The 72,089-nt window shown below is 44.0% G+C and overlaps 2 long non-coding RNA genes across 2 annotated transcripts; both read right to left on the reverse strand.

Annotated features, from left to right (window-relative positions):
• Positions 1 to 42,991: 42,991 nt before the first annotated feature.
• On the reverse strand, positions 42,992 to 48,881 carry LOC146862160 (uncharacterized). Its single transcript, XR_014978387.1, has 5 exons — positions 48,786 to 48,881; positions 48,578 to 48,685; positions 48,377 to 48,488; positions 47,234 to 47,321; positions 42,992 to 43,354 (listed from the first exon to the last, which is right to left on the reverse strand). It is a non-coding gene; the product is annotated as an uncharacterized LOC146862160 (long non-coding RNA).
• A 2,983-nt stretch (positions 48,882 to 51,864) lies between these two features.
• LOC146862161 (uncharacterized) lies at positions 51,865 to 53,087 on the reverse strand. The gene is made up of 3 exons (XR_014978388.1): positions 53,001 to 53,087; positions 52,800 to 52,911; positions 51,865 to 52,200 (listed from the first exon to the last, which is right to left on the reverse strand). It is a non-coding gene; the product is annotated as an uncharacterized LOC146862161 (long non-coding RNA).
• Between the last annotated feature and the right edge of the window lie 19,002 nt (positions 53,088 to 72,089).

Below are 72,089 nucleotides of genomic sequence, written 5' to 3' on the forward strand. Positions count from 1 at the left end.
TCGACACACTAAGAAGCTTAATTAAATAGGTGGGGAGGGGAATCTGACCTGTTTGCCTAACATATGGTCCATTAAAATCTCTTTAAAATGCACCAAAATATTCTTCCAGGTGTGAGCGATATTTCCACAGCAATGGCGTAGCAGGGGGGGATTCGTGCCGGCGGCACAAGATCTGGGGGCGGTAGCCTCGCCTCCCCTGCTCTTACATGAGTTTGCGGCGGGGGCGGCAAACTGCAAGAAACCTAGGGGCATATCATCAACGGGCAGCGATAATTATCGCTGGCCGTGTTTAGCGTTCACAAAATTAACACCGCCTATAGCCGGATTCTATTGCCCTGTGAGTGCACTATCAGGAAGGCGCATCGCCGAGGCGATAGAATTCATGGCAATAGCGGCGATAAGGAGCAATAACGCAGGATAACCTGCGATAAAAAAGCAGTGATAATCAAAAAAACTGCGATAGGGAGATGTGGACTCAGCATGAAGATCCACCTCCCATGTTAAACATGGCTAACTCACAGATTTAGTAGGCGTAAGGATCCGGCGAAAAAGCCGGTTAGCGCTACTTTTAATGTCGCCAGACAGGTTAGCGTTTCCCTTGTTAATACGGAGATACTTCATTAGCAATTATTTTCGCTGTATTTCTCACAGGAACGCCTACCTCACATCTCATTAGCGATGTGAGGGAGGCGATAAGAAAATGGACGCTGAAGCATGGAATCCATGCTAATAGGGCGCTAAAATTATCGCCGCTTTTTGTCCAAAAACAGACGCAAAAGTGGCGATAATTTTTTCCGCCGGCTTGTTGATATGCCCCCTAGCCAGTACCCACCTACCCCCCACACTGCTCATCAGCGCGCCCGCGGGACGGGAAAGGCAGGGAACACCGCGAGCAGCTAAGTGCCTAGCTACGCCACTGCCCCACAGGGGCTAGTGCTGCCGGTGTAGCAGCAGTATAGCAGCAGATTATTCCCTAAAGTGCTTGTGCAACAACTGTAGCAGCAATTTATTCAGTAAAATGCATTCCTTAAAACAACCACCATCAAAATTACGCTGCACTAAGTCCTGTTGTTATTACTTTATCTTAAAAAGATTGCAGCGCATATACAAAATGACCTAGTTTGTTGGTCTAGTGATGCTCACAAGCATCCTAGGTATGCTACTACAGGAAATATGATGACAGACAATTCACAAAGATGTCAGCATCAGAGCTCCAACATTTTAAATCTGCTGACCCATATGTGCACTATATGAGTACTACCCTTGCATCAAAGAGAGAAACACATAAAATATTGGTAAAGAATAATATAGCAGATCAGTTGTGAAACTAATGTCCTAAGGGGAGAAGGGGGAAATGCCAGGCCCCAGGAATGACAGCAGGGCCCCCCAGTGAAGCCCCCAGATGGCTAAATCTTTTTGATGTGATGGTAACGAATTTTTTCAGCAGGATATTCAAAGTTGTGTTGTCAGGGTTTTAGGATTTAATAATGGCTTGCCGGCATGTGCTAACTCCCACTTTGTTCAACTCTCCCTGTAACCTGGATCTGCGCTCGTTCAACAAAGCTGGGCAGAGACACACAGCATGTTCAAAGACTTCTTCATAATGATCGCAGCTCCTGTGGGTAGTTTTATCAAAGGTTTGACACTAGTGGGCTAGATGTTTCAGAAACACCCACTCCACTAGCCTAAGTGCCACAAATCTTGCCTTCAAATGGATAGCATATGTATACGTGAGACACGACGCTGGGGAGGCTGGCTGGTACATGTTTATGACTGCCCAGGCATGCCTTGCTTGGTGAGGAGAGCTCTTTCAGAATGGAATGACCAAAGGTGAACACTTTTTCTGATACCCGTTTTGAATGGTAATTGCCTCAAGTTGCTTTCCCAAAGTTCTTTCGCATTCAGTAATTGCTGGCAGTCTTCAGGAAACTGATTGTGCGCTTGACTCAGCACTCCAGAGCTGGTTTCTGTCCATAACAATGCCTCCAGGCAGCCAGCCCGGACCCCCGCAGCTTGTGACAGAGGTTTAGGTAGTCACCTGTTGTGTTTTGATTTAAATACCCGTATATAGGTTTCCCTGAATCATGTCCTTATATAGGCACAACTCGCTTTGCCCTTATTTAGGCATAGAATCCCAGCCCTCATTTAGGCATTAGCCATGCTAACCAAATACAGGCATGGTCACCTACATCCGTCCATCCCACGTCACAACGAGTTCTTAGAAACCAGGCCCTTAAGCCGAATGGGACTTTCCCTAGCTAGGATTATTGATTTCTCCAAGAACTCATCTATTATGCATGAACTACTATTCCTTAGGGGTTCATCCATGACGTCTTCCTCTGCCCGACTTTTCATCAATGCTAGCATTCCTAAGCACCTTCCAGGTATAAATATGCCTTCCCTTAGCCTGGCAAACCACGGCACGACTCAGCACAACTTGACTGCACGGTTCACCACGGCAAGTTCGGAAGAGACCATATGTCGGCCTGACGCACTGACCAGACGCTGTCAACCCTGCTCACAGAGAATCCAGCTTCCAGTGTTCTGACTACCCTCACGGGGTGTTAGAGTTTGAGACCCGGATAGAGAGTCCCACCTCGCTCATTCTAAAAGTATGGAGCCGACTAGAACCTAGAGGGACTCTTGGCATACTAAACTGAGTATATACCATACTATAGAAAACAGCACCTACTTCTTACCTCGCACTACACTTAGGTTAGGTATACAAGGGTAGGACTATTTAAAAGCATCAGACGAGTATTCACTTTTTAGCCTGTGTTATTTATGTATGTATTCAAGAATATATGTCATAGCTAAAAGACAATGCTATTGCAGTATTATTTCTTCTTGCTGCTTACGCTGTGCGTATTATATATTGCTTTCTGTCTAATGATCGTAACAGCTCATATCTCTTACACGAGAAACAAGACTGTTCAATAAAACCTTTTATTGAAAAGCCCGTCTATCTATTTCTGTGTAACTCTGGAGAAACTAAGCATGCACGATTGACTGAGTGAAACTGTTATCTATTGTTTCCACGATTCTGAGACGCATTCCCATTCTAAGGGAAACAAAGTTGTCATGTTTATGCGGTTGTCAGAAACTAACCCCTTCTTGTTCATTCGAGAAGTTTCTAGTGACCTCTGAGTTAGCTGGCACACAAAGTAATTAAATATAAAGTACTCAATAGGAGCATACTGACCTTAGTCCTATGCAAAAACTACAGTGTATATTGTTCCAATGTGCAGAGCCTATAAGGAAAATAGGAACTACACTACACACCGGCCCCCGCTGGTGAGGAATACCAAATTACAGCCTAATATGGGCATCAGATGAAGACTTCAGCAGCTGAAAAGCCATTTTTAAAATCTTTATAATGAGTTTATTAAATAGGCTTCTGTTCCTGCCCAGGTTAGTGAGAGAGAGATTTTGGCCTCCATGACTTTCATCAAGGTGGAGATGCTTTTACTTTCACTTCTTTTGATTGCTTCAAGAAACAACCCCTGGTGTTGATATGCACCCCTAGGTATTTGCACGTTTGATTCAACACAATTGTGTTGCCCTTAAAAAGCCAGCAAACTACCTGGTATTTTTTCATACCAAATGTAACAACCTTTGTTTTCTTTAGACTTACCTCTAGGTTGTTGGTGGTAATGTAGGTGTGTAGCTGGTTCAGGAGTCATTGACCTTTGTGAGACTGAATAGGGCATACAGCAAGTTACTGATCCGTGCACCACCAATCTTTGGGCAGTGACAGTTAATGACATTGATGAGCTGTTATAGATCCATTATAAACACGTTGAAGAGCAGGGGGGCTAGCATGCACCCCTGCTTCACTCCCGTGATGTAGGGGTGTTCATGGATAAATGAGGACCATCTCCCAATTTAATGAAAATCCAGGTATTGCAGTGCAGCTGGATTATGGCCTCCAAAAGTTTTGGGGTATTCCCCATTTCTGTAGTTTGACCCAGAAAGCCCCCCTTGGTTCTCGGCCAAATGTTGCCATAAAATCAACGAAATATCTGTGCAAAGAATATTACCTTGTTTATCAGGATTGATATTGTCATTAAGTTGGTTAACATGTCAGATTTTGCCACAAATCCTGTTTGGTTCACTGGAATAAGCCCCATTTGTTCAACCCACAGCCATAGATCCTCCAGTAGCAGGCTAGCATAGTATTTTGCTTCATTAAGATGGAGCACATTTAATCTATAGTTATTAAGGTCAGATCTGGAACCTCCTTTATGAATTGGACGTATTATTGCACCACGCCATGATTCAGAAATTGTTAAACACCTCAGACAGTGATTAAAAAGCCTGGTGAACTGCCCTGCCCTGCCCAGCCCAGAATGTTACATTCTGTTTATTGAGTGCCTGTGGCATCCCATTAGGCCCAGGAGACCCATTCGATCTTGCTTTTGAGATTACACGCTCTAGGCAGCTTGTATAGGAGGACCCATAGGGCCGTTCACTGGCTGAAACATGTTGGCAATGATTGTAGGATCATAGGACCATTGTATCCTTGGAACACCCTATTTTTTGTTTTTAACATCCACCAATACATATTAAAGGGATACCTGGAGTTTTTGTGGGTTTTTTTGATGCAGAAGTTTATGCATGGTGCATATGATTTTTTTTTTATAAACCTTAATTAACATTTTGAGTATTACAAAGGATCACAGAGTCATTTTATACATATTCATCATCTGGTAAGACTAACATTCAGCATAACACTTATACTTGGCATTTCAATTAGTATCAGTGTACAGTCCCTTAATAGAATTCGGTTTAAAATCAAGTCTTCAACCATGTGAAAACTGTACAGGGCCTAACAACTCGCCACATCAGCCTAAACTCTGAGTCAACATAGTTTGACTCGCTATTGTTGGTTCATACCCCAATATTACTGTGATATGCTAGCACGCTGCTTCTGCATCGCTTCGCCTTGCTCCCTCCTCTTTATTTGCAGGCTCATCTGTGGCTTTCCCCTCATCATCTTTAGTGAGTAGGTATGTTCTATAAAACCCCCAGAAGTTTTTAGGGCAGCTACACGGGGGGAGAAGTGCACTGTAATTTTCCGTTTGCGTGCAACAATACACCATGTCCTTCGCCCAGGTCATGACAGTGGGGGCTGGGCCCGGGACCAGAAAATCGCTACTCTGCACTTAGCTATCAGGAGTGCCATGTCTGCCAGTCGCCGGACCGCTTTTAGTACTTGTTTGGAATATCCCAATAAGGCCAGCATGGTGTCCAATGTCAGTGCCATATCAATAACCTTTCCTAGATTTTTGAAAATCTGATCCCAATAGTTTGCAATCCCCGGGCATAACCAAGCTAGGTGGAAAAAGTCTGACTCCCGCGAGCCGCAGCGTTCAAAGTCTGCTGCGTCTCGCAGCCCGTACCTGAACAATCTCTCTGGGGTGTAATATACACTGTTTAAGTGGATCAGTCTGTGTCTACCATTCAGTGATATCCGCTTCATGCTTTCGGAGCAGTATTTCCACGTAGCGTCATTAAGGTCTGTTCCCAGGTCAGCTTGCCAAGCCAATCGGCCTTAGTGTAGTGGTTTGCTCTATAATCCTGAGAACGTTTAAATATGGTAGATACTATCTTGGTTGGTGATTCAGTTTTAATCGTGTATGTAAATGCGGAGGCTTCTGGCGGCTCTGCCAGGTCACTGCACAGTATATCCAGTAATGCCTGTCTTTTTCTATGGAACTGTAATTTGGTGAGTAGCGTGGTATTGTGTTCCAATTCCTCCATGTCTTCCCATTTTTTCGCTGTGCCCTCTGAGAACATATCTCCGATCGCTCAAATATTGAGCGAGCCTAATGCCTTAGTCACGCCTCTGTCTTTGCATGGCGGAAGCCAGCTGCACCAGGCCAGGGGGGTCAGTGGAGAATACAGAATAACTCCATCTTGTGTTTTCAGAAGACGGTGCCAGGCATGTACTGTAGCATTAATAGAATCGAGAATACCCGTCCTCCGATCATGCGGGTTAAATAATAGGGCTGACAGTTGGGTAGGTGGAGCTACAGTTTTCACAATCTGTACATGGGGAGTGCAAGGGGGGCCACTTTGCGCCGCCCTGTAGTATTGATTCAGGTCCGGGGCTCCTAAGTCTCCCAAATGGTATGGGAGCATGAGAATATCCCACTTTACTTGCACATGCTTCCCAGCCCAGGCTAGTTTCATTATCATTGTGCGCAGCAACCGGAAAAATGATTTAGGTAAGACCATAGGTATGTTGGTAAATAGAAACAAGAACCGGGGCAGTATCACTATTTTCATGATTGAGACCCTCCCTGTTGGAGACAATGGTAGCCGGATCCATCTATCTACAGCTTCTTCCAGCTTCCTAATGGCCACTCCATAATTTTCCCACATCACTGTCACTGAATCGGTATGAATCATGAATCCCAAATAGCGTACCGGCTCCCTCGTCCATCTAAGTGGATAATCAGGGGTTAAGGGGGTGGTGGCAGTACTGAGGGGAACTATAATTGATTTAGTCCAGTTCACTTTAAGCCCTGACAACAAACCAAACTTGACCACCTCACGTAGAATTGGTGAGAGGTTGAGGTCAGGATCTCTGACATATAGCAAGGTGTCATCTGCATTTGTAGATATAGTTAGTTGGTATCCCGGAAATTGTATACCTCTGCTGCTATGGTACTCTCGTATTGCACAGGCTAATGGCTCCGCCACTAGTGCATATAAAATCGGGGACAGCGGGCAACCCTGACACGTGCCCCTAGTTATGCTAATTGGGCCAGTAACAATGTTACCAATTTTGATCCTGGCTGTGGGGGAGTTGTACAAAACTCCCACCATCTGAAGAAAGATCTTACCAGTCCCAACCTCGTCAGGACCTGTTTCATGAACGTCCATTCCACGGAGTAAAACGCTTTCTCCATGTCCACAAACACCGCAACTGCCTGCACGTCACATCTAGTATGCTGAATCCCCCGAAATACTGTGCGTAGGTTATAAGTTCGGTTTCTGCTAGGGACAAACCCTGCCTGCTCCGGCACCACTAGTATCGGCACCAGCAGCGCTAAAAGGGTTGCCAATATCTTGGCGTAAATCTTTGCACCAAAGTTTAGAAGCGACAGTAGATGGTACGATACACAATCAGTAGGTTGTTATCCAGTTTAAGGATTGCCACAATTAGCCCTTCTCTCATCGAGGGTGACATGATTCCACTCTCGTTCATCTAATTAAATAGCTTGGCCAGAATCGGGATTAGGACTTCCCTATAGTCCTTATAGAATGCAACTGTTAAGCCATCCCCGCTTGGCGCGCTGCCGAATTTAATCCCAGCTAGAGCAGTCATTATCTCTTCTATTTTGAGAGGGTGCATCAAGTACTCCCGGTGTGCATTAAGCAACCAGGGCAGCTTGATATGCGTCAGGTAGTCAAGGATATCTGTCTCGTTATCTCCGCCTTGCGAGCTATATAACTTTGAAAAATACTGTTTGAATCTGTCAGGTATCAGAGTAGGGTCAGTTACAGGCACCCCGTCTTGGCTAGTGATTTCCGTAACTCCTGTCGCCTCCCGCCGCTTTCTTAGTAGTGAGGCCAGAACCGAGCCAGGGCGTTCCCCCTCACCATACATACGAGGTGTCGCATATTTTCCTAGGTGTTTGCGCTCAGCGTCTGCCGCTTTGTGGTATTGTTCTAATAATATCTTAAAGTCCTTCCCAGCACTTACGTCAGGGGTGGATGGGGACTTTTGTTCCAGTGCTTTGAGGGAATTTTCCAACTGCGAGAGTTGCATGTGAAGCACCCGCAAAAGCCCCGAGTGCTTGGCCATTGCGATCCCATGGATAGAGACTTTGAACGTTTCCCATACTACAGCAAATGTGTCAACTGAACTGATGTTACATTAAAAAAGAGTCTATGGCTTCCGCTATTTCAGAATACGGGATCCTGAAGTGAGAGTGGGAGGAACCGCCAGATGAAAAGAGGAATGTGTCTATATGCGCATTCCACCAATAACAGTACTGGCGAGTGATCTGAGTACGTCCTCGGGAGCACTGCGCATTCGCATATCTGGTTGTACGGTGCTCTGGAGGCCAACCAATAATCTATCCTACTATGTAGGTTATGATACGCTGCGGAGTGTGTGTACCCCCCTTTTTCTGTGTTTCTCTCTCTCCATACATCGCACAGTTACAATTGCGTCATTGCATCTGCAATTGTACGAGCTGAAGCTGAGGTGCATCGTTCTGGCCCCCTGATCTATCCAGTAGTGGATCTAGAGTGCAGTTAAGATCTCCCCTCCAGAGCTGCATGCCCCCCCCCACAATCCCACATTTTCTCGAGTAGCCCTGCGAGGAATCCAGGGTGATCATAGTTAGGGCAGTAAATATTAACTAGAGTGAGATCAATTCCCTTTCCGATACATTTTGAAATGGAGAATCTCCCCACCGGGTCTGTGTCTAGCGGTTCCAGTTTTAATTCAGATTTAGGGGTAACCCAGGTGATCACCCCCCTGGCATGAGATGTGAACCCTGCTACATGGGTGTTTCCTTGCATCCCTTTACTACGAAGTATTGCGCTGTTAAGGGGCAAATGAGATTCTTGCAACAGTGCCTGGCCATATAAGCCTGGACGTTCCTAAGTTTCCTGTAGTCATTAAGATCGCGGACATTCCAGGTTAAGATGTTTATTTTACTGTGCTGGGTCTGGGTCATGTATGCTTCTTGGTTTCACCATTATCTTTATTGAATATGCTGTTATGTCTGCTGGCATTCTGTCCTTGCTAACTAATCGATACTCAAAACGTTCAGTGAGTATACCTTTACATTCACAAACAATTGTTGACTCTGTGCCCCCCCTCCCCCCTCCCACGTTAAGCATCCCCCAACTGCACTTAGGCGGAATCCCCCCATACAACCCCTGTATTTCGTGAAACAAAATCACATCCAATGATTCAAACAACACATACAACATTAGTTGAACTTCGAGTAGTGGTGCTCACCCGTGAGCGGATGTTGCCTACACCCTACCTATACTAGGCTGTGGTAATTTGTAAACTGCGCACTCCACACTGCCTACATCATCTATTGCATCAGTTCCCTTACATAACAGTGTATTCTTCATCATATCTACCTGTCATAAGATGTTCAACTATTTTCAGAGTCCCGTTTCCCGGCCTATTGCTGCCATCGTTGCGAAACTGTCTGACCAGAGGCGACATTAAACAACACCTTCCTCAGTACTCAGCTACTCTAGAGGAGCGTCTATTGCTCATTAAGTGTCTCAATTTACACTACTAGTAGAAGAACTTATCTCAAAAATCGATCGTCCCAGTAGCTAGTCCTGCTCGTCCAGACTGCCCCCCGTCGCTCCTTCTTCGCTGGGCAGCTCGCTGTTCGTAGGTTTGTCTCTCGACCACTCCTTCAGGGCTTTTTGTAGCATTTTGGGGTCCATGAAAATCCGAGATCGCCCTTGTCTGTTTACTCTGAGTCACGCCGGGTACAGCATAGTGTAATCCAAGTTCTGTTCCCTTAATTGTCTTTTCAGAGGCGCAAATTGTCTGCGTACCGTGAAGTCCGGGTAGAGTGAAATTGTGGATCCCTTGTATTGTAGTGTTTGTTTCTCCCGAGCAGCTTTCAAAACCGCGTCTCTTTCTCGGTAGTTCAGCAGTTTTGCAATTATAGGTCTCGGAAGGAGGAGGTTTCGGGCCCAGCGAGCGGTGTGCACGCTCCACTGCAAATATTGAGGAGAACGTTTCATTACCCAACAGCGTCTTCAGTAGCTTCTCCCCAAATATCTCCATGTTCCCAATGCTTGTGGATTCCGGAAGGCCCGTAATACAGAGATTGCTTCTTCGGGACCTGGCTACAAGGTCTTCCGCTTTGTCTTGAAGGGACTGGAGCTCCTTCCCCATTTGTCAATGCGCCCCGCCTGTATGTCCAAGCGCTCCGTCATTCTATCCATATGATATGATAAGGAGTCTATTTTGCTATCAATAGTGGACAAGCTCTTTTGTATACCAGCCAGCGCGGTGCGAATTTCACCCTCCACTGGATCCAGTACACTATTACAGACGCAGTCTGCCAATGTGCCTTGTCAGTGACAGAACTATTCCTTGACCACCAGGTGTTACTAGCTCTTTTGGTTTGCACGACGTTGCAGCTTCTGTTCGTGCGCTCCTCCCCGCTCATCCTGTTTTCGCACCTGCAGATGGGGGAGTCCGGCGCAGGCCACAGCGCAAACCCCGCTACAACGTGGTGATCTCAGCTTCCTCCGCCAACAACCAGCTCGCCTCGGTTGATCGCAGTGCCCAATGTCCAGTTCTCACTTTACTTCCCTTCATGCGCAGTTAGTAGTACATCTACACCCCATCCAAAGTGGGGGTGCAACTCGCCGCTTCCCCGCACTGGGGCGAGCCAGGGTCTCCCTCAGGGCCTCTCGGTATGTATGCCTGCCTGTGGTGGGACCAGCGCGATGTCAGCGCTCCGCACCCTTGTTCACCACAACGCCCTATCTGGTATGCGGGCGGAAGCCCCAGTCAGGCAATCAGCTCGTGTTCCTTGTCCCACTCAGTCCAGCCACTTACTGGTGTGCACCAAGGTGCCAGCCGCCCTGCAGGCACGATCTCTGCTTTTCCCCTGACAGCGAGTGATTACTTAACCACCGGAGGTCCCACTGCCTCGCTGTTGCTCCTAGTGGGCAAACACAGCTGCCGAATCAGTGGCTGCCAAGGTGCTAAGATTCGATCCGGTTACTTCAGATTACATATTGGAGGTAGAACATACATCCAAAATTGTACCATTTTGATGCGTAGAGTTTTTTTGGAGGGCTATGCATTAGCTTTTGATGTTAGCAAGGATCACTGGGAAGTTTCTTAATTTCTGTCAGGACTGTGCTGAGAAACGTTGGAAGCAAAGACATGCTTTCCATGATAGGTGAGCAGTAACATACTGATTGCACAAGGTTGGTATTCGATTGGGCTCTAATGATCAGCTTATTTAGATTATTGAGTTTACTGCCTATCTCAACCCTAAAAGTGGCAAGCAAATTCAGAATGTCAACTTGCACATCCAGTTTGTTTGAGTGATCATTTATAGCAGCGACTGTGGATGGTAGTGTTTGCAGAAGATGTGTCCAGATTTCACACAAATGGTCTGTTGTTGTATCTAGAACAATTGTGCCTTGCAAACCGGGGCAGCTGGTGTGCTCCGTATGAAAGAAGGACAGATCCGAAAGGGATTGGTAATTCCTGAACTGCTCAATTTAAACAATTTCATGGATCAGAGTGGTATTAGGTTTCCGGTCGGAGCCCTAATCCATTGAGTAGCTGGCGGACTAATGTTACGTTACACACTTGTTTCATGCGAAGGATAAAGCCAAGGGCTAGCTGCTGGGTATAAATAACCACTGTGATGGCGATCTTGCACATTCTATTGCAGATAGTCCTTACAATGAAAAGGTATAACGTTTGAAAAAGTAAATGAATGGTTGTTTGAAAAACTATTGGTGAAAGATTATGCCCAATGAGTCCATAAGAGAGGGAGACAGTTGACCAGGCTGTTGGGTTGAAGCCGATATAACCAGAATGCCTGCTTCTTTCTTAGACTCTGCCAATTGGGCTGCCGCTCACTCACCCTCTTGGCTGCCAGTGGAACCACTTTAGTCCAAAGAGGGCAATAGTGAGGGAGGTGGGTGTACCATAGCTTCAAATTTAGACGTCAGGGGCCTCAGCGTTTGTGACACAGGGCTAAAATACGTGATAGAGACACTCTCACTTCCTGTGGCTGTGGCTGTAGCTGCACTGTCGACTGTCCTATCAGCAATAGGGGGGTGTTTAAAAAAAATCCCAAAGGGTTGCCGCACAAGGGCATGAGGTGCCAACTGCTTTGCTAGGTTCCTGGGGGGCAGTCCATATGTGGTCGGAGGTTGTGGCTTGTTCAATAGTTTTAACATTTATGGAGACAGTATCCAGTGCTGGTGTCAATGATGGGGTAGATGTTGAGGTGCCTTGTTGACTAGACCCCAGAACTGATAGAGAAGATCCCCTGCTTCCACAAGGTAACCTGGTGCTGACATTTTTATTCTTCCCCTGCCTTGGGGGTATTAATGGCTTTTTCCTTTTCATGCTTGACCTCATGTTCCCCAAAAGGCTGCCGCCAATAGCACCGCCACATGTTCCCTTAAAAAGTATTTTCCATTTACCAGTCTGCTCAACTCTACCCCTCTGCAGCTCCGCATTGTCCACGGGAGTCCTCTTTGCCTGTTTTTCTTGTCCTGGTGGGACCGGAGTCTCAGAACACCGTTGGACACCATCCATCTTCGTCCCCCAGTACCAGCCAGCAGTCAGGGGGACTACAGGTCCCAGTGTGCAGTGCGTGCACACACAGCTGCTGCCAGTGAGGGGGAGGAGCCTGACATCGCGCTAAAGAGATGCCTCTCCCCCGCAGTGCGGGACGTGCGCGGGCCGTGCCCAGGCGAAGCCCGGGCCAAGGGCGGACCCGTCCTTGCCCGTCATTGCCAGGAAGAGGCAGGGCAGGGCCACCCCTCTTTTGTCTATCATCTGGAGTTGGAGAAAGGCGAGGGTTAATCACGGGCATAAGAGGTACTGTTTGCTTGCCCTCCATAATCGCATTCACATTTAGAGATCTTTTCTTCAAGCTGGTGACAAAGCAAAACAGCAAAGTCCTTTTTGTGCTTTACTTTGCAGCAAGCAGCCACTGCAGGCCAACCCCAGACAGCAAACAGCACAGGGGCAATATTCCTCCTCAGCTTCTCCGGCTCTTCTCCTTGGCAAAGGTTTCCTCTTGATTTCCCAGAAGTAATCTAAAGTTCTGGGGTCTGGGCCCCAATATCTATACTACAAAATCCTTTGTTCTCTGAAGGCAGAGAGTGTCTGTACCCAGCCAAACCCATTTCTGTCCTCACTGGTTCAGCTTTCTGGCAGGAGGTGGAGACGGCATTGTTGAAGGCAGACTAGGCCCATTCAGGTGAAAAGGAAATCTCCTCCCCCTACTCCAAATGCAACTTGTGTCCATTCAGCCCAGCCCGGACTCATCAGACTTCTGGAGCCACAGCTTTCTCCAGCCCCCTGTCATCCAAAAGCCAGACATGCAATACACAAACCTAACAAAGGTGCACTTGATGGTTAGGCAAGAAAATACCCACTTTCTAAAAGTGGTATTTTCAAACACAGAACGTAAAAATCACCCTCACTAAAAGATGCATCTTAAAATTCTGAGTTCAAGCATACTAAACTTTATTTTCCTATCTTGTTCCCAGCGTTAGTTAGGTTTATAAGATGCTATAAACAAACTCCCCATTCCGGCCTAGGGAACAGATAGCCTTGCAATAGTGAAAAACGAAATTGGCTGTATTTCACTTTCAGGACATGCCTAACACACCAGGGCATGTCCTACCTTTCACTTGCAATGCACCCTGCCCATAGGAGTACCTTGGGCCTACATTAGGGGGGATTAACATGTAGAAAAGGGAAGGTTTAGGGACTGGCAAGTGTGTGCACTTGCCAAGTCAACATGACAGTCCCAGACTGCACACAGGCTCTGCACTGGCAGGCCTGAGCCACATTTTACAAGCTGCTTCTGTGGCTGGCACAATCAGTGCTGCAGACCCACCAGCAGCATTTGGTTTACAGGCCCTGGGCACACGTGGTGCACTGTACTAGGATCTGACAAGTAAATCAAATTAGCCAATCATGAAATCACTAATCCATCACATCAATTTACAAAGGGAGCACTTGCACTTTGGCACTAAACAGCAATGGCAAAGTGCCCAAAGCATCTAGACCAGCAAAATCACATGAGGAAACAGCAGAAAATATGGAAGGGAGACCCACGCCAATCGTGCCAGGTCTAACAGGCACCAGATGCATACACAAGAGCACATTATTTTTTGGTAGGCACTGGGAGATTAAGTGACTTGCCCAGAATCTCAGGATGCCAAGCCAACGCCAAAGCTAGAACCTGGTTCCTCAGCTCCAAAGTCGGCAGCTCTGGCAGTGAGACCACATCCTCTCCCCAAGTGACTTGTCAGTGCAGCCAGATGGGGAGGTAACCAGATCCGTTATTTTAGTTATAGACTTGTGGATTTATACATTTTGCAACTGCAAGGTCCTTGGAGTGAACTCATAAAGTGGGACACACAGTTGATGCTGGCCGCGCCCCTACTTGCAAGCTGCTCCAGCCAAATGGTGGATGCTATCGCACTGCAGTAATTGAGCCTTTGGCCTGGCGTCTCGGTCGCCAACCACAGCAGCAGTAACAGCAACAATGATCAATAAAGTGAGGGGCGTTTTCACTCACCCCTGCTGGCAGGGTCTTGGTTCTAGTCCCCCAGTGTTCCAACTTGGGACTGTCAGTCCGGTGGGTACTTTTATTTTTCTTAGAAATGTTGATGTAGACTCAAGACCTTATAGAGATCTCACCTGGAGGGTAAATATTGCTGTGAGGGGTTTGGGATCAGACTCTTCACAGGGCAGAATTACTAATGTCACCAGATGCCTCTGTGGGCCACATGCCTCAAGGTCCGAGTCTCCACAGGCTTTACCCGCTATGAAAACACAGGCAGTGACACTCCCCACCTGTGCCGGACAGCTGGCCACACCAAACCGCGCTCTCACTTCTGATACGCCACAACACCAAGTACCTGGAGGGTGCTGCAGAATTACGCAGCCATAGAGGACCAGGACTGTGGACTGCTGATGGCTTCAAACATTCCCTGGCCACAGCCCGGACAACTCGGGCAACTTATACGGCTCAGCAGTGATAGCAACAGCTCCGATGGAGAAGCACTGCAACAACGGCTGACATGGCTTACACAGAAGTGGAAAACCAGAGTCACACAGACGTTAGTCCATTTGTAGTGCATCTTCTACCTTCTTTTCCTTCCGATTATAGCTCCTGGCCCATTTGGACACTGACCCCCTTACATAAGTTTTAGAAGGATCACCAATTAACCCTGTCTGTAGTGCTCCCCCAGTTTCAATAAAAAGATCTCCTTGGTGAGGGTTACTAAGTAAGTAAAGTCCTGATGAGTGAAAAGCCTCCACTCCATTGTCCATTTAACCCTCTGTGGACTTTTCCTCTCATGAATCTCTAATTCTAGCCCCACTGGTTTATGACCTGAAACAGCTGTATGAGTATATTTATCTTGTTCTAACTCAGGGACAGTTTATGGTCCACAAACCAGTAGTCTAGTCTCAAACGATGTCTATGGGTTCTATAACAAGAGTAGCCTCTTTGATCGTCCATCATCCATCATCCATCTTCGTCCCCCAGTACCAGCCAGCAGTCAGGGGGACTACAGGTCCCAGTGTGCAGTGCATGCACACACAGCTGCTGCCAGTGAGGGGGAGGAGCCTGACATCGCGCTAAAGAGATGCCTCTCCCCCGCAGTGCGGGACGTGCGCGGGCCGTGCCCAGGCGAAGCCCGGGCCAAGGGCGGACCCGTCCTTGCCCGTCATTGCCAGGAAGAGGCAGGGCAGGGCCACCCCTCTTTTGTCTATCATCTGGAGTTGGAGAAAGGCGAGGGTTAATCACGGGCATAAGAGGTACTGTTTGCTTGCCCTCCATAATCGCATTCACATTTGGAGATCTTTTCTTCAAGCTGGTGACAAAGCAAAACAGCAAAGTCCTTTTTGTGCTTTACTTTGCAGCAAGCAGCCACTGCAGGCCAACCCCAGACAGCAAACAGCACAGGGGCAATATTCCTCCTCAGCTTCTCCGGCTCTTCTCCTTGGCAAAGGTTTCCTCTTGATTTCCCAGAAGTAATCTAAAGTTCTGGGGTCTGGGCCCCAATATCTATACTACAAAATCCTTTGTTCTCTGAAGGCAGAGAGTGTCTGTACCCAGCCAAACCCATTTCTGTCCTCACTGGTTCAGCTTTCTGGCAGGAGGTGGAGACGGCATTGTTGAAGGCAGACTAGGCCCATTCAGGTGAAAAGGAAATCTCCTCCCCCTACTCCAAATGCAACTTGTGTCCATTCAGCCCAGCCCGGACTCATCAGACTTCTGGAGCCACAGCTTTCTCCAGCCCCCTGTCATCCAAAAGCCAGACATGCAATACACAAACCTAACAAAGGTGCACTTGATGGTTAGGCAAGAAAATACCCACTTTCTAAAAGTGGTATTTTCAAACACAGAACGTAAAAATCACCCTCACTAAAAGATGCATCTTAAAATTCTGAGTTCAAGCATACTAAACTTTATTTTCCTATCTTGTTCCCAGCGTTAGTTAGGTTTATAAGATGCTATAAACAAACTCCCCATTCCGGCCTAGGGAACAGATAGCCTTGCAATAGTGAAAAACGAAATTGGCTGTATTTCACTTTCAGGACATGCCTAACACACCAGGGCATGTCCTACCTTTCACTTGCAATGCACCCTGCCCATAGGAGTACCTTGGGCCTACATTAGGGGGGATTAACATGTAGAAAAGGGAAGGTTTAGGGACTGGCAAGTGTGTGCACTTGCCAAGTCAACATGACAGTCCCAGACTGCACACAGGCTCTGCACTGGCAGGCCTGAGCCACATTTTACAAGCTGCTTCTGTGGCTGGCACAATCAGTGCTGCAGACCCACCAGCAGCATTTGGTTTACAGGCCCTGGGCACACGTGGTGCACTGTACTAGGATCTGACAAGTAAATCAAATTAGCCAATCATGAAATCACTAATCCATCACATCAATTTACAAAGGGAGCACTTGCACTTTGGCACTAAACAGCAATGGCAAAGTGCCCAAAGCATCTAGACCAGCAAAATCACATGAGGCAACAGCAGAAAATATGGAAGGGAGACCCACGCCAATCGTGCCAGGTCTAACAGGCACCAGATGCATACACAAGAGCACATTATTTTTTGGTAGGCACTGGGAGATTAAGTGACTTGCCCAGAATCTCAGGATGCCAAGCCAACGCCAAAGCTAGAACCTGGTTCCTCAGCTCCAAAGTCGGCAGCTCTGGCAGTGAGACCACATCCTCTCCCCAAGTGACTTGTCAGTGCAGCCAGATGGGGAGGTAACCAGATCCGTTATTTTAGTTATAGACTTGTGGATTTATACATTTTGCAACTGCAAGGTCCTTGGAGTGAACTCATAAAGTGGGACACACAGTTGATGCTGGCCGCGCCCCTACTTGCAAGCTGCTCCAGCCAAATGGTGGATGCTATCGCACTGCAGTAATTGAGCCTTTGGCCTGGCGTCTCGGTCACCAACCACAGCAGCAGCAGCAGTAACAGCAACAATGATCAATAAAGTGAGGGGCGTTTTCACTCACCCCTGCTGGCAGGGTCTTGGTTCTAGTCCCCCAGTGTTCCAACTTGGGACTGTCAGTCCGGTGGGTACTTTTATTTTTCTTAGAAATGTTGATGTAGACTCAAGACCTTATAGAGATCTCACCTGGAGGGTAAATATTGCTGTGAGGGGTTTGGGATCAGACTCTTCACAGGGCAGAATTACTAATGTCACCAGATGCCTCTGTGGGCCACATGCCTCAAGGTCCGAGTCTCCACAGGCTTTACCCGCTATGAAAACACAGGCAGTGACACTCCCCACCTGTGCCGGACAGCTGGCCACACCAAACCGCGCTCTCACTTCTGATACGCCACAACACCAAGTACCTGGAGGGTGCTGCAGAATTACGCAGCCATAGAGGACCAGGACTGTGGACTGCTGATGGCTTCAAACATTCCCTGGCCACAGCCCGGACAACTCGGGCAACTTATACGGCTCAGCAGTGATAGCAACAGCTCCGATGGAGAAGCACTGCAACAACGGCTGACATGGCTTACACAGAAGTGGAAAACCAGAGTCACACAGACGTTAGTCCGTTTGTAGTGCATCTTCTACCTTCTTTTCCTTCCGATTATAGCTCCTGGCCCATTTGGACACTGACCCCCTTACATAAGTTTTAGAAGGATCACCAATTAACCCTGTCTGTAGTGCTCCCCCAGTTTCAATAAAAAGATCTCCTTGGTGAGGGTTACTAAGTAAGTAAAGTCCTGATGAGTGAAAAGCCTCCACTCCATTGTCCATTTAACCCTCTGTGGACTTTTCCTCTCATGAATCTCTAATTCTAGCCCCACTGGTTTATGACCTGAAACAGCTGTATGAGTATATTTATCTTGTTCTAACTCAGGGACAGTTTATGGTCCACAAACCAGTAGTCTAGTCTCAAACGATGTCTATGGGTTCTATAACAAGAGTAGCCTCTTTGATCGTCCATCATCTCTCTCGAAGCATTCCTCAGTGCTAAGCCCTTTAGCATGTGCTTCAATCGGCTAGTCATTTGGGGCAGCTATTTCCTGCCCTAGGGTTTGCCCTGTATAAGGTATTATTCGTAAAAAAAAAAAAATCTCTCCCCAGATAATTGGGTCTTCATATTCCAGGAGTCTACCAAATAAATCGCTAAGCGGGGTAGGTTCGTCTAGATTTGGGCCATAGTGTCCCTCACAATCTTCAACAAACCTTCTTTCAGTTCTGCTACTGTCCATCTGCCTTTTCCATCTGTCTCTGATCGTAGTGCCTATATGGCTGCCTGTTGTGCAACTAAAATAATGACTCCTTTAGTTTCACTAAATTGAGTTGTACAAATCACTTCTCATGCCTAATTCTGCCTTGAAACAACAAATGTAAGTTATTTCTCTGACAAGTGGGTTTCCTGCTGAACCATAACATTTGCTCCCTGTTCTTTCAATTGCTGCATTATGAGCTCCTGTCTCTTTCTCACCGTCATTCCGTTTACATTCCGCGCTAATCATTTGTTGATTTCGTTACTCATGTGTGTCGATCTTGTGTTTTCCCTGCACCCTCCCCCTACCATATACTTGTGAGTAAGTGCTAAGTTTTTTGCACTTGTTACTTCAGATTCAAGATGTAGAGGACTTTGTTTCTTTTTCCATACGCTCCCCACCCCCTATAACCTCCACCCTTGGAGAACCCTCCCATATCTTCAACTATTTTGTTAGCTTAAACACTCGTTTAGATGAGCCCTCACTCTCCCTCCACTGATAATTCTATTTTACGATTATAATATATTATCCTATAATGAAGTGATGTAAAATCAAATTCAAGTCAAAGTCCTTGATACCCTCAGTTTGTGCCTACACCTCACACCACATCTGTCAATGTATTAGCTAAGCTTTCATCTTGCCCTCAAATCCAGTTAACATAGGGTCAAGTAGGCTTGCCCTGGTACATTTGCTGTATCAGTAAACAGGCGTATACCTCGTTGCTGATGGTATGCATTCTGTTTTGCGACATAACCTTCGGGTAGCTGGGAATTTCAACTGCATGTTTCCTCCAACCTCCTTAAGCTGTGACATCCTTTCCCCAGTTCCCATTTCCTCACCTCCGTAACTCTAAATACATCTGCCCATATAGAGCAGGAGAAGCCCTGAAAAGTCACATCTTTCTTCTTTATAGCCTTAGCAAGAACTGTCTCTTTGACTAGATTGAAAATTAACCAACATTTTCCTCGGCTTTCTCCTTTTGGCACTTAAGTAATAAGCATCCAGATGGACTCTCTATAGCTCAGCTAGCAAGTGTACTTGGTGTTGTAAGACTTGTCTTTTTCAGTGGATTTTCCGTAAGAATTTTTGCTTTTTGGCCCTGTTGGAAATGGCCCTTTTTACAGGGTTATCCCCAAACGTTTTGCTTCTTCCTCCTTTATTTTTTCTGACCTGTGGTTGTTGGCTAAAGTGCATATGCTCTCTGTGTAAATTGTTATTGTGATTGGTTATCCATGAAAGGCCTAATTGTCTTACCAGTAGGTCCCTAGTAAAGTGCACTGAGTGTGCCAGGGCTGATAATTCAAATGCTACTAGTGGGCTTGCAGCACAGATTGTGCCAGCCACATGAGTAGCGCTGAAAAGAAGTCTCAGGCCTGCCACCGCAGTGCCTGTGCACAGTATGCTAACTGCCATGTTGAGCTGGCCAGTGTACACACTTGCCAGGCCTGACCCTTCCCTTTTCTTACACAGTTGACACCCCTATAGTAGGCCAAAGGTACCCCCCTGGGCAGGGTGTAGTGCATGTGAAAGGTAGAACATGTGCTAGTGTGAGTAACGTGTCTTGATGTCAAGAACTGCTTGCACCCCTTCCTCTACGCACGGGAGCAGAATGTCGCAAGTTCCCGGTACCTCCCCTAGCCTTCCCAGTGTTCTGCGTAGATAACTTAAGCGAGAATCACCAAGGAATTCCAGAGGGGGAAAGGGGATGGGACAGAGAAGAGACAGCCACTTAAGTCCTCCTGGTTCTTCACTTTTCACGCCCTTCTATCTTCTTAGGACTGGACAGGTGAGTTTTTTTCTAAAAAAAGAATATGTCATTTAAAACATGAGTTATCCTTCCTGCCTAACCTTATGTTATGTGTATTGTGAATTCTTCCTCTGAATACCTACCCTGTCTATAGTGGCCAATGCTTCTCTTCTTTTTCTACAACTCTCTCTGGTTTGTTTTCTTTTCTTCAGTGGTGCTGTAACTAAATGGATAATATTAGTTTCCTTTTTTCCTTCTACCTATCTCTTCTAATTAATCTTTATTTCTTCTCCTTAGGGGGCCCTTACCCACTGGTTCGAGATGAGCGCATCTACTGGATTCTGCTCAGGTGAGTAATATTTCCTATACGTGTCTTAATGCTGCTCTTAGTGTGTGTCTATATCTCCTTTTTCTCTCACTGCCTTCAGAAATTCTCTTCTTGCTTCCTTTTCTTTCTTCTTGATACTCGGTACACTATTCTCCACACTTAAATGAGTTCTGAGATTCTTAGGTGATTCTTCACTACTGTTAATTATTGTGTCTGACAGAACACTCTTTTTACACTGTCTAATGCGTTCTCAAAATATATTTTATACAATTTAAACTGCTCAGTTTTTTCTTATGCTTGCTGCTATTTTGGCCAACTAACATTAAACTGCGTTTACCCGGCAGAAAGTGACTGCTACCAATTGTGCTCGAAGACAAAGCACGCTACTAATAACACTCGGGAAACGTCTTAATTTTTTTATATAAAGGAACAGTCTTACTTTAGCTTTTCTTCTCATTCGGTCAAAACCAATGCTCGAAACTTGTTTACGCGACGAAGTATCTTTTCCCTGACTGACTTCACGACGCGTGTCAAAATCGACCTCTTCTCCTCAAATTCTTGGTGAAGTGCGCAGCGGCAACCGCTCAACACCTGCACCTTCATGATTTTTGTGGAACGCTAGAGCGCTAACCTGCAGCTCCATAGTTCCAGTATTGGATTCAGCTCGATCTTTGAATAAGCTTAGAGAGCTGCGCCTCTTCTTATGAATGTTAGTTTTCAAGACCCTTGACCTTACAGAAGGCTTTAATCTTACTTTTGGCCTGACAGTCCTGACACCTGATAATGAAATACTGCCAATTTCATTTTTCACTATTGAAAGGCTATCTTGCCCATAGGACAGAATGGGGAATGCTGTGTAACATGTTTACCTGCATAACTTCCCATAGAATCAAGATAGAAAATTGAAATCTGGTACCCCTGAACCCAGAATTGGATAACACATCTTTTAGGAAGGATGGTTTTTAAATTTGGTGTTTGAAAATAGCACTTTTAGAAAGTGGCTATTTTCTTGTTGAACTTTTCTGTGTGCCTCTGCCTGTTTGTGGATGGACTGTCTGGTTTGTGAGTGACAGGGGCTGGGTTGGCACCAGGAGGCTGGGTGAGTCAGCACTAGGCTGAATAGACCTATCTGCATTTGGAGTGGTGGTAGGAGTAGCACATGGGCCTGAATAGGGCTGTACCTGCCTCCCACAATGCTGGCTCTACCCCCTGCGGTGTGTCTGATGGCCCTGGCCTACGCTCGCAAAGAGAGAAGATGTGCACTGGCAGATTGCACCCAGAACTGGTTTGGACTGGGTCCAGGACCCCTCACAAATGAAGAACAAAGACTATTAGGGTATAAATATCAGAGCTGAAACCCCTGAATTTTAGACAAGAAAACTTTGTGATCAAGAAGGAATCCCTGCCTAAGAGAACAGCTGAAGAAGACTGAAGAAGAGTGCTGCCCTTGCTGTGTGTCTGGGGCTGACCTGAATTTTGCGGTTTCTGCTGAGGAAGAGGACTAAGGGACTTTCTGCTGCGTGCTGTGTCCCCTGCTTGAAGAGGAACTGTGCCCTGTGCTTTGTACCTCTGAAGAGTCTCCAAGGGCCTGAGCAGAGATGGCCTCCTGTTTCTGAAGTCCCAGGCAAACAAGTTTGTAAGGAGGGCCTATAAATGTGTGAGGCCTTTCTGCTGTTGGGAGCTGACCAAGAGTAAAAAGAAGAAGAACATCTGTTTTCCGACTCCGTCGCCGCTGTGATGCCGCGACCTGCATCGAGGCCCGGGGAGCCGCTCATGAAGTGATGACACCGCGCCTGGCCTGCTCAGCAACTCTGATGCCCTACGATGCCCGCCGACATCGGCAGCGATTGCCCGTGACCGACGCCAGCGCTTGCATCGACTTCGTGTCTTTGGTAAGTGCCGGCCTCCTGTTATCGCGGCGCCGATAACCGCTGAGCCCCAGTTGGTGCTATTTGATTTTTACAAGCTAATTTTTGCAATAACATTTTTATAGACATTTTTATTGAGTATCTGTATGTTGTATTTTTGTCGTTTTGGTCTTGTTTAGTTTAGATAAAGATATTTTATTTGTCTAGACAGGTGTGGTGTCCCTTTGTGGTGTTTCACTGTGTTACTGAGAGTGTTGGTCCAAAGGTCCCTATTTGGTCAAAGGTACCTACCTCTGCCAACTAGATACCCCCATTTCTAACATTGGTGGTCAGCGGTGAGGATTTGAACTTGTATTTGTACTTGACCCACAGTAATTGGTGTACATCACTAGATTAGTGCAGACCACTACGCAACCAAATCCTGTGTTTTCTTTTTGGTTCTATTTTTTATCTGATCCTTGAGTCATCCACTCATCATGTCTCAGAAGGGTAAACCAGCAAGTGGTGTTGCAGGACTGGAGTTTGATATTGAAATGTTGAGTAGTTACAAAGTAGGTCAACTTAAGCAGTTCTGCAGGAAATTTGTATATCCCATGAAGAGCAGTTCCAGGAAGTAGGAGCTACAGAAGGCCTTAAGGGCCTGGTGGGAGGCCAAAGAGGCTGGGGAGGCAGAGGATCCAGAAGTGGATGAGGATGCCCAAGGGGATGGTTTCAGATCACAGGATCTGCCTGTGTCCAGATCAGCCTCCAGGGCTGGCAGAAACCATTCCGCTAGAAGGTTTTCCCCAAAGGAGTTGGAGCAAAACCAAAGGGTTTGAGATCATGAGTTAAAAGTCATGAGACTAGAGATGAAACTATTGGAAATGTAGAACCAAAAGGCTGAAACAGAAGAAAAGAGATTGCACGAGGAGAGCAAGAAGATTTATGCTTTGGAAGAATTTAAATTGACCTTGGCACATGAGTTAAGAATGAGGGAACTTGATTTGGAGCTCGAGAGGCTTGAGGCCTTGGATGTCTTAACCAAGGAAAAGAAAATGTGTGTAGCTCTGGAAGTGAGCTTTGCTGAGTTGGAGGTGGAGTCCAGCTCAGATGGTGGCAGCAAGTTTGTGTTATCTAGTGCTGAGGGAGCAGTACAAACACCCAGAGATGTGGCGCCTGACTTGAGGGAGGGAGTTGACATACACCAGGGGGTTCAGGTTTATGAGATAGCTTTAGTGGTGTGTAGTGTCCCTGAAGTAGATTGGGGAACTGACACAGGGGATCATGTTCCTAGTGGTGGGAGGGATGCTCTAATGACTCTAGATGAGAGATGCAGGGAGAGGGGGTCCCCCATGGTAGGAGTCCTGGTGTGTGAATGTGGAGACCACCTAGAAGAGTGTGGGTTGAGTGACAGAGACAGTCAGACACTGTCTTGCCAATCTCAGGAGAGTGGTGTGGGGTACTTGTGTGAGGCACTGGATTGTGAGGCAAAGGGTAGTTTGGTTAACAACTGTGGTGTGTTGTGTGATTCATTTGTTGGAGAGTATATTATAAGTCCCTGTTTTCTAGAGCTATGCCAACACCCGGTGGAGTGTGAGTTCTCTGATTCCATGGATCTTGCGTTGGAGGCAGACCTCTTGGTGGATTCCAGAGGGTCTGAAGAGGCATTGGGGAGTGATCCTAAAAGGAGTGGCTCAGGTATCTTCCGGTCCTGTGTGGTGGAAGAGGTTCAGAGTAGCCCAGATGGGTCCCGGTGTAGTGGGAGGGGTGTAGGGGCTCACGTCCGGTCTCAATGGAGAAGGAGTGAGTGTGGGACTGTGTGTCCCAAGGTACCTGAAACTCAGTCTCAGGGTCTGGAGGGTTCCCTAAGGGAACGCCAGGTTGGGGGCCTAGGCTGTACTGATAGACCATTTGAGGGGGATCTTCTACTGTCAGGAGAAACTGGAGTATCTGCAAATGGTGCTCCAGTGGTTCTGGTGTCTGGCGGTACCGCTCCAGTTGGGAGGTTGCAGAAGTCCAAATTGAGGGGTGAGACGGGATATGTTCCCCAGTGGAAGAACCAGTGGGTCAGGGACCAGCCAGAAGGGCTGAGTCTCCTTGGAGTGACCATGGTGACACCACTTCTGCCCTGGGGTATCTTCATGCGCTGTCAGATGGACAGGGGTAGGGAGATCTGCACCAGGCAGACTGTCACATGACACATGATTCATGTGTCACCCTTGGGGGGCTACTGTGTGAGTCTCCAGAAGTCCTGGTGTGCCAGGCAAAAGTTCAACCTCAGGGTTTAGTCCCAAGGTTGGGAGGCCAGGTTCAGGTTCTGCCTGACCTAGAGAAAAGGATGACTGTAAGCAGTGTCCTGACCGGTTTGGCATCCAGGGGTACCACTTCAGTTGGGAGGGTGCAGCACTCTGGAAGGGGGTGCAGAGGGAGGGAGTCCTCGCCTCTGACCCTGGTGCAACCAGAGGGTTTAGATCACAGGTTGGTAGACCAGTTGCCGGACAGAGGTATTGAACTGGTGGGAGAGTTGTGTTCTGAGGGTGACTCTCCTGGGAGGAGAAGGCGGTACCCCAGAAGGAGAGGTAGGGGAGGAGAGCCTCACCCGTGACCTCTGATCAGCCTGAGGGTACAGACCCTGGGCTGGCGGGCCAATGTCAGGATGCCATACATGACTTGACAGGAGGGAGAGTGGAGAAAAGGTGCCAGGCACCTGGGGCTACTGCCCACCACTTTCTAATGCCACAGTGGTTAGAGAGGCCTGACAGGCATGAGGCCTGGCTCTCATCACTGACAGCTGTCAGGGCCCACTGTGGGTGGTTGTCCTGGTGGACAGAGTTGCCCCTGGGAGGGGAGCTGGAGTCACACCCTGGGGGTGGACTGGGCCACACCGCTGTGTTGGCCAGGTGGGTACTGTCTACCAGTGCGGACTGCACAGATGGGTTCCCCAGGTGAGGAGATGGGTCCCCCATGGGTTAGCCCGGTGTACCCTGAGAATATAGATAGAGGGATCCAACTGGGTTCAGGAAGGCATAGAACAGGAATAGTCCCCTGCTGTTCGGGCCAGTTTCCGTGTTGTATCGCCCCAAGCAGGAAAGCCCACCAAGGCATTGATTGGTCTACCCTGGCTTTAGACTGGAAGGGGGCTGTGATGGAAATGGCCCTTTGTGCAGGGTTATCCCCAAACTTTTTGCTTCTTTCTCCTTTATTTCTCCTTACCTGTGGTTATTGGCTATAGGACTCTGGGCACTTTACCACTGCTGATCAGTGCTAAAGTGCATATGCTCTCTGTGTAAATTGTTATTGTGATTGGTTATCCATGATTGGCCTATTTGACTTACCAGTAGGTCCCTAGTAAAATGCACTGAGTGTGCCAGGGCTAGTAATTCAAATGCTAGTAGTGGGCTTGCAGCACTGATTGTGCCACCCACATGAGTAGTGCTGAAAAGAGGTCTCAGGCCTGCCACCGCAGTGCCTGTGCAAAGTTTGCTAACTACAATGTTGTCCTGGCCAGTGTACACACTTGCCAGGCCTGACCCTTCCCTTTTCTTACACATTGGACACCCCTATAGTAGGCCCAAGGTACCCCCCTGGGCAGGGTGCAGTGTATCTGAAAGGAACGACATGTGCTAGTGTGAGTAACATGTCCTGATAGTGAAATACTGCCAATTTCGTTTTTCACTGTTGAAAAGATATCTTGATCCATAGGACAGAATGGGGAATGCTGTGTAACATGTTTACCTGTATATCTTCCCATAGAAGCAAGATAGGAAATTGAAATCTAGTACCCCTGAACTCAGAATTTGATAACACATCGTTTAGGAAGGATGGTTTTTAAATTCGGTGTTTGAAAATAGCACTTTTAGAAAGTGGCTATTTTCTTGTTCAACCTTTCTGTGTGCCTCTGCCTGTTTGTGGATGGACTGTCTGGTTTGTGGGTGACAGGGTCTGGGGTGGCTCCAGGAGGCTGGGTGAGTCAGCACTAGGCTGAATAGAACCAGGTGCATTTGGAGTGGTGAGAGGAGTAGCACCTGGGCCTGAATATGGCTGTGCCTGCCTTCCACAATGCTGGTTCCAACCCCTGCAGTGTGTCTGATGGCCCTGGCCCACACTCACAAAGAAAGAAAATGTGCACTGGCAGAGTGCACACAGAACTGGTTTGGACTGGGTCAAGGACCCCTCACATATGAAGAACAAAGACTTTTAGGGTATACATATCAGAGCTGAAACCCCTGAACTTTAGACAAGAAAACTTCCTGATCAAGAAGGAATCCCTGCCAAAGAGAACAGCTGAATAAGACTGAAGAAGAGTGCTGCCCTTGCTTTGGGTCTGGGGCTGACCTGGAGTTTGCTGTTTCTGCTGAGGAAGAGGACTAAGGGACTTTCTGCTGTGTGCTGTGTCCCCCTGCTTGAAGAGGAACTGTGCTTTGCTTTGCTCCTCTGAAGAGTCTCCAAGGGCCTGAGTAGAGCTGGCCTCCTGTTTCTGAAGTCCCAGGCACAAAAAGACTTCACTTCAAGCCTCCCTGAACTTCCTTCCTGGGAGGTCCAGTTTGTCAGGAGGGCCTGTAAGTATGTGTGAGGCCTTTCTGCTGTTGGGAGCTGACCAAATGTAAGAAGAAGAAGAAAATCTCTTTTCCGATGCCGTCGACGCCGCTGCTGTGACACCGCGACCTGCATTGAGGCCCGGGGAGCCGTTTGTAAAGTGATGATGCCACGGCCGGCCTGCTCCGCAGCTCCGATGCCCTCTGATGCCAGCCAACACCAGCAGCGATCGGCCGTGACCAACGCCAGCACTCGCATCGACTTTGTGTCTTCGCCAAGTGCTAGCCTCCAGTTATCGCAGTGCCAATAACCACCGAGGGTGACTCGCAAGAACCGCCGATGTCGCATCATCACTGGAGATGACATCGTTCTCCTTTGACGCCGTGCATCTTCGCCAACATAATTTTTAAGGTACTCTTGTTCGGGGGTCTGTGTGACTCCGCGCCCGACGCCGCAATCCTCGCGGGCGACGCCGTACTTTGGATTTTGCCCTCTCCTGACGTCGTGGTAGCCCCAGTTGGTGCTATTTGATTTCCACAAGCTTATTTTTGCATCAACCTTTTTAAAGGCATTTTTATTGAGTATCTGTATGTTGGATTTTTGTCCTTTTGGTCTTGTTTAGTTTAGATAAAGATATTTTATTTTTCTAATCTGTAATGGTGTCCATTTGTGGTGTTTCACTGTGTTACTGAGAGTGTTGGTACAAATACTTTACACATTGCCTTTGGGATAAGCCTGTCTGCTCGTGCCAAGCTACCAAGGGGGTGAGCAGGGGTTATCTGAAGAGTGTATCCCCCTTCCCCTGACTAGAAGCAAGGGTCCCTATTTGGTCAAAGGTACCTACCTCTGCCAACTAGAGACCCCCAGATCTAACAGGCCCCCTGTTTTGACCTTGTTTTTGTCAGGAGTGGCCTGTGCAGGTAAGAGACTTGGGTTCGGGGGGACTCAACAGACAATGACGAGGGAAATTTTAGGTGTGATGTGTGGGGCAGTAGGGCGGGGTGAGGGTCTCGAAAGATGACAACAAGTGAAAATTGAATAAATGTAAAAATGTCATTCATCATTGTCTGTCGAGTTCCCCCCACCCTGCACGACCGCTCTTACCTGCATGGGCCGCTCCTGATTTTTGTTGGATTTAGGACTCTGGGCACTTTACCACTGCTCAGTAGTGCTATAGTGCATATTCTCTCCATGTAAGTTGTGTATGGATTGATATTTCCATGATTGGCTTATTTGATGTACTAGTAACTCCATAGTACAGTGCACTGTGTGTGCCCTGGGCCTGCAATTCAAATGCTACTAGTGGGCTTGCAGCACTGGTTGTGCCACCCACACAAGTAACCTATCAAAGGATTCTCAGACCTGCCACTGCAGTGTCTGTGCACAGTTTTCACTTCCATGTCGACCTGGCATCTGCACCCACTTTCACCCACTTTCTTGGCCCAAACCTTCCCTTTTCTTGCATGCAAGGAACTCCTCAGGTAGGCCCAAGGTACCCCCCATTAGCAGGGTGCAGTGTATATGAAAGGTAGGACATGTACTGGTGTGTATTACATGTCCTGATAGTGAACTACTGTGCATTTTGTTTTTCTCTATTGGAAGGCTATCTATCCCATAGGTTAACACGGGAGTTGCCTGGTAACATCTTACAAGAGTAACGTTCCACTGGGACAAGATAGAGAAATGGAGTTTAAGCTTCATGAACTCAGAATTGAAAAATACATCTGTCAGGGATGATGATTTTTATATGGTGTGTTTGAAAATGCCACTTTTAGAAAGTGGCCATTTTCTTGCTTGACCATCCTATGTGACTTTACCTTTTGTATATAACCTGTCGGGGTTTAGAGTGACAGGAGCGGGGATGTGCTGTCACACTAGACATACACAAGAGGGGGGGTTTGAGGTGTGTCCTGCCTTTCTTGCGGGACTCATAGCCAGGCTTAATTAGGTACTGGGAGGAGTTGTTGCTTGCACCTGAATGGACTGTGGCTGCCTCTCACAAAACTTTCTCCAGCTCCTGTGGTGAACCTGGCCTGCGCCAGGCTGAACTGGTTTATGTGTGCCAGAGGAATTGTATTTGTATTAACTTCAAAGGAAAATGTGGTATAAATATGGGGCCCTGACACAAGAACTTTAGAATACTCCTGGACTAATGAACCTGCCAGAATGAAGAGCTGAAGGAGCTGCCAGGAGGAGTTCTGACCATTTACTGCTTCTGTCTTGGGCAGGGAAAGTACTGGACTGTTCTTTCTGTATACTCAGTTTCTCCAAGGGCTTGATGTTGAGCTTCCCTTCTGTTAGAGGTCTCAGGGAAATCAACGACTTCAACATCCGCTGGGTGCCGGCTTCTAGCACATGAAGTTTCAGCTGCCACAGACGAGAAAGGTAACCCAACACCATCAATGATGCCTCTGCTGGCTCTGTGACCTGAAGGCACCTCAGAGGACACAGCTGCACTTCACACCGCAACCCTGGTCTCACCGATGATGCCGTCCAATGCCACCACCAAGCTGTTGCTTGCACCGGGTCCTGTGGGCACCGCACTCCACACCGCCTTAATTCACATAACCGCCCTGGTATCACAGACAATGTTAGTGAGTCCATCACTGACGCCAGTGCCTACACCGTGACCTATGGACACTTCCCGTGAATAACACGGGGCACCATCCTGCTTCGCCCTGCAGACCTGGACCCACCGATGGTGCCGCTCCAAGCTGACATCAACACTGCTGCCTGCACCATGGTTTGGGGGGCACAGCTTGTAATTTACATGATGCACCGCCCCATCCGACACTGCTGCCCTGGCCCACTGATGCCAGCGCCAATGACTCCAGCTTGTCAACCGACACCGGGATCATTTCTAACAGGTGTTTTGCTTAATCAAACTCATCACAATTTTTTGGATGTCCTGCCCTTCCATTGCCTCAGACACATTGTTAATCCACATCTTGTTCTGCCTCGCTAACTTTTCTAAAGCAGCCTGGGGGGTTTTGTTTTGAGTCCCAAGCTTTGCTAGCTTATGGGCATTTTGTTCAATATCTGCATTGGCTTTAAACATGGTCCCTTGGAGTGTGTGGCCTGGCAGTCCAACATGGCTGACGCGCCTTAGCGAGGATCTCGTAGCCCGTTCAAAATCCTTTACTAATCCCATTCCATCTGCCCCTCCTTCATGCACAAAAGACTCTGCGGCGCCCTGAGTTTCCCCATTGCTGCCTTGTGAGGGCTTCCGTGGGCGTGAGGCATACAGATGGCAGCTGTGGTGCTGCTGGGGCCTGTGTGGCCTGGTGTAGCGACAAAGACATGCTGCAGAGCAAAAAGTGCTACTGGCGGTTCCGGACACTCACCAGCGGATGACTGCAGGGGCGCCCGTGCACCGGGAGGTGAGGCTGTCCGCGGTGGTGTCTGGGGACGCAGGGCCAGCAGCCCATATCCATACTTTGCTGGGGACTCGGGGGCCTGGTTGGGCCACGGTGCAGGCCTGTTCTGTCACCCTGGGCCCTGCTTCTAGGCGAGTGTCAGTCCTGATATCCCAGCCGGCGCTCTAGGTGGCTGAAACATGGGCAGCCTGGAGATAGTGCAGAGCTCGGAGCTGCACCCTGTGCCCTGCTAGCCTTAGTGATTTGCTTCTGTGTGGTGCTGGAGGCCCATGGACTACCTAAGCACCTGTTTCGGGTTGCGATGTGGGTGGAGTCAGACCGCCCTAGGGCAAACGCTGCGGATGGTGGCGCATGGCAGTGTGGGGCTCTGTGGATGCAGAGACCCTGCTCCATATGACTCTTTGAAGCCTCGACGGCCGTGTTGGGCCACGGTGCACCCGCCCTCTCCTCTTTACAATCTGCGGGGCTCACAAGGAGCCCTACTTGACATTTTGGTGCCGGCCATGGTGCTGTGGCCCCAACCAGAGACACCTGGCCGGCCGCACACAGATAGCGCTGATACCTGGCTGGATGCTCATTGAGGGCCGGGGGTAGAAGCAACATTCCAGCGGTGTGGAGGGGGCTGTGATGCTATGGCTCAGTGCTTTGCCTGTAATTGGAGATCCCCTATGGGGGATAAGGTTTAGACCCCTGGTTGGTTACACCTTCCCAAAGCTACCCAGAGATAATCTGTGGCTGGTCTGCACTATCCACATGCTGAGACAGTGTTTGCTTGGGGCTGTGTGATGGTACCCGCTAGGGGGGTGGGGGACCTGCTCACAGAAGTGGCCGGACCAGTTTTCGGTACAGCTTGTAGGTGTGGTGCCCTCCCCCAACTGCCCTCCCCTGCCGCCCTGATCAAGCCAGAGTTATTGACCTGCAGTGATTGCGGGGAGCTGGAGTGTGTTGGGATCCACACCCGGAAGACTTTCTCCTCTACAAACATATAGAATGTCTAAAGGCAAACCACCTAACATGTCCTCTATGCAAAGCACAATGGATAAATTCACTGGCGCGGCAGTCCTGATGCCGGCTCATGGAGACCAGGTGGTGGCCATGCCAGATAATGCTGCGCTGCTCTCAGCGATCACATATTCCTGGACATGCTAAAGGCCAATATTGGCGCTGTGGGTTCTGACGTCATGTTGCTCCGGCAGGATCTTAGAAATGTGGTGCAGTGCATTGCTTGGTCAGAATCCCAGACCTCAACTGTTCAGAACACAGTGAACACCCTCCAGAAAAAGTTTCTACCCTGGAGACACTCAGAAAGGGCCTAGTGATGCATGTGGAAGAGGCAGAGGGACATGCTCGCAGAAACAATCTCCGTTTTGTGGGATTCCCTGAGGGTTGTGAGGGTGGCAGTGTGTAGGACCATCAAATGGCTTACAGAACGGCTACCACCCAACACATTATCTCCATGCTTTATAATTGAGCGTGTGCATCAGGCGTTGCTGCAGAAGCCATCACCTGGTGCTTCTACTCCTTAATTATAAGAACAGAGACGTTATCCTACTCCAGGCCAGGCTAAAGGCAACCCTCACGCATGCTTCTCAACACATTATGATTTTCCGAACTATACTAAGCTGGTCCAGCAGCGCCAACAGTACTTTGTTTAGGCCAAGGCCCGTCTCCGTGGCCTTAAGATCCAGCATTCCCTGATGTTCGCAGGACACCTGAGGGTGTCTTAATAATCACAGATACACTTTTTTGAGAGGCCGGAGGAAGTATTTCATTGGACAGATAAAGTTGTGAAGCCTAAGCCCCATACTTTTCCCAGATTCGAGGCGTGGGTCACCCAGGATCACGGATAATCAACGCCGCCGATCTCGCTCCAAGAAAAGATCCAAGACCCACAGCAAATCCCATAGGCGCTTGCCAGATGACTAGCCTGACACCCGCAGCATCCTAACTACTATTCCACAGAGATTTGCATCAATATCTAAAAATTCAGACGGCAGATACATTTGGGCTACTATTGTACATATATTCCCTTGCTGTTAGACGCTTTCATCTTGGATCCATTGGCTGAATGCTGCTTCTACCCCCTGTTGGGGGTGGGATGCATATCATGCCACAATATATACTTCAATGTTCATGAGGTATTGGGGTGGGTGAATATGGTGGGTTAATGGTAGGTTCTTATTTGTTTCCCTTTTTAGTGCCAGGACCAGTCATTACATATGTAGTTTATGGGTTGACCAGGTCACAGGTATCTGCTCTTGTCCATGTATGCCAATGCCAAACATGTCATCCACCACAATAGTCTCCGGAAGGCATGACCTTCGGATCCTTAGCTGAAATTTCAGCGGCCTTCTCGAAACGATCAAATGGGGGGTTGTACTCAGACAGGCTAAACACTTTAGGGCATTATTCTTGCTTCTACAAGAAACCCATCTACTGGCTACTAAGACACTATGCTGGGAACGATTTGAATTTGCCCAAACCTTTCACTCTGGGTTCACCAGGGGCTCCTGCGGTGTAGCGATCCTCATTCACCGCAGCGTTCCATATGTTCACAACAAGACGTGGTCTGACCCACAGTGCAGATTCATCGTAATCTCTGGGGATCTATATGGCGAGCCCCTTATTCTTAGCAGTGTATACGCCCCTCCCCCCCTAGCCTGGAACCTTGAAGAGAAATTGATGACGCTCTAGACTGATATCCCACCTGACATAATGATAGCTGGGGGAGAGAAGAATGATGTATTGTCGTCCAATGGGAGATAGATGGCGTATTGTGGGGAGACTGATAGTTCTGTGCGGGTCTAAACTATTATCCTTCACTCAGGGGAGGGGACGGGTTGACTCCTAGAGGACACTACACCCTACAGAACACAAATACATATACTTTTACGGAGTACATGAGCTCTTCTCCCACCTAGACTACATATTCATATCTGCACCCCACACTCACAGATTATTGTATGCTGAAGTTCTGCCCCGGGGCCGATTTAACCATTCCCTGTGTCACTACAGCTGCACCTTGACCCCAAGCGCTCCTCGTTTCGCTGGCGTCTTTCGACATGGCTGTTGCAGGATGAGCACTATAGGCTGCACATGCATACAGCTACCACAGATTACTTTTCCTATAATATGGGTATGGTCGAATGCCCCATTATCCAATGGAAAGCTATGAAGCTTACACTCAGAGGGGTAAAAATTGCCTTCTGCGCTGTGCAGTGTCGACAACGCCGTGAGGAGCTATTACAGACAGAAGCACGGTTGGTTGACTTTGAGCGTAGAAGCAGAGAGGAGGACTGGGGCACGGCACTTTGACAATTGCTTGGCACACAATAAACACATGCCAGTGAATTGCTAGATGAAGCTAGACTGTATTGGCTTGCTACTCGTAGCCAGATCTACCAATTGGGTGACAAGTCCAGCGCCCTACTCTATCACCTTTGTCAACAGACAAAACACCCACAAACTGTCCCAGGCATACAAGGCCCAGACGGGGAGATACTCACAGACCCATCTCAAGTACACGAGGCTCTTGACTCTCCACTGTCAGTCGAGGAGATGCAAAAGGGCTTGATGGATATGCGCTCAGGCAAAGCGCCCGGCCCAAACGGCTTCCTCTGTGAGTTCCACAAAAAATACTAATCTCAACCGATGGCTCCATATTTGGTGGCCCTCAATGCCCCTCTGGATGGAGGCTGCCTCCTGCTGGATTGGAGGCACGCAGAGATAGCCTGAACTCCAATCCTCATACCACCCGATTCCTTTCTTCAATGTCGAAGCCAAACTTCTGGCTAAGGCAATTGCCAATTGTTTAATCCCACATATTACGGAGTTGATCCACCCGGACCAGGCCGGCTTCATGTCCAGTCATGCTACACGATTTGGGAAAAAAGGGGGTGGTGATGGACAGAGCTTCTGAATGATGCAGAATACTCTTACCAAGTCAAGAGATCATGGTTTTAATCCATCACCGTTTTTTAGCTCACTGCACCATCCCAGCTCAGAACCAGGCTACATGCAAATTAGTCTGTACCTGTCCCAGTGCATGATGGGAACAGGGCAAACCAAACTACCAAGCCAATTCTTATACTGGGAAGGAAACAAGCTTCCGGGGACCGGTTTCTGGCATCACAGCCTTCGTCGGCCCGGCTTGCCTGAATCCTGATGGTGCAATGAGCAAGGGACTCACGTCTGAGCATACCCTCCCACACTGAGTGTGGATAAAAACGATTTGGGAAAAAAGGGGGTGGTGATGGACAGAGCTTCTGAATGATGCAGAATACTCTTACCAAGTCAAGAGATCATGGTTTTAATCCATCACCGTTTTTTAGCTCACTGCACCATCCCAGCTCAGAACCAGGCTACATGCAAATTAGTCTGTACCTGTCCCAGTGCATGATGGGAACAGGGCAAACCAAACTACCAAGCCAATTCTTATACTGGGAAGGAAACAAGCTTCCGGGGACCGGTTTCTGGCATCACAGCCTTCGTCGGCCCGGCTTGCCTGAATCCTGATGGTGCAATGAGCAAGGGACTCACGTCTGAGCATACCCTCCCACACTGAGTGTGGATAAAAACGATTTGGGAAAAAAGGGGGTGGTGATGGACAGAGCTTCTGAATGATGCAGAATACTCTTACCAAGTCAAGAGATCATGGTTTTAATCCATCACCGTTTTTTAGCTCACTGCACCATCCCAGCTCAGAACCAGGCTACATGCAAATTAGTCTGTACCTGTCCCAGTGCATGATGGGAACAGGGCAAACCAAACTACCAAGCCAATTCTTATACTGGGAAGGAAACAAGCTTCCGGGGACCGGTTTCTGGCATCACAGCCTTCGTCGGCCCGGCTTGCCTGAATCCTGATGGTGCAATGAGCAAGGGACTCACGTCTGAGCATACCCTCCCACACTGAGTGTGGATAAAAACGATTTGGGAAAAAAGGGGGTGGTGATGGACAGAGCTTCTGAATGATGCAGAATACTCTTACCAAGTCAAGAGATCATGGTTTTAATCCATCACCGTTTTTTAGCTCACTGCACCATCCCAGCTCAGAACCAGGCTACATGCAAATTAGTCTGTACCTGTCCCAGTGCATGATGGGAACAGGGCAAACCAAACTACCAAGCCAATTCTTATACTGGGAAGGAAACAAGCTTCCGGGGACCGGTTTCTGGCATCACAGCCTTCGTCGGCCCGGCTTGCCTGAATCCTGATGGTGCAATGAGCAAGGGACTCACGTCTGAGCATACCCTCCCACACTGAGTGTGGATAAAAACGATTTGGGAAAAAAGGGGGTGGTGATGGACAGAGCTTCTGAATGATGCAGAATACTCTTACCAAGTCAAGAGATCATGGTTCGTTTTTAACCACACTCAGTGTGGGAGGGTATGCTCAGACGTGAGTCCCTTGCTCATTGCACCATCAGGATTCAGGCAAGCCGGGCCGACGAAGGCTGTGATGCCAGAAACCGGTCCCCGGAAGCTTGATTCCTTCCCAGTATAAGAATTGGCTTGGTAGTTTGGTTTGCCCTGTTCCCATCATGCACTGGGACAGGTACAGACTAATTTGCATGTAGCCAGGTTCTGAGCTGGGATGGTGCAGTGAGCTAAAAAACGGTGATGGATTAAAACCATGATCTCTTGACTTGGTATGAGTATTCTGCATCATTCAGAAACTCTGTCCATCACCACCCCCTTTTTCCCAGTCATGCTACACAGCATAATATTTGCAGTGCGCACACTGCCATAGCGGCCGAAAACCGACTTGATGGACCAGCAGCACTTCTCTTTGCAGACATCGACAAGGCTTTCGATTCACTTAGTTGGACTTATCCCTTCGCATTGCTCAGTCACCTGAATATCGGCCCTCGCCTCCTTACATTAATACATATTTTATACACCAATATCACCAACTCAGTCCGGGTAGCTCATTTCATCTTGGGAAGCTTTCCTATTGGCCAGGGAACTCGACAGGAATGCCCTTTGTCTTCTTACCTTTTTGCGCTGGCCATGGAGCCACAGGCGACTTGGGTACGGATAGATGCTCAGGTCTATGGCTTTGAGTGGTCACTAGAGGTCTCGGACCGCATAGCGCTCTATGCAGCGCTCTATGCAGATGAAGTGCTCTTCTTTCTCATGCAGCCTAATAGAACTGGCCCACGCCTTTTAAGAATTATGCTAATTTTTGGCCAAACCTCTGGCCAATACATGAACATAGGTAACTCTTTCCTGTGGCCCTTGCGTGGGGGCGACCAATTGGGCAGATGGTCGCGTAAGGTGACGGTATTTCCAAATGGATTTGAATATCTGGGGGGGTTTCTCTCAGTTTCTTAGTCTACCTCATGGGACAAGAATCTGGCCCCACTATGGACGCAAACTAGAGATCAGGTGCGCTCATGGTAGCATTTACCACTATCCCTGTTTGGCAGATCTGCCATATGTAAGATGGTCTCTTTGCCCCGTCTCCTATATCAGCTTCAGAATCACCCATACCCGATACTGCCCTCATGGTTCCGACAACTGAATGCAATTGTTGCTCATTTCCTTTGGGCGGAGGTACAGAGCGAGTGGTCTTAAGGACTTGCTTCCAGTCTACAGATTGCGGAGGTATGGGGACTCCAGATATCCAGGCATACTATCCGGCCTCACATCTCCTTATCCTTAACGACTGGTGGTACGGGGATAGACGAGATTCAGCATATGCAGTCGAACACTGGCTGATGGATACCACGTCACTACGAACAATTTTATATTCCGGCCTGACACTTAGAGGACTGACACATGCAACCAGGACAGTATTTCTGACTTGGAAGCGGGCGCTGCGTACAGTGGGATGGTAGAGTAGATTGTCAAAGGAAACCCCTCTATGGCATAATGGCCTGCTGCCACAACTGTCACTGTTCTCCGGGTTTCTGGGCTGGGAGATCATCGGGATTGACATGGTGGGGGCAATCCTACATGGTTGGAATTTAAAAGTCCTTCCAGGAACTCCAGACAGAATATGCCATTCCCCGTTTGCAAATTTATAAATACCTCCAATTCTGACATGCCTTTTCCCCCTACCTAGCCCATCAAGAAGACATACCTGACTTCAACCTTGTTGAGGCTAAAGCTTTATGGGGGAAATGATCGACCACAAAATAACTAAGATATATTGCACACTTGTGACTAACAGCCCCACTACACTGAATAAAACTTAAGATTCATGTCAGTTGGACTTGGGTCCCATAGATGATGATGACTGGGTAGAGGGTACGGAGTCCCCGCGCAGTGTGGCTATTGCATCACGCCTAAGACCTATTCAATTTAAATACCTCCATTGGTTCTACTTAACTGGATATAGGCTTTGGCACTTCGGACTGCGTTGTGGGGCTGCAGAGGGCACCTTCTTACATACAGTATGGCAGTGCACAACCTTGCTGAAGTTTTGGAGGGGGTGACCACATGCCTCTCAGATGTCTTTTGATGGGATATTCCACTTTCACCACGTCTAGCCATACTCAATATTACAGAGGGAATAGGTGGCAACAGGTACAAGCGCCATTTGTTGTTTCTTGGTCTTACGCTACCTAAACTTGATATTGCCAAAGCTTGGAAAGATGTGTCACTACCATCTGTTACAGTTTGGAAGAAGGGCCTAGATTTCTCTTTGAGTCTAGAGATACCCATTTTAAAGGCAAGGGGGTGGCCTCAGAAACATCCTAAAATATGGAAGAGGTGGGCAGATTATAGGGGGCTCTATCTGGAACCTATCCCCCATTTCTGCTATCGGGGACTGCCGTGATGACTGGACTGTGTGACAGCCTGAAATATGATTATCTCTGTCTGCAAATTGGATGGCTTGGAACTATGTTTCTCAGTTTTATGTTAGATATGGCACTACTGTTTGTTAAACTGTTTTATTTAAATATTGAAAATGTTGATATCAGCATTATTGTCAATTACTCTACATTACTGGTAATCCTGGCTGTACAAGGACTTTCTCAGCTGTCAACAATAACATTTTGTTGTGAAAAAAAAATGGCTCCTTCTAATGTTATTCTTCTGGAAGTTAAATCATCTATTTTTTCTGATAGTTGTTGACAGGAATCATGTATCTCTCTTTAGATATTTTCTGAAAATTCAAATCTGTTTTTCATCTTCCTAACTATCTCAATTAATATCATCATAGTTTCAGCTCCTGCTACTTCTGTCTGTGGTATGGTACCATCTGTGAGGCTTCCCAAAGGGAAGGTTATGTGCCCTCTTTTGTTACTCATACTTAAATCCAAAACAGGGGAGGGGGTGCTTGTGACTCCTGTTGGGGCATCTGCTGGACCCTCTTATTGTCATCTATTTCAGTTTCTTGTTCTTGCAGAGGGGCAAAACTATTTAATGTTCTGATCGCCACCTCAATTTTTCCCCCCGAGGTTGCTGGATGTTTCCCAGGTATTGCCATTGCGTGCCGTATCCATTTTCCTGTTTTTTTCCAGAGCAACCCTGAAGTTTAATATCACGGAGGGAGTCGTTTTTTATTGCTTTTATAATTTTGGTGACTATCCAGTATGAGGTTTCTTGTTGATATTGTCTCCTCCTGCCCTCTTAGCTCTAGGCTGTTGGAAAGTTGTATCAGTTTTAGCAAGGCCCTACGGGTAAGGCTTTTTGACAAGTGGATTCAACTGCTCCTTTCAAAACAAGCATAGGCTTGGATTAGTTTACTGGACCTTAACTGATATCTGTTTTAGCCTACTTCAACTTGTCTTAGTCCTTGACCTTGTACTTTCTGGGAAACCGCCTTGAGAGCCTTGTTCACAATCACATACACAGTGTGAGAAGCTTCCAACACCCCTCACTCAAGTCCTTCATCTGGCCAAGAAACAAGTTCACCCAGTATACCTAAATTCTTGACACCATGGAAATCGACTATTCTTGCCCCCTCTTCATGAATCTGATTTCCTTTCCAGCAGCTCTACCTTTACCCAAAATGCCTGTCTTCTTACTACTCTAGCAATTGCTGCTCCAACTACACCACAGGAACTCCCATTAATGCTCCAGAAGTGTGTCCGTGTAGCAGCAAGGCAGTCCCTCCGAACTGCTACCTCCAGCCCGACAACTCGCCACCAGCAGCCCTCTGCCTTCTTGGCTCCTCTTTGTTCTCCTCCAACTCAAAATATACAACAGCCTGACCTGCAATAAGGAAGGAAAGACTCCAAAAATGTGTGCATGCGGGGTTCAATGCAAGTTCACCCATAGCCTGTTTCAGTGATCACATTTCATAGTTCGGTGAAGGAGTGTCGTACCCACGGCTTCTCCTCTGCCTGCCGCCATGTTCCCCTGCTAAGCCAGTAAAACTTTGTTTGTTGAAAAGGCTTTTCTGACTCAAAAAATGGGGTTAATGGGTACCGAAGTTGCAAGTCCTACAGTATTACGAATCGCAGGGTTTGAGATTGCAAAATGACTTTGTACATCTAAACCCAAATTCTAACCCAACCAACTGAATATATAAGCCTAATAAAGTTCACGTTTGTCACTTCAATGAACACACCAGTAGCAATTAAATTAATTATTAAATTTCCTTTCAATTTGATCATATCTATTAAATGAGTGTAGCAGTAAATCTATTTCTCTCTGTTAGACAGAGTACCAAAAGTATTTGCCTTTGCAAAAGATACTTCATGTTATCAATAACTATCATCTTAAATTTTGATGGCTGTTGTAACAAGCATTTGCAATGAAATAGGTCTTGCATTTATGAGAGCTTGAGCTATTGGCATTGTAAATGACAATGCCAATAGCTTAAACTCTCACAAATGTGAGAACTATTGCATTGCAAATACAGTTTTTGGAAAAGCTCCCCATGCCGCGCTTTTACGTTAATGTCTGCCACACCCCTTTCTTTAGATGCGCTGCATCAAAAAAAAAAGGGGCACGGCCACCATTAAAGTGCAAACGCCATATGGGGAGCTTTTCCCCCCAAAATCTGTTTTTCAAGTTGAAAAGCACATGCTGTTTTTTTTTTTATGAAAGTGCCCCATTCTGCTGTTTTACTTCAATAGTGGCTGCACACCTTTCTTTAGAAGCGGCTCGTTTAAGGAAAGGGGCATGGCCAACATGAAAGTGGAAGCACCTTATAGGGAGCTTTTACAAAAAAATATTTGCAATGCAATAGGTCTCACATTTACGAGAGTTAAAACAATTGTGATTTATAATACAAAAAGCTCAAACTCTCGTAAATGCGAGACCTATTTCATTGCAAAAAAGCGGCCACAATTGTCTTGGGCTGCTTTGAAAGTCAAAGGTTGCATGGCACGCTGAATGTTGCAGGTAAGCATGTCGTGCCTGCAGTACCAGAAACTTATTAAAGAAAACAGTGCTTACAGACTAAAATAAACATACCATGTAACAACAGAAGTAAAAGGGTCAGTCATCATGGGAGGTTACAAATGAAGACAAGGTGGTACTAAGAAGGGCCTGATGATGAATCAGAAGCCAGCGTTTACGAAGGACAATGTCACACGCCAATAAACAATATGGGCAGAGAGTGGGTGGGGCTTCAAGTCCATACTCGAATACAGCATGCCTCGTAGAGCAGCTCATGTGCTGCCCAGGCTCGACCTGAACACACGTTAAGTTCAAGCAACTAGAATTTAGGAATAAACAGCTGCAGTTTCCAGCACGGGTGGTCAGCACGTTTGAAGATTTCAACAAAATGGTATGACTGTATTGAGTGGCTTTACAACAGTTCTGGGAGACTTTTTTCAACAACCAAATAATTAAGAATTCTGAGTACTATTTTGTGGGAATTAGAGGATTTCTTGAAAGACTTGAAGAAAGGATCTCTATGCATATGCTGAATTTCCTTACTTGACTAATATCTTCTATCAGGTATGTGTTATAAGGATTCATTACAGAGGGAATGTCAATGATTCAAAATTTGTTTTTCCAGGGACAAATTTCAACAACGTTCAAAACTAAACTCGAGAATTTAGTTTCATTTGCAAAGCGTCTGCAGCTCAGTTGTGAGATATCGCGTGTTAACCTGCGTATCTTTAACTGTTTTTACTTGCTCTATATTAGATTTTATGATGTATCTGTCATCTTGCATTTATGCCCACAAAGGTTACATTTGGTTCAACATATTGTAAGTAGAGCAGAGATTAAAATATATATATATATATATATATATATTTAACGTATTATTAATATCACCCCCCATCAGAAAAGCCTTTCATTTTTGTGCTGTGTAAACAGAAAAGTTCCAGGATGAGACACTGTTTGTATAGACTATCTGTTCACATGAAGTGCTTAGGATACTTCCTCTATACATTTTCCTTTACTACCCAAGCCACCTCCGACAGAACCTACTAGTTGTCCACATCTTTATACTGTTAGTCATTTTCATTGATATTCAAATAGTTTGATAATTAGTAACATCAATTTCAAGGTGGGGGATCATCTGTCATAATAGTCGGGCCAGCAAGATGATATCTCAGGCATTATGTGGTGCTCACTTGCCTGTCAGTCTCTGTTGTATTTCAATAGTTGGCCCCTTAGCTGCTGACCATTTTTTAACATTGCATAGCCATTGTTTTAAATGTGTGGATCAACGAGCTTTACAATTCATAGTTAGGTTTCTCTTAGCTACAACAAGTTCCAGACCTATAAATCTGCAAACATGCTTTACATCTTTAGGCCTGTGTCGTTATCTTGTGCAAGTGTCAACATTTCCATTCCCTTCTCTGTCACCTCTGACATTTTTTGCAACTACTTCTTTCCTGTGCTTAATTTGTAAAAAATGAGGTCCAGGTGCTCAAATCTTTACAGGACACCACACCACTTCCCCTGGTTCTACCCACTTCTTCCACTGGCTCCACCCACTAACTCAAGTGGTGAGATTTGAAAGCAGGGTGGGTGGTAGGAGAGGAAGTAGAATGGTAGTTTATAATGTGATTGCTTGCTTGGGAGAGTTCATAATTTAGGTGCACTTAAGGGTGGGGGCATAGGTTGTTGAGAGTATTACTGAGGTAGGGTTTGTTTTATTCTTTTTCTGAAAGCTAGCTACATGCCTCTCCTAATAAATAAGCGTTTTTTCTCTCCGATGGTTGCCCTGTTTCTTTCTGCACCGTCTTGCTGTCAGAGTTGGTATGTGCATTGTGTGAGCAGTATGGCAAACAAAAATTTTATTTTTATTTTGACTTCACTATTTTCCACCACAACACAAAGCTAGCAGTATGAAATTTTAAAGCACTGTGCTGGGGCTAGCACTAAATGATTACTGTTTTTCCTCTCAGACCATAGTGGTTTGCCACAAAGGCATCACCACCACCACAACATGCAGGCGCGCAACACCCATTAGGCAGAACGGGCTTTAGCCACCCTTGTCAGCTGCCGTAGGCTGGGCTGCATGGGCTGGGGCTGGGGCCTTCAAGTCAGTCACTCCAAAGCATTCACCTCTGCCTTAAAACACATCTGTTTAAAGTCAGACGTACCGTTGTTCTTTCTCCTTTCAGGTGTCCGCTTTTCACTCACTGCTCTGCTTAAATGATGCTTAATGGGTCCATGGAGGAGGTGTGAAAGCCAGGTAAGAGAAAGGGTTCCCTTAAGGCACAAATAAAAACAGGTATAAAATAATGTACCTTATAACTTAACAAATACATACAACAAAATATGGAAAAGTTAAAAGTTCATTTATTTGAATATATTAAAAAACAGTCATTAGGGATAACTAGACTAAATCCCTGAACTAAAACGAGATAAAATTGAGACAATATATATAATTGCGACCTGCACAATTACAAGCAGACAGAACAGTTACAACACACATTTGTTGGATACAGGTTTGTATATTCTTTCTCCGCTCTAATGACACCAGAGTAGTATCACTACCAAATCAGCGTATCTATTATGGTGTTGGAGACTTGAATTATACGCTTTAGGTTGCGTCGACGCGTTTCGGTGATAACTCCTTCTTATAATCACCTTTATCAAGACATAACATTTGTCTGCCAGAATCAGAGGGTATGTAAAATCGCCCTAGGATTAAATGTCATGCAGAGAATTAGCATCATTTTTAACTCAGTGGACTTATAGCATTACTGTAGTTAATACATGGAAAAAATCACAACATGTTCACTATTCATTGTCTTCTGTTATCTCCATTACTTATGTTGGTTACAATGAGCTCCATTTTTTTCTCTCTAGGTTAACATGTGCATTTTTTCAAAATATTAGACAAACCTTAAGAAAAACATAGAAACAATTTACTGAAAGTGGCTCATGGCTATTAACTTTATCGCTCAAAATTTGGCCACATGCTTTATCGACAATAAAAATTACTGTAAACAATTCTGTATTTTCCCGATTTATATTGAGCTAACAAAGCAGTAAGTAAGGCTATTTATTCGGAAAACGTATTAATAACCTTTCCTAGGTAACCCAATTATACTACCTTGGTTCCACATAAAAAAAAAATTTTGTTCTAGAAACACAGGTAAGGGGCACTTGGGGCCTCAGATTTCACTAATCTTGAAACAGAAGGGGGGTACGGGTCCACTAAACCAGAAGAATTGTAACAAAGAACACCCAAGTTTCAGAGATAGACGTATGGGGTAGTCATATTAATATCAGCTTACCCTGGGATAATATTGACGATCCTTTATAGGGATCACTTCACGTTTCCTAATTGGAGCGTGGGCTTCTGTAGTTGCCTTATACAATGCTGCTGGTAGAAGTATATTTCTGTCTCTGTGGTAACATGGAGTTTTGCATTAATGCATATCTTCTATAATGCTACATTGTTAGGGAAAGAAGAGATAGTTTAAATTCATGCGTACCTGTTCTGAATAAATGCGATCTTTTGTTGTCCCCCTGAACATGGAAGACCAAGGGAAATTGGTTGTGTTGTAGACCATAAGTGTTATATGCAATCAGGCCAAAATTGCCTGTGCCATAGGACAAGAAAGAAAAACCAAGGAATATTGGTTAGCTAGCGAGTTCTAACAAAGCTCGAACAATCAATAGCATCTGTTAAAAGGAAGTTACCATGTATAAATATAAATATCACGAATTCTCCACTTCTGGCGGGTTATGTTACAGGAGGTTGTGGTTATAATTCTCTTTTAGGCTTCACAAAGATAACCTAAAATCAATTTAAGATATAATTTAGCTGTTTTATTAGCTTTAAGTTAATCTCCAGATATACTAATCCAATTAAGTAAGAAAATTAAGTTAGCTTACCTATGATATATGGCCACATATAATGAGAGTCTACCTGTGAATGAATTATAGACAGGCAGTCAAAAATTGGAGCCATACTGGATTTAAATAAGACCTACAGTCTCTACTAATTTCCTTCAGAAATCGAAGTAAGGTCAGGATGTTCACTCACCTAGTTAGTAGATAAGGGTTCTGCTCTCTATAAGGGTCCGAGTCGTGTGTCAGGACTAGCAGAGTTGCTTGCGGTTATATCTATGGGACTGTTGCCTGATTGGATATTAAATCGACCAATCCGGGACAGGATACTGGATACTGAGTATGCTAATGAGTTTCTTAAAAGGATACTGAGTCTATTGGATCTAACTATCCAATCAGGGGACCCGAAACCTAGTTTCCTTTCTGGTCCGTAGTTTGAGCCTCTGCTCGTGAGACTGCTACCTGATTGGATATTGAATCGACCAATCCGGGACAGAATACTGGACACAGAGTATGCTAATGAGTTCCTTAAAGGGATACTGAGTCTCTTGGATCTAACTATCCAATCAGAGGACCCTAAACATGGTTTCCTATTTGGTTCGAATTTTAAGCCTTTGCTCATGAGAGTATGGTCAGGAGGTCACGCCTAAACTAAACCCGAATGATATCATTTGTGGCAATAGGTGGAATTGTTCAGAGTTTTAAGGGCCAAAGCAATCTTCGTGCAGGAAGAAATAAATAAAGAAATTGTGCTCGTAGATAGACTGTGACGTCTACTGGCACATGATATGTTGATGCGTCAGTTGACTGTCTTAAAAGTGTCAGCCGCAGAAATAGCTGAAATCAGCAATATCGCTAAGCTGCAAAAATAAAAATAAAAATTAAAGGTTAGAAGAGATGGAAACAATGTGCAGAACTTAAAAGAGCGAGACACGTGGTAGGATCAACCGCTAAAATACGCGTACTCCGTCAATCTAAGACAGAATTCTTGTTGGGAGCATATATTATTAAGTGAGAGAACTCACACTAGATAATCCGGTCATGTTTGAATCTCCCTAGATGTCGTCCAAGGCAGATAACTGACATACCGATATCACAGTTGTTGTGCTAAAAAAAGCCCCCTCTAGGGGTGAAATAGTTCATGTTGGTTATGGCGGTCGTGTGAGTTACGTAACTTGCTGAAAAGAATCAGGAACAGACAAGTGGATATTACCTAAAACCATCTGTTGTCAAGGGAGAACGCCTGTATTATGAAACACGGGATGGGATGGAAAAATAGGGAGAAAAAAGGGGATTTAAGAATATTTTGAAGAACAAGGAAACCCTGTTTTTAAGGACCAAGTTCGCACAAAAAAACTACTGCAAATTTATATCTATTGCTACGCTGGTAAAACCACTCATTTCAAGTAATCTAAATATCTATAAGCATTTAGTCCAATCTTCCCGACTATTTAACGTATTATTAATATCACCCCGAATCAGAAAAGCCTTTCATTTTTGTGCTGTGTAAACAGAAAAGTTCCAGGATGAGACACTGTTTGTATAGACTGTATCTGTTCACATGAAGTGCTTAGGATACTTCCTCTATACATTTTCCTTTACTACCCAAGCCACCTCCGTCAGAACCTACTAGTTGTCCACATCTTTATACTGTTAGTCATTTTCATTGATATTCAAATAGTTTGATCATTAGTAACATCAATTTCAAGGTGGGGGATCATCTGTCGTATTAGTCGGGCCAACAAGATGATATCTCAGGCATTATGTGGTGCTCGCTTGCCTGTCAGTCTCTGTTGTATTTCAATAGTTGGCCCCTCAGCTGCTGACCATTTTTTAACAATGCATAGCCATTGTTTTAAATGTGTGGATCAACGAGCTTTACAATTCATAGTTAGGTTTCTCTTAGCTACAACAAGTTCCAGACCTATAAATCTGCAAACATGCTTTACATCTTTAGGCCTGTGTCGTTATCTTGTGCAAGTGTTAACATTTCCATTCCCTTCTCTGTCACCTCTGACATTTTTTGCAACTACTTCTTTCCTGTGCTTAATTTGTAAAAAATGAGGTCCAGGTGCTCAAATCTTTATAGGAGACCACGCCCACTTCCCCTGGTTCTACCCACTTCTTCCACTGGCTCCACCCACTAACTCAAGTGGTGAGATTTGAAAGCAGGGTGGGTGGTAGGAGAGGAAGTAGAATGGTAGTTTATAATGTGATTGCTTGCTTGGGAGAGTTCATAATTTAGGTGCACTTAAGGGTGGGGGCATAGGTTGTTGAGAGTATTACTGAGGTAGGGTTTGTTTTATTCTTTTTCTGAAAGCTAGCTACATGCCTCTCCTAATAAATAAGCGTTTTTTCTCTCCGATGGTTGCCCTGTTTCTTTCTGCACCGTCTTGCTGTCAGAGTTGGTATGTGCATTGTGTGAGCAGTATGGCAAACAAAAATGTTATTTTTATTTTGACTTCACTATTTTCCACCACAACACAAAGCCAGCAGTATGAAATTTTAAAGCACTGTTTTTCCTCTCAGACCATAGTGGTTTGCCACAAAGGCATCACCACCACCACAACATGCAGGCGCGCAACACCCATTAGGCAGAACGGGCTTTAGCCACCCTTGTCAGCTGCCGTAGGCTGGGCTGCATGGGCTGGGGCCTTCAAGTCAGTCACTCCAAAGCATTCACCTCTGCCTTAAAACACATCTGTTTAAAGTCAGACGTACCGTTGTTCTTTCTCCTTTCAGGGGTCCGCTTTTCACTCACTGCTCTGCTTAAATGATGCTTAATGGGTCCATGGAGGAGGTGTGAAAGCTAGGTAAGAGAAAGGGTTCCCTTAAGGCACAAATAAAAACAGGTATAAAATAAAGTACCTTATAACTTAACAAATACATACAACAAAAAATGGAAAAGTTAAAAGTTCATTTATTTGAATATATTAAAAAACAGTCATTAGGGATAACTAGACTAAATCCCTGAACTAAAACAAGATAAAATTGAGACAATATATATAATTGCGACCTGCACAATTACAAGCAGACAGAACAGTTACAACACACATTTGTTGGATACAGGTTTGTATATTCTTTCTCCGCTCTAATGACACCAGAGTAGTATCACTACCAAATCAGCGTATCTATTATGGTGTTGGAGACTTGAATTATACGCTTTAGGTTGCGTCGACGCGTTTCGGTGATAACTCCTTCTTATAATCACCTTTATTAAGACATAACATTTGTCTGCCAGAATCAGAGGGTATGTAAAATCGCCCTAGGATTAAATGTCATGCAGAGAATTAGCATCATTTTTAACTCAGTGGACTTATAGCATTACTGTAGTTAATACATGGAAAAAATCACAACATGTTCACTATTCATTGTCTTCTGTTATCTCCATTACTTATGTTGGTTACAATGAGCTCCATTTTTTTCTCTCTAGGTTAACATGTGCATTTTTTCAAAATATTAGACAAACCTTAAGAAAAACATAGAAACAATTTACTGAAAGTGGCTCATGGCTATTAACTTTATCGCTCAAAATTTGGCCACATGCTTTATCGACAATAAAAATTACTGTAAACAATTCTGTATTTTCCCGATTTATCTTGAGCTAACAAAGCAGTAAGTAAGGCTATTTATTCGGAAAACGTATTAATAACCTTTCCTAGGTAACCCAATTATACTACCTTGGTTCCACATAAAAAAAAAATTTTGTTCTAGAAACACAGGTAAGGGGCACTTGGGGCCTCAGATTTCACTAATCTTGAAACAGAAGGGGGGTACGGGTCCACTAAACCAGAAGAATTGTAACAAAGAACACCCAAGTTTCAGAGATAGACGTATGGGGTAGTCATATTAATATCAGCTTACCCTGGGATAATATTGACGATCCTTTATAGGGATCACTTCACGTTTCCTAATTGGAGCGTGGGCTTCTGTAGTTGCCTTATACAATGCTGCTGGTAGAAGTATATTTCTGTCTCTGTGGTAACATGGAGTTTTGCATTAATGCATATCTTCTATAATGCTACATTGTTAGGGAAAGAAGAGATAGTTTAAATTCATGCGTACCTGTTCTGAATAAATGCGATCTTTTGTTGTCCCCCTGAACATGGAAGACCAAGGGAAATTGGTTGTGTTGTAGACCATAAGTGTTATATGCAATCAGGCCAAAATTGCCTGTGCCATAGGACAAGAAAGAAAAACCAAGGAATATTGGTTAGCTAGCGAGTTCTAACAAAGCTCGAACAATCAATAGCATCTGTTAAAAGGAAGTTACCATGTATAAATATAAATATCACGAATTCTCCACTTCTGGCGGGTTATGTTACAGGAGGTTGTGGTTATAATTCTCTTTTAGGCTTCACAAAGATAACCTAAAATCAATTTAAGATATAATTTAGCTGTTTTATTAGCTTTAAGTTAATCTCCAGATATACTAATCCAATTAAGTAAGAAAATTAAGTTAGCTTACCTATGATATATGGCCACATATAATGAGAGTCTACCTGTGAATGAATTATAGACAGGCAGTCAAAAATTGGAGCCATACTGGATTTAAATAAGACCTACAGTCTCTACTAATTTCCTTCAGAAATCGAAGTAAGGTCAGGATGTTCACTCACCTAGTTAGTAGATAAGGGTTCTGCTCTCTATAAGGGTCCGAGTCGTGTGTCAGGACTAGCAGAGTTGCTTGCGGTTATATCTATGGGACTGTTGCCTGATTGGATATTAAATCGACCAATCCGGGACAGGATACTGGATACTGAGTATGCTAATGAGTTTCTTAAAAGGATACTGAGTCTATTGGATCTAACTATCCAATCAGGGGACCCGAAACCTAGTTTCCTTTCTGGTCCGTAGTTTGAGCCTCTGCTCGTGAGACTGCTACCTGATTGGATATTGAATCGACCAATCCGGGACAGAATACTGGACACAGAGTATGCTAATGAGTTCCTTAAAGGGATACTGAGTCTCTTGGATCTAACTATCCAATCAGAGGACCCTAAACATGGTTTCCTATTTGGTTCGAATTTTAAGCCTTTGCTCATGAGAGTATGGTCAGGAGGTCACGCCTAAACTAAACCCGAATGATATCATTTGTGGCAATAGGTGGAATTGTTCAGAGTTTTAAGGGCCAAAGCAATCTTCGTGCAGGAAGAAATAAATAAAGAAATTGTGCTCGTAGATAGACTGTGACGTCTACTGGCACATGATATGTTGATGCGTCAGTTGACTGTCTTAAAAGTGTCAGCCGCAGAAATAGCTGAAATCAGCAATATCGCTAAGCTGCAAAAATAAAAATAAAAATTAAAGGTTAGAAGAGATGGAAACAATGTGCAGAACTTAAAAGAGCGAGACACGTGGTAGGATCAACCGCTAAAATACGCGTACTCCGTCAATCTAAGACAGAATTCTTGTTGGGAGCATATATTATTAAGTGAGAGAACTCACACTAGATAATCCGGTCATGTTTGAATCTCCCTAGATGTCGTCCAAGGCAGATAACTGACATACCGATATCACAGTTGTTGTGCTAAAAAAAGCCCCCTCTAGGGGTGAAATAGTTCATGTTGGTTATGGCGGTCGTGTGAGTTACGTAACTTGCTGAAAAGAATCAGGAACAGACAAGTGGATATTACCTAAAACCATCTGTTGTCAAGGGAGAACGCCTGTATTATGAAACACGGGATGGGATGGAAAAATAGGGAGAAAAAAGGGGATTTAAGAATATTTTGAAGAACAAGGAAACCCTGTTTTTAAGGACCAAGTTCGCACAAAAAAACTACTGCAAATTTATATCTATTGCTACGCTGGTAAAACCACTCATTTCAAGTAATCTAAATATCTATAAGCATTTAGTCCAATCTTCCCGACTATTTAACGTATTATTAATATCACCCCCCATCAGAAAAGCCTTTCATTTTTGTGCTGTGTAAACAGAAAAGTTCCAGGATGAGACACTGTTTGTATAGACTGTATCTGTTCACATGAAGTGCTTAGGATACTTCCTCTATACATTTTCCTTTACTACCCAAGCCACCTCCGTCAGAACCTACTAGTTGTCCACATCTTTATACTGTTAGTCATTTTCATTGATATTCAAATAGTTTGATCATTAGTAACATCAATTTCAAGGTGGGGGATCATCTGTCGTATTAGTCGGGCCAACAAGATGATATCTCAGGCATTATGTGGTGCTCGCTTGCCTGTCAGTCTCTGTTGTATTTCAATAGTTGGCCCCTCAGCTGCTGACCATTTTTTAACAATGCATAGCCATTGTTTTAAATGTGTGGATCAACGAGCTTTACAATTCATAGTTAGGTTTCTCTTAGCTACAACAAGTTCCAGACCTATAAATCTGCAAACATGCTTTACATCTTTAGGCCTGTGTCGTTATCTTGTGCAAGTGTTAACATTTCCATTCCCTTCTCTGTCACCTCTGACATTTTTTGCAACTACTTCTTTCCTGTGCTTAATTTGTAAAAAATGAGGTCCAGGTGCTCAAATCTTTATAGGAGACCACGCCCACTTCCCCTGGTTCTACCCACTTCTTCCACTGGCTCCACCCACTAACTCAAGTGGTGAGATTTGAAAGCAGGGTGGGTGGTAGGAGAGGAAGTAGAATGGTAGTTTATAATGTGATTGCTTGCTTGGGAGAGTTCATAATTTAGGTGCACTTAAGGGTGGGGGCATAGGTTGTTGAGAGTATTACTGAGGTAGGGTTTGTTTTATTCTTTTTCTGAAAGCTAGCTACATGCCTCTCCTAATAAATAAGCGTTTTTTCTCTCCGATGGTTGCCCTGTTTCTTTCTGCACCGTCTTGCTGTCAGAGTTGGTATGTGCATTGTGTGAGCAGTATGGCAAACAAAAATGTTATTTTTATTTTGACTTCACTATTTTCCACCACAACACAAAGCCAGCAGTATGAAATTTTAAAGCACTGTTTTTCCTCTCAGACCATAGTGGTTTGCCACAAAGGCATCACCACCACCACAACATGCAGGCGCGCAACACCCATTAGGCAGAACGGGCTTTAGCCACCCTTGTCAGCTGCCGTAGGCTGGGCTGCATGGGCTGGGACCTTCAAGTCAGTCACTCCAAAGCATTCACCTCTGCCTTAAAACACATCTGTTTAAAGTCAGACGTACCGTTGTTCTTTCTCCTTTCAGGGGTCCGCTTTTCACTCACTGCTCTGCTTAAATGATGCTTAATGGGTCCATGGAGGAGGTGTGAAAGCTAGGTAAGAGAAAGGGTTCCCTTAAGGCACAAATAAAAACAGGTATAAAATAAAGTACCTTATAACTTAACAAATACATACAACAAAAAATGGAAAAGTTAAAAGTTCATTTATTTGAATATATTAAAAAACAGTCATTAGGGATAACTAGACTAAATCCCTGAACTAAAACAAGATAAAATTGAGACAATATATATAATTGCGACCTGCACAATTACAAGCAGACAGAACAGTTACAACACACATTTGTTGGATACAGGTTTGTATATTCTTTCTCCGCTCTAATGACACCAGAGTAGTATCACTACCAAATCAGCGTATCTATTATGGTGTTGGAGACTTGAATTATACGCTTTAGGTTGCGTCGACGCGTTTCGGTGATAACTCCTTCTTATAATCACCTTTATCAAGACATAAAATTTGTCTGCCAGAACCAGAGGGTATGTAAAATCGCCCTAGGATTAAATGTCATGCAGAGAATTAGCATCATTTTTAACTCAGTGGACTTATAGCATTACTGTAGTTAATACATCGAAAAAATCACAACATGTTCACTATTCATTGTCTTCTGTTATCTCTATTACTTATGTTGGTTACAATGAGCTCCATTTTTTCTCTGTAGGTTAACATGTGCATTTTTTCAAAATATTAGACAAACCTTAAGAAAAACATAGAAACAATTTACTGAAAGTGGCTCATGGCTATTAACTTTATCGCTCAAAATTTGGCCACATGCTTTATCGACAATAAAAATTACTGTAAACAATTCTGTATTTTCCCGATTTATCTTGAGCTAACAAAGCAGTAAGTAAGGCTATTTATTCGGAAAACGTATTAATAACCTTTCCTAGGTAACCCAACTATACTACCTTGGTTCCACATAAAAAAAAAAATGTTGTTCTAGAAACACAGGTAAGGGCCACTTGGGGCCTCAGATTTCACTAATCTTGAAACAGAAGGGGGGTACGGGTCCACTAAACCAGAAGAATTGTAACAAAGAACACCCAAGTTTCAGAGATAGACGTATGGGGTAGTCATATTAATATCAGCTTACCCTGGGATAATATTGACGATCCTTTATAGGGATCACTTCACGTTTCCTAATTGGAGCGTGGGCTTCTGTAGTCGCCTTATACAATGCTGCTGGTAGAAGTATATTTCTGTTTCTGTGGTAACATGGAGTTTTGCATTAATGCATATCTTATATAATGCTACATTGTTAGGGAAAGAAGAGATAGTTTAAATTCATGCGTACCTCTTCTGAATAAATGCGATCTTTTGTTGTCCCCCTGAACATGGAAGACCAAGGGAAATTGGTTGTGTTGTAGACCATAAGTGTTACATGCAATCAGGCCAAAATTGCCTGTGCCATAGGACAAGAAAGAAAAACCAAGGAATATTGGTTAGCTAGCGAGTTCTAACAAAGCTCGAACAATCAATAGCATCTGTTAAAAGGAAGTTACCATGTATAAATATAAATATCACGAATTCTCCACTTCTGGCGGGTTATGTTACAGGAGGTTGTGGTTATAATTCTCTTTTAGGCTTCACAAAGATAACCTAAAATCAATTTAAGATGTAATTTAGCTGTTTTATTAGCTTTAAGTTACTCTCCAGATATACTAATCCATTTAAGTAAGAAAATTAAGTTAGCTTACCTATGATATATGGCCAAATATAATGAGAGTCTACCTGTGAATGAATTATAGACAGGCAGTCAAAAATTGGAGCCATACTGGATTTAAATAAGACCTACAGTCTCTACTAATTTCCTTCAGAAATCGAAGTAAGGTCAGGATGTTCACTCACCTAGTAAGTAGATAAGGGTTCTGCTCTCTATAAGGGTCCGAGTCGTGTGTCAGGACTAGCAGAGTTGCTTGCGGTTATATCTATGGGACTGTTGCCTGATTGGATATTAAATTGACCAATCCGGGACAGGATACTGGATACTGAGTATGCTAATGAGTTTCTTAAAAGGATACTGAGTCTATTGGATCTAACTATCCAATCAGGGGACCCGAAACCTAGTTTCCTTTCTGGTCCGTAGTTTGAGCCTCTGCTCGTGAGACTGCTACCTGATTGGATATTGAATCGACCAATCCGGGACAGAATACTGGACACAGAGTATGCTAATGAGTTCCTTAAAGGGATACTGAGTCTCTTGGATCTAACTATCCAATCAGGGGACCCTAAACATGGTTTCCTATTTGGTTCGAATTTTAAGCCTTTGCTCATGAGAGTATGGTCAGGAGGTCACGCCTAAACTAAACCCGAATGATATCATTTGTGGCAATAGGTGGAATTGTTCAGAGTTTTAAGGGCCAAAGCAATCTTCGTGCAGGAAGAAATAAATAAAGAAATTGTGCTCGTAGATAGACTGTGATGTCTACTGGCACATGATATGTTGATGCGTCAGGTGACTGTCTTAAAAGTGTCAGCCGCAGAAATAGCTGAAATCAGCAATATCGCTAAGCTGCAAAAATAAAAATAAAAATTAAAGGTTAGAAGAGATGGAAACAATGTGCAGAACTTAAAAGAGCGAGACACGTGGTAGGATCAACCGCTAAAATACGTGTACTCCGTCAATCTAAGACAGAATTCTTGTTGGGAGCATATATTATTAAGTGAGAGAACTCACACTAGATAATCCGGTCATGTTTGAATCTCCCTAGATGTCGTCCAAGGCAGATAACTGACATACCGATATCACAGTTGTTGTGCTAAAAAAAGCCCCCTCTAGGGGTGAAATAGTTCAAGTTGGTTATGGCGGTCGTGTGAGTTACGTAACTTGCTGAAAAGAATCAGGAACAGACAAGTGGATATTACCTAAAACCATCTGTTGTCAAGGGAGAACGCCTGTATTATGAAACACGGGATGGGATGGAAAAATAGGGAGAAAAAAGGGGATTTAAGAATATTTTGAAGAACAAAGAAACCCTGTTTTTAAGGACCAAGTTCGCACAAAAAAACTACTGCAAATTTATATCTATTGCTACGCTGGTAAAACCACTCAATTCAAGTAATCTAAATATCTATAAGCATTTAGTCCAATCTTCCCGACTATTTAACGTATTATTAATATCACCTCCCATCAGAAAAGCCTTTCATTTTTGTGCTGTGTAAACAGAAAAGTTCCAGGATGAGACACTGTTTGTATAGACTGTATCTGTTCACATGAAGTGCTTAGGATACTTCCTCTATACATTTTCCTTTACTACCCAAGCCACCTCCGTCAGAACCTACTAGTTGTCCACATCTTTATACTGTTAGTCATTTTCATTGATATTCAAATAGTTTGATCATTAGTAACATCAATTTCAAGGTGGGGGATCATCTGTCGTATTAGTCGGGCCAACAAGATGATATCTCAGGCATTATGTGGTGCTCGCTTGCCTGTCAGTCTCTGTTGTATTTCAATAGTTGGCCTCTCAGCTGCTGACCATTTTTTAACATTGCATAGCCATTGTTTTAAATGTGTGGATCAACGAGCTTTACAATTCATAGTTAGGTTTCTCTTAGCTACAACAAGTTCCAGACCTATAAATCTGCAAACATGCTTTACACCTTTAGGCCTGTGTCGTTATCTTGTGCAAGTGTCAACATTTCCATTCCCTTCTCTGTCACCTCTGACATTTTTTGCAACTACTTCTTTCCTGTGCTTAATTTGTAAAAAATGAGGTCCAGGTGCTCAAATCTTTATAGGAGACCCCGCCCACTTCCCCTGGTTCTACCCACTTCTTCCACTGGCTCCACCCACTAACTCAAGTGGTGAGATTTGAAAGTAGGGTGGGTGGTAGGAGAGGAAGTAGAATGGTAGTTTATAATGTGATTGCTTGCTTGGGAGAGTTCATAATTTAGGTGCACTTAAGGGTGGGGGCATAGGTTGTTGAGAGTATTACTGAGGTAGGGTTTGTTTTATTCTTTTTCTGAAAGCTAGCTACATGCCTCTCCTAATAAATAAGCGTTTTTTCTCTCCGATGGTTGCCCTGTTTCTTTCTGCACCGTCTTGCTGTCAGAGTTGGTATGTGCATTGTGTGAGCAGTATGGCAAACAAAAATTTTATTTTTATTTTGACTTCACTATTTTCCACCACAACACAAAGCTAGCAGTATGAAATTTTAAAGCACTGTGCTGGGGCTAGCACTAAATGATTACTGTTTTTCCTCTCAGACCATAGTGGTTTGCCACAAAGGCATCACCACCACCACAACATGCAGGCGCGCAACACCCATTAGGCAGAACGGGCTTTAGCCACCCTTGTCAGCTGCCGTAGGCTGGGCTGCATGGGCTGGGGCTGGGGCCTTCAAGTCAGTCACTCCAAAGCATTCACCTCTGCCTTAAAACACATCTGTTTAAAGTCAGACGTACCGTTGTTCTTTCTCCTTTCAGGTGTCCGCTTTTCACTCACTGCTCTGCTCAAATGATGCTTAAGGGTCCATGGAGGAGGTGTGAAAGCAGCAGCAGTGATCAAAGCTGCTGTTATCAGATCCTGCCCATCCACAAATACACAACAGGCGTGCCTTGCAACACTCTCATTGCAATAAAAGCTGGACTGTAAGCGCCCATCAGAGAGCAATTTACACAAAGATAGTGATTTGCCTGAAGGATTTTCCATTGGAAAGATAACTTGCAGGAAATTAAAATTGTGCATGGCATTAGAGGATAAATATTTGTAGTCATTTTCTTTTATTTTCTTAGTGGCCCAAGACCAGTCAAAGTGCAGTGCAACACGAGTTAAAACAAATATGTAACATCATGACAAACACGGATGGAGTGTGATCTAAATGCAATTGGAAAAAGTTCAAAAATATGTATCTCAATATAGATACCTTTTACATAGAGGTGGGCGAGACAGCAAATTAACACGGAGAACTGACCTAACAAAGGATATGGTTTGACTCTAGGAGCCTGTGCATGAGTCAAGCAACACAAACATCATACAAAACCTTAGTACATCACGTTATATCACTTCATTGATGAGTATTTATTACAAAGACATAGCTTTTATCATTAACTAAGAAAATATTAATGCCCCTCCATCCTAACGGCAATGCCATTAGTGAATTTAGGGGCTACTTTATGAGAGTCCTGCATCACTTTTACACTAAGGAAAGTGGTACATGCATGACGCAGGACTCTCATTTTGATTTAGATGCCACGCAAAGCCACCTTGTCTGGCTTTGAGTGGCCTTATAAATCATGAAATAGGCGACCCAGCGCAAATTCTGCGTCGCCTTACTCTGCTCCCAGGTGGCGTTCCGCCACATTTTTCCTCTTTCTATGGGTGCTGCATTGTGCAGCACACATAAAAAGAGGAAAACACCTATTAGGATTGTTGTTGTGTAAGAAGGTGCCCTTTCCTGCACAAAAACAATACTTCATGCAACAGGGGCACCCTTACACCGTGGTGCAAGTATGCTTGCGTTGACGCTAGGCTGCAGAAATGGCACCAGCGCTGGGTGAAAGGACAGGAATGCACTATATTGCAAAAATGCGATGCATTCCTGCCCTTTCGCTTTGGCATAGGGCAGAACAGCAGGGTGCCTTGTTGCTCTGCCCTATGTCAAATTCCCATAAATAAGCCACTAAGAGGCAAGACAGTGCACCCTAAATGTTGCCCAGATTCTTATTATACATGTGGGAGCATTATAGACTATTTAATCAAATACAAGAAGTTTTTTACAGTGCTCACATATTTCAAGGTGCTGCCATGTGCAATAATGAAATAAAAGGTGGTATGATGAAATTAAATATTGCCTAGCATCACGCCATTTAGTCAATCAAGGAAGCTGAGATGGAACTCCGTTTTTCTGCTTCCTCTTTGTGAATCTCAGACACTAGATGACTATTACTTTTTCCTGGTTTACATCACAGGTCAATACTTTGTCTTTATTGCTTGCTGCATGAGGTTAGAGTGTGGGTGGCAGTGAAAAGCCTCAAGCAAACCTTGGCTTTTTTTACTTTTAGGGTCTAAGAGGACTACAAGGTGAGCCAGAGCAAGGCATCTGTCTCGAGTCTGGCTTGAACCTTCAGTCACTCAACCATCTCCACCTTCACAGAGACCTAAAGCCCGCCGGACATGGATATGAATTTGAGTTCAAACAAGGGCATCTTACCTTTTCATCCTTCTGGGATCAATAAAATAGCTAACCCGATCCTGCAAAACTATAAATTATCCTGTAGCCTGTGTAATGTAGAACACAAATGTATATATTTAACTTAAACAGTTTTGAAGCAAGGTTACAATGTGTTGTATACTAGAACCCCTATAAATAAAAGTATCAAATGAAGAGAATGGTATCTGTTATGTTGCTTTTTTTTTTTAAATCACAGCACTTTCAGATATCTTAATTATGTTGTGTGCTGTGGAGTAATGGTTAGTCATTTAGAAGTAGGGACAGCTTCAAAAGCACCATCAATGATGCTTTTCAAAAACGTTTGAGATATATTTTTCAATTATTATAATTTGTAGTGCCCACCTTTGTACCATGCTTAAAACGTTGGGTCATATGAACTTAAGGGTTTAAAGCCACCGATTATGTTTGGTCTAATTCATTTTGAAATGTATGGTAGCTCATGGTACAGCACATATCCAAATCGCAAACCCCACAACGACAACATTCTTCCCAGGTAATTATCAACAGGTTTCCTTGGCCAAAATGTACCTGGGAAAAACTTTGCTGGGGGATAAGTGCATTGTAAATAACAGAGCTTGAATGAGTTGGTGCAGAGAACACTAAAATCTGTATCTTATGTTCCATTTTCAGACAAAACTCATAATTGTTGTTATTTATCACACCCGATAAATTGAAACCCCTCTTAGTATCTAATTTAACATGTGCAATAGGTATCACACTCTCCTTCTTGGCATTTGTAATCAGGGCCCACGTAGAATTACATAGTGCACAGTACAAAATTGTGCAGTCCTACTCCTAATGAGCATAACTTTCAATGTGCTTCCGGGAAAATATATATGCAAGCAATATTATAAGTTACACTTAAGCTTGGATTGGAGCCAAGAAGAGTGAGATATGCATATACCTACCACCAGTACATAGGTGACTGAAATTTGTGGGGTTGTTAGAATTTGAGACTGCTTTGCAGTAGGTGTGTCACCTTTTAAGGAATAACCAGGTCTTTACTGCATCCCTGAATCTGAGGTGGTTTCTGGATGTTTCTTATTTTTGCAGGGAGTGAGTTTTAAAATGTTGCTTTGTGGATAGAGAAGGACATTCCATCAGTGTTTTGCTTCCTGAAGAAAACGACTGAGGGCTGGGATGCCAGTTTTGAGGCCAGAGTTCTAGTTTGTGTGAATCAGTGAAGCTTTGTTTGGATTCACCTGTTGGTAATGAAAAGTGCTTCCAAAGAGGAACACCTGACCAAGTATTTTGAGAGCAGGAGGTACTAGGGTAGGCCAAGAAGAGCCCCTTGGAAGCAGGATCTACCCAAACTCTACATAGGGCCTGAAGGCAGACCTCTCATGATCCTTACCATAACAGTTATATTTAGCTGAGAAAACAGCAGGAGGGAATGTTGTAAGGATAAATTGACTTCGTTGAGGACAGATCCCAGCATGGCAGTCTTGTCTTCAGCAATAGTGTATAAGGCAGAAGGCTATCCTAGCAGGAGGGGCAGTGCTTAAAATGGATAATACTGAGTGAAGGCATTATCTGTCACTGTAGTAATTGCTTTCTGCCTAGATGAGCCAATATGTTACCTCAAATGAGGTTGGGATTAGGTTTGCAGGGCCTATCGATTGTGCCTAATTTCCCACCTGCCACAACAAAGTAGAGACTAGTTTGTCAGCAGCCCAGTCTTTTTCTCAAACTATCATTACTCCAAAATGGTATGCAATCGTTCTAATTTTGTCCCATCATTCTTATTAGAAAACAGACTAATGCATCCAAAGTTCTTTTGGGGATTACTTGGTCATACGGATACTAAGCTTCCACCCCAAGAAGTCTTATTTCTCACCTCATTTGCTTCACACAAGAATTCAATAGAAATCTGCAAACATTGTTATCAGTAAATACATTCTCATTCTTCGAGCACTGTTGCAAATTATTTTCAAGAATGTTATTGTTATTTAATAATCTGTTCCCATTTGTGTTCAGGGGTACATTGCAGGTTTGAATGTAAGCCCTGACATGGCATGTATTCACTAAAATGGCAGCAATAGCTGTAGTGGTATCAAAGGTTGGTCCCTTTAGCCATGTTTAGCTCCACAACAGCTACTGATTTGCTGCCCAGTGAACAGGTAGAGGGACTGGAATGTAGAAAATACATAAGACTTCTAAAGCCCTGTTTATTTTCTGATCCTTTCACTTAGACAAGGGGTACTGAGTGCAGTATGATGAGTACCAAATGGAAAACTAGGTCAACATCTCTTACCGTTGGTAATCCCAGATTGACACCCATCTGTGATGTGGGGATATCATGTATAATCAAGCTTGTGTGCTCAGTTTCTATCCTTAATGTATGTTATTATAGCAACTCGAATAAAACAAGGGTTCAGTTTCATGCTAAATGACTACCCAAGCATTGAGAAATATTTGGTGGGAGTTGTCACAAAGTATCAAATATTATATATTCAACATTCTTTGTGCTATAGAGCTAAGATAGGTGGCAGCTTCCCCTAAACAGCTACAAAGCTGATTACTATACTAACATCATATTCAGAAAATAACATGAAAGTATTTATTGTGTGCAGGTAAATGAAGCACGAAAAGAGCAGTAACTAAATAAATGTGCTTAACCTTCATTATTTGCTTCCAATTTTCAAAACCTTCCTTTGGAAGTGGGATGCTAAAATATCTTGTGGGGTGAACGATTTGCCCGAGATTGTTACGTAAAATAGAATCTGGTGTTGTACATTGCACCAGGTTTACTGGCCTAATGTGTATTAAAATAGAACATTTTTCATTTACTATGCAAAAATTCCTCGAGGGTCCAAAAATCATACTATGCCGAGAATAATGTTACTGACCCTGTGTGTTTTAAAATGCACTATTTGCCGCATGAGGTCTCAAAGAAAGACTGTGTTTTACGCACTACATCGGAAAAACGAAGGAAGCTCCGCACAAGTAATTTTGATTCGGCTCTTATGATGTCTCTGCCTCCACTAATCCATGTGTTAGTCCCCCCCCTCGAAGTTTGAGTCTAGTTGCACCCATGACAACATGTAACATTCAGGAACAACGCATCTGTGATGACGTATGATATGAAGGATAGTAGTGTACTGTCCTGTGGGACTGTTGCTTTACAGTGAAAGGCCGAGCACTGTAAGGGGAGGGAGCAGAGCCTGTGGTGGACGGTTCCCTTTATGGCCCTATCTCTGCAGATCAAGGTAGTTCCGTACCAGTTAAGGAGTACAGTTGTTGCTGCTCTGCGAACTACTGATTTGTAGTCTAATTGTGTTTGTATTGCACTTACCACCACTGCAGTGGCACTGTAGAGATTTCCAGCTCGCCGCATGCTACTCTTGAACTTAAGGTTAGTGGTTAGACCAGAGATTATTGGATGTAATCTTGCCCCCGCACGGTAACCATTCCATGCATTTACTTGAGGTTCTTATAAATTCACTATATAAATTCATACAAATGATGAGTGCGATGGCCTAGAAGAGATAAGGTATTGTTAGGTCGTTGGCATGCGGTTGAATGTCAACGTTATGATCTATGTAATGAGGTATTCACAATTCGTAGAAAAGTATATTAGAAAATGAGGCAAACGATTGTCATGAACCCACGTTCTTCAAAACAAAGTATGTGACATATTCACAGTTAAAAAACCCACCCCTATCCCGTGCATCCTGCACTCCAAAGAGATATTGTGATGTTTGTGTATAATGTTGTGTCAACAGTAGATAGTCATAGGTATCATACGTTGGTTTATCAATGTTTGTTTGTGGAAAGATCAGATCACTGTTTGAGCTCTGCTCGCCGCTCGCAAGCTGTGTGCAAGGTAGTGCATTGCGAGAATTATGAAAGGAGCAAAGAAACACCCGTTTTCAAAGTGTTGCTTGCCCGAGTTCAAAAGACGATTACTCGTTTCCAGGCTGGCTCGCGCTGTGTGCAACGGAACACAGCGTGAGCACGTTCTACACGCGCTCCTTCCTTCAGACATCTCTGGGTGTGGCTGAAGTATTTAAAGCCACACCCAGACTCTGGAAGGTGCTTAGCCTTCCGACTCTTCGACAGGAAACATCGCGCTGAACTCGTCATTCTACAGATCATCACTTACCTTCATTTCGCCACTCCTGCTCCTTGATTCTTCATTTCATCGCTCCTGCTTCCTGAATCTTCATTCCTCGGCGTGATAGGACCTGAAAAGAGAGCAAGGAAAATTAAGTTATGTGTATATTCTTATTACTTCTGGCGCCCATCGCAAGAAAGACTTTTTAAGGAAAGCTAATCATTTTTGGACACACCTTTGTAAATTGAGGATCAAAGGAACCAGGACTTTTGAAGATCAGAACTTATAACGCTACAGAAAGAAATGTAACGAATGTATAGACCTTAAAGAAAACCTATTTTAGGGTGTTATGTATATGTGTTGCTATGTTTTATCCTTTTTCCATGTAGAAAAGGTTGTTGTGAAGAATAACAGAACAGGAAGGTTATAGAAGTAAGTGAACAGGGACATAGGGGAATTTAGGGCAGAGAAGCAGTTCAGTTGATTTAAAGTGCAGAATTACTAGCAGTGGCTATATTGTTTGCTCGCAGATTTACTACATCTTACTGCTTAAACACACATCTAGCAGAGAACAGGGAAAGAACTTCGGACTCCCTTCACCTGTCGACAATTCAAAATAAACCCAGATGTTCCTCACGACAACTTCCTGGATGCGAAGCCCTACTCTGTAGATCGTAGGTAGGAATCTTTGTAGCTATAAAGTAAATCTAACAAAACTGAAGTGTCCTTGTAAAAGATCAGAGTATATTTTGAGAATCATTTTTGCTAAGGAATCTTCTTGTTGCCTCGCAGGTCGACTACAGGAACTTCATTAGCGTCAGATTCCGGCCCTCCTCCCTAAATCCTATAATCAACCTGAAGTGTGCATTTGATATCTTGGGTTTTTGAATAGAGTTACAGGGAGTTTGGCCCATAGCGTCTCTGCGAAACACCACCAAGCACCTTACAGGTAAGGGTTTGGAGAACTCAGGTAAGAGTGCTTGGTATACCTGACAGAAGGCTAAGCCCACGTAACCTGTTTCTCCCAGACGCTATGGATCAAGCTTCTCAGGTGTCCTTGCAGGACATTGCTACAATGTTAGCAGATATAAAAACAGAAAATGCTGAATTGCGTAGGGACATTTCGGCGCTACAATCTAATATACAAACATCTAGTTCAACCCAATGGTCTTTTCCATCAGTAAAAAAACCAGTGGTAAAGTCACCCACTTTTCAATCAACCATGCACAATGCATATAGTGGACCTTCCACTTCAGCTTCCGCAATTCCTACGCAAATTCAGGTAGTTACACCCATCTCTGTTCCTCTGGCACCCCCAGAAAGATTTCATGGTGATTGTAATAAATTTACCATATTTTTAAATCAGTGCCATTTACATTTTGTAGCAAAACCCACAGCTTTCCTGATGATTCGTCTAAAGTTGCTTTCATTTTATCTTACCTAGGAGGAGATGCAGCCTTATGGTCTGTACCCTATGTAGAAAGAAATAATCCGATTTTGTATGATCTGTGATGATTTAAAAATACTATGAAAAAATTATTTGCGAAACATGTGTTTGTGCAATTGGCAGATCACAAACTACTTAATTTAAAACAGGGATCTTCTGATTTACTACATTATATATCAACATTTAATAGGTTGGTAATTGAAGCAGAGTGGCCAGAGGGGAAACGTGTATCATTATTTTATCGTGGTTTGAAAGACGACCTAAAGGATATGGTCACACAAATCCTGGACCCTCCTACCGATTGTGAAGAATTCATAGATTTAGTAGTAAAATTAAATCACCGCATTTCTGAGAGAAAAGGTGAGAGGGGGAAAATTGATCATAGGATGTTTTCGTTTAAAGAAAGACCTATCACTAGAAATGAGTCGTCTACCAAATTAGACTTGGTGGAACCTATGCAAATAGGAACCATTAGAGGCCCCTTAACCGATGAAGAGAAAGAGAAACGCCGCAAACTAAACCAATGTCTCTACTGCGGAAAAAAAGGACATTTTGTAAAAGAATGTCCAACACGACCAAATAAATCCAAAATAAAAACTACAGAGGTCATTGCTACGCAACAGTCGGAAAACTAAAAAACTTGATAGATAGAGAGGTCACTTTATCGAGTGTTCAAACCAGTTTGGCCTCCACAAACCCAGCTACCTCACATTGTCATCTTAGTATAAAAGTTCTCCTACAATCTCAAAGAGATAAAGCTAAAACTTGGTCCATCGATGCATTGATTGATTCAGGGGCTACAGGTAATTTTGTGGATACTCAGTTATTCTTTGAGTTAGGATTGAATAAAATCATAAAAGAGACACCTGAAATAGTACGAGCTCTTGATGGAAAAGAATTAACATCAGGTCCCATACAATATCATACTGAGTTGTTGACCATGACATGTGCTTCAAAACACACTGAAGAGATAAGTTTTGATATAATCGATGCTCCTCAGTTTTGTTTAATTTTAGGCATACCCTGGTTAGTACTCCATAATCCTTACATTGATTGGACACATCGAACGATATTGTTTAAATCTGACTTTTGTCATACTACTTGTTTACAACATCATCCGGGTACGGAACTCCTAATACAGGGTTATGACTTCCCAAAAGAATCAAAAAGTGTTTTGATAATTGAAGGAGTTCCAGAAGAATATAATGATCTGTTAGATGTGTTTGACAAAAAGAAGGCCAATACCTTGCCTCCCCATAGGGATTATGATTGCCAAATTGATTTGGTACCTGGGGCAACCTTACCTTGCAGTCGCATCTATGCGTTAACGGAAAAGGAGAATGAGCATCTACGAGAATATCTAGACGAATACTTAAAGAATGGTTTTATAAGACATTATAAGTCCCCAGTTTCTTCTCCCCTCTTTTTTATCCCTAAGAAAGGGGGGGAGTTACGTTCGTGCATTGACTATCGTGCCATCAATAATGTGACAGTGAAAAATAGGTATTCATTACCATTGATACCAACATTACTTGACCAGATTAACGATGCTACCATTTATACTAAACTGGATCTGCGGGGGGCATACCACTTGGTAAGAGTCCGAGAGGGCGATGAATGGAAGACGGCCTTCCGTACCAAATTTGGTTTATATGAATACCAGGTCATGCCCTTCGGACTGTGCAATGCCCCTGCGGCATTTCAGTTTTTTATAAATGAGGTCCTGAGAGATTTTTTAGACATATGTTGTGTTGTTTATATAGACGACATACTTATTTATTCAAGGAACAAGTCTGAACATGTAAAACAGGTAAGAGCCATTCTTCAACAGCTTTTACAAAATTCCTTATTTGTAAAACTGGAAAAAAGTATGTTTCATGTAACTACAGTAGACTTTTTAGGTTATATCCTCAGTCCTTCAGGGATTGAAATGGATCCAAAAAAGATTCAAGCACACAGAATGGCCTAGTCCCACAACCGTCAAACAGGTGCAAAGTTTCTTGGGTTTCGCCTATTTTTATAGGCATTTCATTGACAATTTTTCCAAAATAATTACCCCAATCACTAAATTATTGAGAAAAAATACCAAGTTCGACTGGACTTTGGAGGCAGAAACAGCCTTTCAAGCCTTAAAAGACCAGTTTACAAAGGCCCCTGTTTTGAAACATCCAGATCCAGCTCTGCCTTTCATAGTTGAAGCGGATGCTTCACAATATGCCTTAGGAAAAATGTTATCTCAAAGGCATAAGAGCACAGGTCAGATGCATCCCATTGCATATTATTCTAGGAAACTGTCTCCCACAGAACAAAATTACGCAATAGCTGATCGGGAATTATTGGCTATAAAAGCTGTATTTGAAGAATGGCGTCATTATCTGTTAGGGGCCAGACACCCTGTAACTATATACACGGATCATCTGAATTTACAGTCTTTAAAATCTGTCAAGGCTTTGTCTGCTCGTCAGTTGCGCTGGACGCTGTTCTTTAATGATTATGACTTTATCATCACTTACCGCCCAGGAAAAGAAAATAACAAAGCGGATGCTTTATCTCGCATTGGTATAAGTGATGAAATGAATACAAGACTTGAAAAAATACAACCGATTATTCCTACGGAACGTTTTCACATCGGTCTTATAGACACTAATGTGTTAACAGATGTTTCAGCGGCACTTAGAACTCAATCAAAGGAAGAGTGGAGTACCAAGTATCCTTTATTACAATGGAAAAACGATTTATTGTATATGAATGATCAAGTCTATGTGCCCACTGCATCTATTCAAAATCATGTTCTGGAAACATATCATGATTCTTTGTTGTCCGTTCATCCAGGAGTCACTAAAATGTATCAGTTAATCAAAAGAAAATTTTGGTGGCCTACCATGTTCAAAGATATTCAAGGTTATGTTAATACGTGCACTGTTTGCATTCAAAACAAAAAACTGATCATGCCCCTAGTGGATTGCTTTTGCCCTTACCTTTACTGCCTCAACCATGGCACACAGTTTCTTTGGATTTTATAGTAGAGTTACCTCGTACGAAAGCTGGTTTCACTACAATTTTAACAGTTATAGATCAGTTTTCACGAGAAGCTCATTTTTTCCCACTGAAGAAACTTCCTTCTGCACTTGAGTTGGCTAATATCTTTGTCAAAGAAATAGTGAAGTTACATGGAATACCATCTATTGTGCTTTCGGACAGAGGCCCACAATTCATTTCGCACTTTTGGCGACATTTAGGAAAATCTTTGAACATGGAAGTGCGTACCTCGTCCAGTTATCATCCTCAAACAGATGGCTTAACTGAAGGCACGAATCAAACTATTGAACAATTTCTAAGATGTATGCTAACTACTTGTGACCAAGAATGGTCAGATATTTTGTGGGCCATGGAATTTGCTTACAACAATTCAGAGCATTCAGCTATAGGAATGTCTCCTTTTTTTTGTAATCATGGTTTCCATCCCAAAGATACCATATAAAATAACAAATGAAATTCCGTCTGTTTACTGGAAAGGATATGGCCCTGAAGAACGTTCTTGGGAACCTCTTGCCAATTTACAAAACGCTCCAAAAGCGTTAAAACTATTTCATCTTCGCTATCCTGAGAAACCAAGACCTGTTCCCAGAGTTTTAGGGGGGATTCTACGAGGGGGATACTGTCATGAACCCACGTTCTTCAAAACAAAGTATGTGACATATTTGCAGTTAAAAAACCCACCCCTATCCCGTGCATCCGGCACTCCAAAGAGATATTGGATTGTTTGTGTATAATGTTGTGTAAACAGTAGATAGTCATAGGTATCATACGTTGGTTTTATCAATGTTTGTTTGTGGAAAGATCAGATCACTGTTTGAGCTCCGCTCGCCGTTCGCAAGCTGTGTGCAAGGTAGTGCATTGCAAGAATTATAAAAGGAGCAAAGAAACACCCGTTTTCAAAGTGTTGCTTGCCCGAGTTCAAAAGACGATTACTCGTTTCCAGGCTGGCTCGCGCTGTGTGCAATGGAACACAGCGTGAGCACGTTCTACACGCGCTCCTTCCTTCAGACGTCTCTGGGTGTGGTTGAAGTATTTAAAGCCACACCCAGACTCTGGAAGGTGCTTAGCCTTCCGACTCTTCGACAGGAAACATCGTGCTGAACTCGTCATTCTACAGATCATCACTTACCTTCATTTCGCCACTCCTGCTCCTTGATTCTTCATTTCATCGCTCCTGCTTCCTGAATCTTCATTCCTCGGCGTGATAGGACCTGAAAAGAGAGCAAGGAAAATTAAGTTAAGTGTATATTCTTATTACTTCTGGCGCCCATCGCAAGAAAGACTTTTTAAGGAAAGCTAATCATTTTTGGACACACCTTTGTAAATTGAGGATCAAAGGAACCAGGACTTTTGAAGATCAGAACTTATAACGCTACAGAAAGAAATGTAACGAATGTATAGACCTTAAAGAAAACCTATTTTAGGGTGTTATGTATATGTGTTGCTATGTTTTATCCTTTTTCCATGTAGAAAAGCTTGTTGTGAAGAATAACAGAACAGGAAGGTTATAGAAGTAAGTGAACAGGGACATAGGGGAATTTAGGGGAGAGAAGCAGTTCAGTTGATTTAAAGTGCAGAATTACTAACAGTGGCTATATTGTTTGCTCGCAGATTTACTACATCTTACTGCTTAAACACACATATAGCAGAGAACAGGGAAAGAACTTCGGACTCCCTTCACCTGACGACAATTCAAAAATAAATCCAGATGTTCCTCACGACAACTTCCTGGATGCGAAGCCCTACTCTGTAGATCGCAGGTAGGAATCTTTGTAGCTATAAAGTAAATCTAACAAAACTGAAGTGTCCTTGTAAAAGATCAGAGTATATTTTGAGAATCATTTTCGCTAAGGAATCTTCTTGTTGCCTCGCAGGTCGACTACAGGAACTTCATTAGCGTCAGATTCCGGCCCTCCTCCCTAAATCCTATAATCAACCTGAAGTGTGCATTTGATATCTTGGGTTTTTGAATAGAGTTACAGGGAGTTTGGCCCATAGCGTCACTGCGAAACACCACCAAGCACCTTACAGGTAAGGGTTTGGAGAACTCAGGTAAGAGTGCTTGGTATACCTGTCATCGATTATGCAATTTAAAGAAGATTATGATCAAGGAAAGTAGGTCATGCAAAGGAACATAGCTAAGGATACCATTCATCAGTGGGAGAGGAGAAGGAACCATTAGAAAATACATAAATCAAGGAAATCTTTTGATGTACGATTTTATCAATACTGTGAGAGGGCTTGCAAGATTGCATGCAATATCAATTGTGTATGATGCAAAAAGAAGCAACATGGTTTCAGCTGCAGAAAATTATGAACCTTCTGCAGAATCCTTCAAGTACTCGGCAGAACAAGAAGACACACAGTAAGGCATCATCACACACACTCAGTGCTTAAACTGTAAAAGAATGAGCGCTGGTTCCCCAAACTCTACTCTGAAGCTTGCTACCATGCTGTTAAAAGTTGGTGCTCTGAATACCAGGGCTGCACAGTCTTAATTCCAATATATGCCTTTTAATTTACTAAAAGACACTCTCTGCACCTTTACCTTACTCTTCCAGGTTCCTGCTTCCTCCCTTCCCGATAGGTTTTCCAACTTTCTCTTCCCCCTTCTTTTCTGCTCTGTGTATTTCCCTCTTATCTCAGTAAACACCTGATACCGAACACTGGCACAAATTAAGCGATACAGATGCATGTGTTCACAGATGCACAAATGCTCACTCCTTCACATGTGCTAGCTCGATAGCAAACAGTGCAGCTCAGAAGGATCATATTTATTTTAGTTTATGCAGTGCAAGCAAATACCAGGATGAAACCTAGCTTTAAGGAATGACTATGAGAATGATACACTGAAATGGCACAGTTTGTCTAAAAACAGACTCTTTGACTGTTCTGTTCCGGTGCCGTCACTACTGCACAATGACACAACATGCAACATAACACACACACTGCTACGAGCATCATGTTAAATTCATTACTTACTGGGACATTCATTTTAGTTTTAATTGATTCGCTAGGGAGGCCTGCTGCGCAATTCTCTGTTTGCTTCTGTCGTCGGCTAATTAGTGCTCTGGCTGTGCAGTATGCTGGGCAGGGTGTGGACAAAAACACAGCTCATTGGTCCACTCAATGAACACACTTAACGATTCTCAAAAGAGGGATACATTTGACCTAACTTACGCAATGCAGGGGCCCAGGCAGTTTCTGGCAGTAATGTGTGGCTCACAATAAGGTGGGCGGCCATGCTGCGGCATCCAATTTGAAATATTTTACACACATGCAGTCACATGTGATATCAGCTCCTTACCGGGGAGACTAGGACCTGTGTCTGAATTTAGGAAACAGCTCAACCAATTATCAATATTTCATGTAGAGTGTAGACCCGGTCCTGAAAAGTAAGTGCAGGTGCTAAGCACTAGAAACCACGAGCACAAATTAAGCACTACTTCTTTCCAGTTTTGTTAAATCAGGATACAGTCCCACACCATGTGTAAAACATCTTCATTGTGGTGTTCACATCTAAGGTGACTATCTACAATGCCCGAATACTTATTTTCTAGCTGGAGCCAGTTAAAACTGATGTATTTAAATTGAGTGAATTTAAAACATGTTTTTTTTTGTTAATTTCTTGATATAAATTGCCCCATTCCTGTTCGGTGAGTCCTCTGCCACTTTTCTCTTCCACTTTCTCTTTAGTTGCACATACGTTTACAGAAATCTCATAAAATATGGTTAGAACAATCATCAAATAATGCATCAAGCACATTCCATAAAGGATAAGTACCCTATTCTAAAGAATAAGACCAGAATGTTAGAGTTAGTAGAACTCATGAATAGTTCGAATTCAAAGAAAAAGAGTGAGATAAAAAGAGAGCATAAAGCTGAAAATTCAATTAAGGCAGCCACACTTTCTATTAAGGATAGTTCAGGAAACTCAGCTGAGTTTTATTAATTAGAGCAAATAAGCATACAGTCGCAGTATCAATCTGTAAAAATCATGCATCAACCATAAGCCTAAGGATGAAAAGCAGCAACAGTAGCCACAACTGTCAAACAAGTTGTCTCTAACAAGGAACACGCATTATTATAAAAAGCATAAATAACGTTGCAAATGGTGTAGCAGGTCTCTCCACTTCAGATACAATCAGGCAACAGCATCCATCTGAACATCCAACACATTTAACCTTCTAATCTTAAATGCTTCATTGTGTAAGCAATAAAGTGTGCTAGAGAAGAGAAACAGTCACTGGCAAAATTACTGTTTAGTACTGCATTCCATTAAATACTAACAAGAAATGCTGTTTTAAAATGTACAACTATTTGATTCAAGATTTATGAGAAATATGGAGTAAATAGGAAGTTTATTTAACACAATCAGATGTTTAGCAAAAAGTTAATGCATTTAAGCGTTTCTGCGGCCTGTACGAACAACTACAGCTGCAAAATGCAATTTGTATTTTTAAAAAGCATAATTTCAACTTCCACTTTTACAATAATAATTGCACATATACCTGTTATTCAAAATAATTTTCATCTTAATTAATTAGCTTTATCGACAAAATGGGGTGCAAAATTTAGCACTAATGGTGAATACCTCACATTTCCAGTTTTCCTCTGGAAACGATACACTACAAGTGAAATTGCTTATTTCCACTTTGAATTCTGCACAATTTCTGTAGGATCTATTTTAGCTTGTTTTACCTTGTCAAATTTACCTGGGGAAATTGAAGTGTTAAATGTCTTCCACAGTAATCAGACTTCTGATCCCTGAATTTACTAACCTGCTTGTAATCATGGTGTAAGAGGTACGTGGCAGAAGCCATCATATCATTGATGCTCTACAAGATCATAGGGAGGTAGGGATAGGAAGTAACAAATGAATACAGACCCAATCAGTGCTGTATTGGTTAACTTATCCAGCCGGACAGAGGTTCAATATTTAATTTAGCAATTCCGGATGCTGACCCCCTGAGCAGCACGATGTATTCATCGACTATTGGTCATTACGCCGTCCGAGCACACGTCTGTGTCTCCACTCCCGTGAATCCCTCCAAATTCTTTACTTGAGGCCATTGCGCTGCCATCGCGAAGTCGTATTACACGCCGCCCCTCCTGAAGGGCTCCCTGAAGTGCCCCTTGATCCTCGACCTGCCAGTGCCGCATATCTGCGATGGCTGGAGCCCCTTCCGAGCCCGGACGTTCCCGTATCCGGTGTTGTCACACCCACAGTCTCGTGGCATGCCCTTTGGACTCCCCCAATTATCTTAGGCACTTATATACAGGCATGCTAATATAATGCCCTGAAGATGATCCACGCATTGCTCACTTGGATCGAAATGTCGTCGACACCTTAAAACGCCTCATGCACTAAATATGATGTCATTATTAACTGTGTAGAGATGCTACTTGCTATTTGTTTCTTAAAATTCATACTACTTGTCAAAACAAACCGTAAGCGTTGCCTGAGCCTCGCTTAAATATTCTCCCTATTTTATGCTTGTATGTTTGTGTAGTAGGATACAGGCTTGTGTCCCACTTTTCAGTATTTGTGTTTGTTTATATCCAAAAAACTGGCTAAATTAAATATCGAACATCTTTCCGGCTGATGAGTTAACCAATACAGCACTGATTGGGTCTGTATTCATTTGTTACTTCCTATCCCTT

Source organism: Triturus cristatus, chromosome 2_2, assembly GCF_964204655.1.
Source record: "Triturus cristatus chromosome 2_2, aTriCri1.1, whole genome shotgun sequence".
Lineage (NCBI taxonomy): Eukaryota > Metazoa > Chordata > Amphibia > Caudata > Salamandridae > Triturus > Triturus cristatus.